Raw genomic sequence first — 72089 nt, 5'->3', positions numbered from 1 at the left:
ACAAAAGGAGCGAGTGTCAGGGTACTTCGAGTAACGACACTAAATCCTAATGCTTTTCCGTAGTCTATATAAAACTGTTTCGCACCTTCCAGACTTGTAAAATTCATCCCAAAATACGGAATCTTTTCGCTATCTACTATGTCTATGTCGTCTCGAGTTGGACAAGAAGACGAAGCGGCCTCATTTTCATTTTCATCAGATACTCTAGTATGAAGAAAGACATCATCAATTGATTCTACATAAAACACAATAGATAATCAGTTGAAAGCTATAGAAGGGAAAAAAAACAAAAAAATAATCATCTTTGAGGATTTTCATCTGCCAGTTCAAAACAAGTTGAATATATAAGTTGAAAACCCCCAACATAAAAACAAGTTCGGAATCAACATCAAATAATTTCGAAATATAACTTGGCAATATAAGTAGGGTGCAAACAACTCTGTCCATTCAATATAAGTTTGTAAAAATCAATGTTTGCTCACCTGAATCATTCAATGTTGTCGTCGATTCCATCTCTCTTTCTGGTTGGCGTGAAACTGGACAGAGTTTAAAGGTTTGTCAGAGAAGAGAACTAGTAAGAATTGGTTTACTGGTTTAGTGGAGAAAGTTTATTCTTAGTCTTTAGTTAAGGGTTTTAGATGAATCTAATAATATTGATTGTTTGTTCGTGTTTTTTTTTTTTTTTTTTTGGGGCGAAATAGAGAACGAAGGGTTGGTTCTTTGTTTTCTTTTAAACTAGGCCATTAGATCTTGAGATGATCTCGCGAGTTGAGTGGATGAGATTTGGAGTGGGCGTATCCCTCCAATATATATATATATATATATCAGAAGGTCTAAACAATACAGATCAACAAAATTATGCATTTATTTCAATTCACAAAACTAGAGTGCGTTGGAACGGACTACTAAGAATTGAATATGGACTGACGAAGTTAACTACTTAAGCACTTCTTAAGTCATTAATCGACACTACTATGTCTATATATATTTATATAATCTAGTCTACAAGTCTACAACAATTCAACAAATTGTTAACTTCCTATAATTATATAAGTATATTTAACCTTACTATAAGGTGGAGAAAACTATAAAAGATTAACATTGAAAGCAAGTACCTTGTTTTGGTTTTTTTTGTTTTTTTTAAGTGAAAATTTTATTGATAATGATAACAAATTTTACAAATAATTAGGACAAGCATGCAACAAGCTGCGCCCCAAGTCCTCTCTGAATTTGTTTTTAGTTTTTAGTTTTTAGTTTTTTTGTTAGGTTGAGGTCTAACGCTTGTTTAAGAATTGGGAGCAAAAGAAATGAGATATGATTAGAATTATACAAACTGACTAGTTGGGCTTTGGGCCTTTGGCTATTTATTTTAGTCTCATTAATCTATCAAACATTTAAAGACACATTTGTCCCTCTTTAATGGTTTTGGATTCAAAATAAATGATAATTTTATAAGGGCAAAAAGAGAAGTAAAAAAACACATTGGTTTATTGAAATGTTTTTTATTATTATTTTTTTCATACTATTTTTTTTTTGGGTGCGGTAGTGAAAGTTTGCTAAAAAAATTGTGGGGTACGAGTCTTCCATTCAACCATGTGCCCAGTCAAAATTCGAACCACATCATCATTTCTTATATATATACCTAGCTTAAAAAAATTGACTAGCCAAACTGGCCATACTCTTCCCCTTGTTTCAAACAAGATATATGCGTTACCGGCAGCAATTGCTATCATACTACTCTCTCGTGCGTTTAAGGATCCTACTAATCGCACGCCTACATTTCTATTGCTTAAGTTCCCTCCATTTCCCCAATAACCACTCGAGAATTTTAAACTCGGCACTCACCCAAATTCTCACCATGTACGGACCAAACCGCATCACATATTGTTTTGTTTTTTGTATTTTTTAAGTGGAAATTGTATTGATAATGATAACAAGTTTTACAAATAATTAGTCTCATTAATCCATCAAACATTAAAGACACATTTGTTCCTCTTTAATGGTTTTGGACTCAAAATAAATGATAAATTATAATTTTGTAAGGGCAAAAAGAAAAGTAAAAAAAACGTTGGTTTATTGGAATGTTTTTTATTAGTTTTTTTTTTTTCATTCTATTTTTTTTTTTTTTTTTGTTCATTATATTCTCATTATAGTTGTGAAAATTTTAGAGTGTGGCAATGGAAGTTTGCTAAAAAAAAATTGGGAGGTGTGAGTCCTTATAGTTTAAAGATTTTTCTAGGCAATTAGTTATGTAGTAGTGGAATTTTTCTAATAGGGTACGGTGAACTAGTATTACCTCCCTACTAGATTAGCCAATTAGGATTTTCCCCCCACTAGATGGGAAATTAGGGTATCTCCCCAATACACACAAAAAAAATTCGGTCAACCCACTTTGACTTTTTTTTTGTGTGTATTTAGGGGGGAGACCCTAATTTCTCATCTAGTAGGGGGAAATCCTAATTGGCTCATCTAATGGGGGGTAATATTGGTTAACCCTTTCTAATATCATGGGGTGCAACCGCCCCACGCACCCCCTATATCCATCTATGGATGCATTGCACTAAAAAATTATACTAGCTTAGAAATTATTCCAGTCGTTTTTTCGGTAAACATAGTATGATTCCAGTCTGTGAGGGAGTAGTATTCACATCCAATGAATACCACACACGTGTCCAGCACAATTATAAATATCGCACCGACCTCATGTCCGCAGCTCGCTTCATAACGACTCACATCATCAGCTCGCACACCCGATCTAAGGTATTCGTCCTCCGAGCTCGCTCCAGAGTAGCTCAACTCGCACACCCTCACGTAGAACGTTCCACCTAGATACATCATCTATTATCCAGATGCAATCATTACCAGAGCCGTACTGACACAACACAACCACTCCCCATCATTGCGGACTTCCCACCACCACCAATCCTACATGCATCCCTGATCTCGACCACACATCTATACTCGTCAGTACACATGTAGCGCAGATCTTCAAGCTCAACAACTATAAATACCCCCCGTTGGAACTACGTCAAACCTGATTCTTCTCTCCCCCCAGAATCAAGAGAAGATACGTAGGCAGTTCGCTCAACAACAAACTCGGTCTTTACTCTATTCAATCTCATTCTCCCTCTCTCTCCTTGTATGTAAATGTGAACTAAAACACTCCTTTACACAGTCCAAAATAATTGTTGAAGAAAAGAACACCAATCAATATTATTTAGTTCCACGGAAAGCTTGTCAAATGGAATAAAGAAAAAAAGAAAAGATTGCCGCACATTATGTGCTTTTTTTTGGTAAGTCGTAACCATTATCTTTCTATAGCGGATTTTCACATCATCAAAAATTGGCAAATTGCTTACTATGCGATTACATTGAATTGACAGGGTACTTCAGTTCGAAAAATTTCTCAAACCATGGTTTACGCCAAATGCAAAATTCACAAACAGATTTCTGCATGCATATGTTTTGTTAGATCGGGGATTTGAAACATTAGAAAGGAGCAGCCATCCATGGTTTTGTACACTTGGTCCTAGACTCCTATGGGCTATGGTTCTAACTGGTTTGAATACTTCAACATTATCAACGGAATGAAAATTTCTGAACTAACACAGAACCATTGCATATATTCAAATTTGAAAAAAACTTGTTCACATGCATGTAGTACACAAGTTTCTAACATTCTTAATCATTCAAAGAAAGGTCGCACTATTTAACCGGTGTATACTGTATTCACAGTAGATCCGTTCAAAGTGATCAACCACACCGCTCAACCACGCATACAATTTACCGAAGAATGTCATACCGTTGTGGCATCAAACAAACCTACCATTTGAACTGCCATGACCTCTCATCCGCACACCAAACTCTGGTTTTTAAAACAAAAAAACACCAGATTACTTGCCATCTTCAAGACCTCGAGCTTGTGTATGAGCATCAAACCGGTCAGTCGTCTGGGACAGACACCACTGAGCATCAATGTCGCATAAGAACACCATCAGGCCGGACAGAAACACATATCTATGATCTAGGTGAACCTTCATCCTCCAACAAAATAATTGTGATAGAGACGCAAAATCTAACTGAAATTACATTACCGCAATAAACTTTAAAGTTACAAAGTTCCAACTTGCATTTTCTATAAAATGAAGATATACACAGATTTGTAAGAGACTAAGCTATGGCTATTGACAGCAGTATTACTGTGGTTCTGTACAATTTATACAAGACTGATGGACAAATTCATCAGATCCATACAAGCAAATCTGTCTTTGTCACATTGAAGCAGGTGTAAAGAACTTCAGAACAACTCCTCCATACACCTTGGGTAGAACCCTATATCGGCAGCAACACCAGAAAGGGTGTGTAGTTCTTTCTGGACTTTCCGTCTTTCATAGAATGTAGTACATGCAAGGGATACACACTTAATCCCACTATAAACAATCCAATCCCCACCTCCACAATGCCGGCATATCTACAAGAAAGGAAGAACCCGCACTAAGTATAACTTAATATGAGGATGAGCAGCTCAATATTTTAACTTAAAATGATCATAACGAAAAGCCAGTTTTATACTTAACAAGGATATGACTGTAGGCAAGTGGCAACAGAAAAATGGCTATAACAAAAATAGGTAGTAAGCTATAGTTAAAGTAATTCCTCGACGATGTAATGATCAATGTTCCCCAAAAAATAAAAAATGGGGAATTTATATTATTTCAGATACTTCCACTTTAAGTGCAGAACGCCTTATCCAAATTAAAATAGCATTCTGCTGTGATTCATAGCAGGTCAGGAGTGCGTTTTAGAAGCATGTGAAGTTTTGAATGGAAACCCCAAAAGTATCATTCAAAGCTTATCCATATCCATAACTACATACACAACTAGAGGCGCAGTTCAAATATCATAGAACAAAGAAGCAAGTAATACAACTTGTACGTAAAAATTTCAAATACTACTTTGAGACGAAAGACTTACAGCTGCAAGGTGTTGGACCTCCATCTCTAGTTTTGAGGTTCTACAGACCATAGCAGTTGCAACAGCTGCTTCGTTCTTAGAGCAGTTGTCACAAAAATGGTTTGATGCTTGGACCAGCTCTCCACAGAGAATACAGTGTCTGGAGAGATAGTAATAGTCTATTCTTGTTCTTTGACCACTTGGAGCATAAGAGAATCGTTTACCTACAGCTGATCTAACTGGACGTGGCATCTCTGAAAACCATCGTTTCAAGTCGGCACCAACAAGACCAAACACCCGTTGCAGTGCTGGAATTATTTGTTTATTGATGTAATACAAGTCATTTAAACTGAAAGGAGAATCAGTTGCCAAAAGATCCAGGGGGTCAACAACCATATCAACAAGGCGGGCCCCAGGCTCTCCATGGATTACTGCATAAGGTACTCGCTCTGCATATCGTGGTTCTGCTCTGGGATCAGTTTTCATTGCTTTAATAGCCACAATTGCTGCTGGCGGAAGTGAAGCAGATCTGTTACTGTAAGTTCCCAAACGAACCTCCTTTGCAAATACAAAATCATGTAGAGATGCCCTGCCAGCCAAAATTCGGGTCCACTGCCACTGCAGGTACGCTTTGACCTAATTATAAAGGCTAGAAAAATTAGCAAGTTAATCAAGATAAAGGCCTAATTGGATCATTATTGCACCAGAAAGTTTGGTTTCAACAGGGAACAATAATGATAAGGGATGCTAATGAGGGAATTATTATTAATTACAATTAGTAACTACATAAACTGTCTAATAAATAATTCACATGGCTAATAATTTTGCTATGCAGATTTACCTTTGAAAAGATACTATATCAATCTGGCCATACATAAAAATAGCAGAATTTTATTACAATTTACAAGTATTGCTGAGCAGAAGCGAACAGCTTTACAACTATAGCTCTTTTTGCAAAGCTTTATGTGCTTTAGACGATACTGGAACGCGTATGGTGTTACTTGTGTGATGTGTCTAAGGCGTGTATCTAAGGCACGCCTTATCTCACCTGTGTCTTTGACATTCAAAAGCAAGTTAATTTCGTTCTAGAATTAATAACTTAACATAAGTTTCGTTACAACTTACAAGTTTTCACTGAGAGACTTCTGGATCAAATGCCCTATATTTTATTTCCTTTCTTTTTTCACCCTTAAGGAAACACCCTTGAGAAGGGGAAGAATTTGGCAGACCCTACCAGTTTATTAAACCAAAATACTGATTAAAGTTGAAGGGTGAAGGGGGATCCAAACATTTCAAACCATTTTTCTAATGTTAAACACGTAACCTGCCCAGACCGCATTTGTCAAAATACTTATTAGGTCAACAGAAAGAGAAAAAATAAATGAACAAAGTTATAATAACTCCCAAGCTCTTTTTCAAAAGAAAAGTTTCTTACTTGAACATGAGGTTCAAACATGAACAATCATACCTTAGAAATGTCCTGGTGTTCAAAAAATAGTCTTAACGACTGCTCCATTGTCTTTGCAACTGCCCCACACGAATCTCTTCTTACAGTTTCTATACCTTTGGCGTCAAAAGAAGGTTCAACTTGGTCTGGGGTCTCGTAGCTGTAACCAACATAACGCTTCTTCGTAAGGAGAAAACACGGATGATAGACCTTTTCCATTTTCAATGTGACTGGCGCTGGATTCATCGAAGTGATTACAGATGCAATCTCCTGTCCAATACTGAAAGATTCTTTCATTGTGCGTCCTTTAAGGAGGACAAACATACTGCAAAAAAGCAACCAGTTATTAAAATGTTCATCACAATTAGAATAAACATCTGAAGAATGACAAAGGTGAGGAAAAGGATCTATCTACAATAAAATTATCAAGCATTACAATCCCCATTACCGATGTGCATTCTACCCTTGTATACAAAACAACAGGAAACACCATTTTCTAACACTCACCGTGACATTCCCTAGAATAAATGCTGACTTAAATCTGTATTAATCTTTTCCAGTTTAATTAGCAACATTAACCCAATTTTATGCAAAGCATATAGAATTGTTAATGATCTGGATGGAAGATAGATCCCGATAAACTATAAATGTCCATTTGACTCTCATTCATTTTTAATTTAAAAAAAAAACAAAAAAATCACCCAATCTCAAAAGTTGAATAAACCAACTATATCCTCCTAAGTGAACCCAGTGATACTAGAAAAGCAAAGTACATTCCAACTAGGTTGCCACAATGCCACGGCTGAGGACCGCTAATCATGTGCTTACCACTCCATGGTAAGTTAGGAGGACTTACTAAAGCAAAATTGGACTTTAGAAACTAAAGCTAAACAAGACATTTAAAAGGATAACAAGAAACTATTACCTATCAGTGTCACCATAAATAACTCTAGCCTTCCACTTATAATGTGAATTGACATATGAAATAGCATTTTCCAGAGTCCTACGACCACATTGGACAATACTGTCCGCGAGTTCCGCGCAAGGAATGCGCCCACTAAAGCCAGCAGCTGTATAGCCATAAGTTACATTTGATATCAGCTTCAGAGCGAGCTGTCTTGCATTAAATATCTGGAAAAGCAGGGAAAGATTGCAACGGTCACAATTTGAATGTTATAATGTGACAAAATTTCAGGAGCCAGAAATACAAAGCACTAAAGGTTTAGCAATTAAGATTGTGAAAAATTGATAAGGACAATCTGGACTGTTTAGAAGGCATTACAGTGCCTAAAGAGATTGACTGCAGTTGAGGTCGTCCTATTTATCTTTTTGATCCGTGAAAGTTATATTTCATTCCCAATGAAAATTGTCACAATCAAGATAGCTAGCACTTAGCAAGGAACTAAGAGTAGCTAATTATACTCCCACGTGATTCTCAAATACAAAACTACAAAACTACTATATCGAAATCTCAACTCCCTAAAAATGGAGACATACCTCGACCATTCATACAATAGCTCCTTAATATCTACCAAAATCTTGTGCATATCATTTTTCTTGATCTCAAACACTCTCTGATTGCGTTCCAACCATATGCCCCACACTATTGCCTTAGGAAGATGTCCCACTAGCCACTTATGTTGCCACCAAGGGCCTCTCTAATCTCACCTGGACACCTCCAAGGTTTATTAAAAGATGATAACACCTCCCAAAGACGCTTCGCCACCGGACAATATTGCTCATGCTATTACATGGACCATATATGGCTGGAAAGAAATCAAAGGATTTTTAAGATTTGTGATTTACGTCTTATCATTTGTAGTTGCAAGTATGTCCTTTGGGGAATAGTATCTCATCTTCCTACTTTTAGGAATGTGAGTTTTGATTCAATTGTAACGGATTGAGAAGCTGTAGTGTAGCTTTGATGTAACTACTGGTAGTCTAGTATGTAGTGTGAACCTCTCACGCAATGATATTCTCATAAAATCTTGTTATATCGACCGAAAAAAAAAATAGAGGAAAGGGTAAGGACCTGCTGCTGTAAAGGGGAGATACTTCTCGTGGATTCAACAACTACTCTAATGAAATCTTGTTCTAACGTAGTGGCTTTACATCATCTACACTGGGATAAAACCATTCTTCTCTTTAAAAGGGTAGGGTATGAGGATGGTAAGCTTCTTCTGACTAAGAAGATTTCAATTCGTATACATGAAAAAAAGAACTTAGAAGAGATGGACCTTGACCAGGCAACTTTCACCCAAGAGATAACAACCGATATTAGCTACCCCCATCGCATCAGTACCTTAGTCACAAACCGTGCGCTACCCCCCTCGTTCCCGATCTCAAACCGCGCTCTCGCGGTCTAAGAGCAAAACCTCCATAAAACCGCGCTCTCTAAATTTGAAAACCGCGCTCCGTAATTTGTAAAACCGTGCTCCGTAATTTGCAAAACCGCGCTCTCTATTTTAGTGCAAAACCGTGTCAAATTTCCTCCACAAACATGTCTATGCAGTCTTGAAATGATGGATTCAACACAAAAGATGAAAGAAATGAAATAGAATTTGTTCATTACCAGGGAAAAAGAAAAAACATGAAACCCACCATTGTTTTAAGGTAGATGGATTTCACATAAAACTAAAATTCAAGCTTTGACAAAGTTGTAGGTCCTTGAAACTGTGAATGACTGAGTTAAATCCTTTCATAGAATGATTTGATAAATAAATCGAAGATGAAGTTGTTTAATGGTTGAGAAATGGTTTGAGCTAAAAGAATGGTTTAGAAAGTGGTTTTGGTTTCAGTGGAGTATGTTTTGGTTTCTGGTTTTGGATACTGCCTTTCAAGTTTCAATACAATTACTTTTGATTGGTAACATACAACGTGGCATCCTTAACTAATGTGCCCAATTGCCCATCCACACTTTTAAGATTAAATTATATGTTTTTTTTTTCTTTTTTTGTAACTATATTTCCTTTCATTTTGAATATCTAAGCTTTACTTTGTTTGAATAATTTTTTTTACTACTTTGTTTTACAAATATGTGTATTATTTATATGTTATATACGCCGCTCTCAAGGTGCTCTGAAACACAGAGCTTCTCAAGTTAGGCGCTCTTACGCTCCCGCTCTCGCTCTCGCTCCCGCTCAGCGTTCTGGTGACTAAGATCAGTACACAATAATATAGAAGATCAGGCCCAACCAGGTAGTGTCAGTCACCCTGTTGGGTACAACACACTAAATTTTAATACTGTTCAGTATCCTTCCAAAATCCAGGTAAGTGGAAAGGCTCTAATAGTTAGCTAATGCAAGCTATGACAGGTACGAAAAGTAATTATGCACCTGAATGTGATACTTATCATGTTCAATTGTTTAGTGCAGGAAATGCATTATTAGTAGTGATGAGAAATACATGCATCATAAACAATGACAAAAGTACAATTTTACCCTATACAAAACTCGTTCTGAAGGTGTCAAGCTTTTCATTGCCCTTTTCACCATAATTCTAGTCGATAATATCTCCTCCAACAAACGGGGTAGCACGCCTTTCCGAACCTGTTAGACAAAAGTAACACAGAAATTACCAAGTTGGCATATAACATTTAATTTCGAAAATTCATTATCATCACACTTACCATGTAATTTGGAAATGATACAGAAGCCTATACTAATACTAGCAAAAAAACTCGCATGTGTTTACTCCTAATTACAGTCACATAGTTAGGTGAAGATAACAACAAAAATTAATTAAAGCACACCGTATTGTCGATACTGTCCCCACTTAAAGACCGGGAAAGAGACAAATTTTAATCTCCACAATGATGTACCTTAGTGTCTTGCTGAGGGAGCACGAGGGGCAAAGGATTAGTGGGCTAAGGGTGCCTACCTAGTATGGATATCTTAATTTCTATGTAGATGCTTTTGCAAACCCCCCACCCCACCCCACCACACACACACACCCTGCTCTCATGGTGGCTTTACTCTTAGCCTTTCCATAGAAAATTTTAATGAAGGATAAGAGATTCAAATACGACCGAAAAAGCATTAATGAAATGGACATTGACAACACAAAGTCGAAGATTATCTTGACTACATCTCAAATTCAATTACCTGAAACATTATAACACTTAGAGAGCTAGAGCTAATTTTTTTATGGGGTGGGTGTTAATAATTTTTTTTTTTTTCTTGGGGAGAGGGGGAAGGGAAGAGAGAGAGAAGCAACCAGGGTGTGTTTCTATTTATTCGGAAAAAAGATAAAAGTGAGCCACAATCACGTCTATCCAAAAAAAGGAGCGAAAAAAGAATCATATTATCAAAGGCAATAACGGCTTAATAATTACTATATCCTACGGTTACACACACAGGTATAATGTATATATATGTTTTCCATTCCATACTTCAATATTACTCTGTACCATCATCTATGGAACAATGCATTGTTTCCAAGTGGAATAACAAAAGTTTCCACCAACTTAGAACACACTTAAAAGTTTAAACAACTGTAATATATAATGGACCAGGTAAAAGAATCTCTGGGAAATATTACCTCTGACGGCACATACATACCCCAATTTGGAGTAAGCAGAATTCTATTTTTGATATCCATCAGATGTTGTGGATCTGGTATATATGAGCAGACACCAAGTATATCTTCTTTTGCAGAAATGACTTTGCCAAGGCAGGTACAAAAGCAGAGGTTGTACGCAATTATCATTGATGGATATAGAGATTGAAAATCAAGAACTGCCACAGGATCTGCATAAAAACGAGACTCAGGCTCCATAACAAGGGGCAAGCACTCCATTGCAGGCTGTGAAGCTACCTGTTAACGAAAATATTAATCAAATCATTATTTTCTCGATCTTTTTTGAAATAAAAAGTCAAACTAATCCAAACAAACTGCATGCTTAGGTACAGAATAAATTTTACATTCTACACTTGGACAATGGAACACTAGCTCGTGGTTCTGAGAAGGGTGGGCGTGACAGGGTTAAAAATTGGCTTATCCAAACATTTTAGCAAGAATGAAGGTAGCGCATGATGATATTGTCAAACTAATTTATCAATGGTCACATCTTTCATCATCACTTGGTTTGGTTGGCATTTCCTTCAAGGGTATACAACAAGAACTTTGTTACAGCACAACCGTCAAGTATTGTTTTCCATTAGTTCTATAATCCATAAAATGTATGCAAAAAAACTTTTACCAAAAAAGAAGTGCCCTAAGAGAAAGAATAAGAAAGACCCTCAAGCAGATTTACAACTAACATGTGCAACAAAATTCATTATCAGGAATTACTAATTAAAAAATATGATTTAAGTAGGGGATAGAAAATAATTGTGGCCGGAGTAAATTTCCACTCAAAGATATATAACATTTTAAAAAGGGTTCAAAAATGAAATACAGAGCAAGTACAGTTCAGCCTTGAGATCTTCCCATGCCTCATTTAAGATTCCATATGGCATACATACCCAACAATAAAGCAATTACCAGTTTTCTTTCATGTTCGACAATTCACCCTTTTCCCATTAATCAATTAAATTTATAATTGCGCTGGAACAAGAAACTTAGATGGTAGTCCATACAGAACACACAACCATACATAAAAAACACCATCCCATAAGAAGAATATCAACTATTCTATTACATTGTAGAACCAGGTATAAGGACAGACTGAGACAATGCCAGTTGCCCTCCATGCAGCTATAAGATGATAAACTTTGGTTATCAATTCACAATACAAACAAGGGACGGAAACTCAAGGAGTATAGGCAGTATGGTAAATATATGATATAACTATTATCAGTAGTTTATGTTATTTACTTATTTAAACTGGAGTCTATCATCTATCATGCAGGTTCCTAAGCTCTGAGGAAATGGTTAGGACCAACAGGGCTGTGCTCTGATATATTGACTATTGGCAACATTTCTTTAAATCTATGTTACACGGACACACTATATTATAAAAACAATCAGTGTTGGATACGACTCCACGTGTCCCTGTCAGACACACATTTGGACACATTGTATGTGATGTACTTCAATTTTTTATATTTCGCTGTGTCAGACACTTCGTATCCACACCTATCCGTGTCAATGTAACTTAGCTTAAAATAGTAGGACTTTTTTAAATAATAAACGGCACGAAAGGACAAATCTCAATTTCAGATCTCACATAAATGATGTTAAGCATGACATAATGAAAATTACAAATCCAAAACACAACCATAAACCAAAATAAATTATACAATAAACGAAATAGTTAGCAGAGAGAATGCAAAATATCTCAGAACCAAACTACTACAGTACAGCGTCGTAAAGTATGAAAAAAATTGATGGTACAACCTGCTGGTTCCCAGGAGAGATGGCCAGGTAGTTTTGCGTACGTGCTAACCTCAGAAACATAGATTCTACACGATACTGTGAACCTCGAGAAAGAACAGAAAAAAAATCTATGCCGAAAACACGAGCAAGCTCTGATGTTCGATTTATCTGTAGATGACAAAGATAATATGCATATTAATGATGATTCACAAACACAATGCTTGCAGAAAACTGAAACAAGATGGTCTGAGTACATGATACAGTATCAAGAGACAAAAAAGATTTGACATCACACTGTAGACAGAGTCCTTTGTAACTTACAAGTTACAACATAAAAAATTAACTAGGATTAGTTCTATAAAATTGGCAGATTGCATTATCTCCACAAGTCAGAAGCCAAAGTAAGGGTGATCTTCTGGACTTTAAATGCTAATGACAAGTGTAACATATTCTCAGAGTTAAGCAAATGCAACATGCAAAATCCAAGCGAATTCTCAAATACATTGTCATGTAAAGGCAGACAAGTTGATTACCATATCAAGTTGATCCATTATCTCAAGGTTCAGCTTTGTTCTTTCAATGATATATTCAATACAACGAAACCTCGCTCGTCCGGGACCACTTGAAAACCATTGTGCCAATATTCTAGGAGGAATTAATGGAACTTTTCTCCTTAAAACTTCTTCCGCTACGGCTTCCATAGTATACATATTGAGCTTAATTTCACCACGCATCAGTCTCCATATATTCAGAACAATTCTTCCACCTACGTGAACACCACTAGCATGAGTTCGGCCCCATTCATCCTCAATGATTGTATTCCCAAATACAGCGGGATCCGTAACTAAGGCTTCAGGCAGAAGAATTCTTGAACTCGTATTTCTCCAGTTGCTGAGTTTCTAGCTTTGGTTTCACATGACGGGGTCCGCGAGATGGTACTCAATAAAAGTATACCAAGATGGGCAGCCCTCTCAGCTAAAAAACCAAGAGAACCACCCTGGATTTCCCAACCCATCAAGATATCAGGATCAGATGAACGAACGATCTTCACAAAATGGTAAAATAAGTGTTTCTCCTCCAAAACAACTATGACCGTACAGCCAGAAATTGCATCAAGATTTCTGCAGACGTGAGAAAAAATAGTCATGACAATTTTTTTAAGCCATTTCTTCACTGAACCCAGAGAAGGAGAGGAGAGAGGGTAAAAAAATCACTTCAATCAAATTTTCGAGATAAAAGCTTATGATGTCAATCAATACAGACCGAAAAGATTTTCTAGAAGGCGAGAAGATGAAAAAATAGAGCGAGATTATGGTGATGGTGAATGGTTATAACCAGGCGGAAGATGACCCTTTCTTCCTTTGCAGCTAGAACTTTCCATTTGGTGGTTGCTTGGTTGGGAATTCAACTTTACATGAATTTGGATGACTAATACAATTTTGCATTGAACTAAACGATGTTGATGTCATTTCCTACCCCATTAGTATTTCCTCATTTTCCTGATAGGATGGTCAAGCAGTTGCTTTACTTCTCGTTTTATGCCCAAGCACTTTGGGCAAAAACCCATTCGAGATCGCTATTCGGTATTTGCATCAACTACTTTGCCTTTCAATAGTAAATAACTTTTCTATTTTATCAATAACAGTTAGTATACTGTAAAATCATGAAAATTACACCAACAAGAAGGAAAATCAAATATATCTTGAAAAATAAAACTAAATAGAGCATTAGTAGATTTAAGCATGCAACCAAGAAAGAGTGATCACACCTCTGAAACGATTCTCCCTCGTTCCCACGCAAAAGTACAAAGGTTTCCAGACCAAGATCATTATCATCTTGAATTCTAACAGCAATAACAGTGACGCGTCATTTCTGGGATCTGGTCGGAGATCTCCTCTTGATTCTGCTTGAACCTATGACAAAAATTACATCTGAATTATATATGCTTTACCAAGTATCTGAACATTAACAGAAAGTCACCAAAGCCATTTTAACCTACTCCAGCTAAAACTTAGGGAGGGGGGAGGGGGAGTGGTGTAAACATAGTCCAGGTAACTATAATGACCGTCCTGTGGAAAATGCAGGGAAGCATGCTTGAACACATTCCATGGATATAGAGTAATTTTCAAGAAAACCATCAGGGTAGTAAAACTAAAGATAACTATATGCATACTACCTCTATACTCATCAGGGTTAGCTGTTGTCCAGCACCAACACTTGCAGGATCTCGAAATCCTGTTTGGCTAAGTGGAGTAAGCTTCGACCTCATGTCTGGGCCAGAAAGCTGGGAGATATCCTGGCAACTATCAATATGCTCATTCCCTTTCATTAGAGTACCTTCACTGTGTCTTTCAGTCATGACCTCAGATAGATTATTTACTTTCATGGAATTCCTGCTGTCTTTCTGAATCAATTGATCCGAGGAAGACTCCATATGAGGTACATGGCCAAATTTGTCTGAAAACTCATGAAAACTGTTGACTAGATGCTCTTGTGAATATATCAACTCAAGGTCATCAGCCAAAACAGACTGAAGTTTTGGTGGCTCCGATGCTGTTTTGCCGTCATTAAAAGAGTCATTTTCCTTAGAAAAATCTAATCTATTGTTGCCACCTGGAGATGGTGACTCCAGCACTTTTGAAGAAATGTTTTTTCTTGTACCTAAAATCCCATGAGCCAGAATCAGACAGAGGTATGCCTTGCATCTATTAAGTTTCTAATAGGATGTTCGCACTTCATACCTGTAGCATCATGTTTAGGAGGATGATGCAATAACCATTCACTAATAGAATCCACAGAAGGTGGTGAATATACAGTTGTTAGTAGGTATAACAACGAACCATCATTCTGATAGTGGGTAGGGATGCCTATAACAGCCTCTCCTGATGACTTAATGACTTCATTATTTCTATCGTTAAGTTCTTCCACATCTCCAACATTGTCGGAAAAAAATGGAAACACGTCATCAGCAACACCACCTTCAACTGCAAAAGTAGCAAACATATATTCAATCAAGATACAAAAGCAAACAGGCAAGAAAGAATTGGATTCTCGCAAAGCCAATCTCATGGCAAAGGTGTGAACTCTAAACTTTTTACCACTACTTTGCTTTGAAATTTCGGTTTTGTGACTTGACAGTTGAGATGTACCCATCTCCGAGACAATCCAAGGTGAAAGCAGAAATACTACATGAGACTTGTCATGTTGCATCATTTCTCGGCGAGAAATGAGACAAGCAGATACTTGCAATAAATGAAACCATAAAAATCTAGACTTTGAAGCCAAAATAAGAGGATTATCAGCTTACATAGCAGCATCTATATCACGTAATAAGAAAATCAGAAACTGTCACATACTATCTAGTAAATTGAAAATCCAACCTAATATTCCTTCACAATCCTCCATATCCACAATAAATTTTTGATCATGCACAATGGGTGCCACTGCAGTATCTTCAGATGTTCAATTTTTCCAGTTATTTAAAGGGGGCTTCTTGCTGAACGACATCTCAACAGATTTGGCACACATTCTGTTAGGAATCATATTCTTCATATGAAACTCCAGCTGCTTCGGACTGAGAGATGTCTTCTCCTCCTCCTTACCTGTACTGATATTCGTAACCCTACAAGTTCCACCTTCAGATGCTTCCACTCGACGGTATCGCTTTCTCCTCATTAAGTCCCTCGTAGAGCTTTCCGTCACTTCCTTTTGCTTTTTCAAACCACGGTCATTTGCCTTGGCATCAGTCACTGAAGCTTCACAACCTTCATCATCCTCTTTTCCAGATGAAATAGACATGGTGCAATCTTTCATTTCGTTTGATACATCAGTCGAATTGAAACTGGAAGCCTCTGAACTATCACTTGCTTTTTGCAGCATGGAAAACGGCAAAGTGCCCCATAATCTACCACGTTTTTTCTTCCCACTACTGCAGCGTATGTTCGTTCCCTGAATTACCCTGCTCGAAGACCTGCCCATTTCACCATCTATGTCTTTTTTAGATGTACTAACAGAACCTGTGACAAGATCATCAGATGAGCCATCTACTTGAGGAATTATATTGCCCATAGGCATGTGGGCTAAGTGGTTGCCAGAAGTAGAATGTAAAGCTTGTTCCTTCAATAAACAAGAATTTGGATCCAAAACTGAATCAAGAATGTCTTGACATTCCTGTTGCGATTCACACTCATAATCCAAATTAGCCTTATCCAAAATTTTACCAATTGCTGTCTTAGGCAACAAGGGAGTCAAGATCATATCATAGCCAAGTTCATCGTCAGTATTTAAATCTTCTGCTGCTTGAGAAGAGGCAAGCCACCTTAAGAGCCCAAGAGCCTCCGTATCTATCCCCTGCAAAACTATAAAAAGTATTATGAGTATAATAGAATATGTCAATTCAAGCAAATGTTTCAACAAAAAAGAAAATTGACTCGGAGACTAATTAGGCCCAAGGAACTTAATAGAAAAGAAAAAAGGGAGGAGGAACAAGCTTCAATACCGAAAAGCTTAAGCACCTCCAAGTCTACATCTAGGCGTTGCCAGGAAAGAATGAGGAGGAAAATCAATGGCAATCACTGAAGGTATTTAGTTAATAATTTAATACTGTTTATAATTGCATCAAGGATTGACATCAAACATTCCATCTGATCAAGGTTATTTGCAAGCATCGTTGTGGGGTATCATTGGGAGTGCATCACAAAAGGAAATTAGGAGTTTATGCTGTGTATTTTGTCCCCACCTGAGGGACCCCATTCTCATCGGTGTATCTTACTTTTCTTCACTTAAAAAATACATACGTTTTTCTGATAGCAACATAGAAATAAAAACATTGTACATATATAGGAGAGGATCCCTTACCCTATTATGTGTACTCCACAAGATTACTCTCGGTTGTTTGGAAAATCAAGAAAAAACTCACTGTTACATTCATAGATATCCCCTAGCCATAAAACTGTCCTTCAACAATGAATTGCTATACTGCCCTGTTGAGATGCTTGTTATAGTCACATATGTAATTTGTGAAGTCTTACAGTATAGCATAAATGTGTTTCTGGGCCTCTCCACTTATCCCCAATTGGTTTCGAGTTGGATGCCCATATTTAATATAGTATCAGAGCAGGATAATCTGTTTGGCCCAAAGGGCCCGTTTACTCCACATCACCCAAGTGTGTTGTAAACATGTTAGGCTCAAGTAATGTCACACGTGAGGGGGCATGGGGAATGTTGAGATGTTTGTTATAGTCTCACATGGGATTTGTGAAGCCTTGCAGTACATTATAGATGTTCCTGGCCATCTCCATTTCTCACCAATTGGTTTTGAGTTGGATGGCCCATATTTTATACTACCTGCTCCCTAGAACGTAAGTAATCATAAATTTTAAGACCACTTCAATTACTTTCAAAGCGCTACATCTATTGAACAATCTCACAACTATTACTCCGACCAAGTGAACTCGGATCAAAATTTAGAGCCAGGGCAGGGGAGAAAAAGAAGGAACTCCATATACTCAGGGAGGACACTGAAATTGTGGACCCCAAAAAAAGAAAGGGTCCCCATTGGAGGGGCTGACCGAATCAATGAGCACCTTTGGGCAATGGTTTACAATCGTCTGTCACTTGAAGAAAGATAGTCACTGTAATTATATGAAAGACTTCTTTTTTCAGGGTAACACTAAGGTTGACAAGACCCCAGATGCAGTGTTCATCATCAAATTATTGAAATTCGGCAACCTGAAGATGAAATGAAGAAGCAGAAGTGATGGAGGAACATGTTGCTCATAAAGAGATCAAGGTGAAGAAGAGACTGACAGAAAATACTGATAACAATTAAAAAAAGTATAGAGGATGAATCCAAAACACCTCAATCAAGTCAAAGAAATCATAATACAAAAAATAGTAATGACAAACTTGTTGTTACAAACTTAGCACGGAAAGACAATTAAGTAAGTTAAGGGTTTTAAGTACAGGCTACCTTTGGATCTGAGCTTCCAATCATATTAAATGTCTCGTCAGCTGGTACTATTTCCAGTAGTTTATGCCTTGCTTCAGAAGATTCTGCATCATCATCGTGTTTAGATAATGAACAGCTTGATGTAGATCCACTTCTACTTACTTCTTCAGAACGTTGAAAAGAATCTCCATGAGAACAGGTAGGGTTCGCATGTTCTGAAAACTCACGCAAGCTGCCCACATCAACTAAAGATCGTATAGTGTAAAAACCTTTCAGCGTCCTCTGAAAGAGGACCTTGAGAAGAAGACGACTTTTCAGCTTTGCTGCATATATACAGTAGTGCATCCTCAAACTCAGGTCCATGTGAAAGAGTTTTCAGAACATTTTCAGGAAGAGGTTTGCTAGGGTCTGAATGTATCACTTCCTCATGCACCCCTGTTCTTTCATACTCCTCCTAAATCAAACCAGGGTAACATCATGAGATGACCGAAACCAAAGTAGCTCGTCTAAATATAAAAAAAATATCAAAGATAATAAACGCATGCAGACCTGCCACATTGGGACAAGTGACTGAACCATTTTCACATCTGAACATGTCTGAGAAAGGGGTGAATACATTTTGAACTGCTGGTTTAAAATATCTGCATAACAAACAACAACGAAAAATGTGAACCACACTGCACAATGGTTGCATGGTCTGCGCTGGGAATTTATGAACAACACACACCATCTACAGTAGCATCTCCCTCAAGCTCACAGATACTCTGACGTTTTATCAGGCAAAGTTCCTGATCTGGTGAACTATCAGTTTCAGTGGAATGTGGCCATATCCAGCCAGTCTGGACTGTGCTAGATGTCCAAATCGGCATGCCTAGACAAGAACCATGACCTGAATCTGCCTAAGGAAAAATTTCAACGACATCAAATGGAATTGAATTGCGAAAGAGGATCAAAAAGTCAAAACAGCTAGATGTCAATGTTGTTCAGTTTTTTATGCACAGAAAAGAGAACCTAGTCATTAAAAGAAGTGGAAGCAACCTTCCCAGTTGCAAGTCTATACATACCACTCTGTTGAGCCCCTCTTGGGATGAATCCATCAGGTAATGGATAACGAAACTTCACCTTTGATACATGCAAATGACCCATTCCATACAAGTTATACTCAACCTAATATTTCCAAATATACGAAAATAACACTGTGTCATTTAAGTCTAAATGCAAATAACATCACAAAAGAAGGAATAATACTCCATACCAAAAATTGGAGTAAATAAGGTATATGTGATTCATGAGGCTGATAGCTTCTACCCAAAATAGCACCATCCTGCAAAAACAAGTACATTATCCTCCCGTATAAAACAAGGTATAGGTGTGATTCATGAGTACACGTACCAAAAGGAGTGTGGCCACTCGAGCAACTTCATGTGGATAGTATCTTTAAATTTAAATCAAGGTGTTAGCAAACAAACAATAATAAGTAAATAAGTAAATAAATTGTACGTCCTAACAATGTGGATACAAATATATCTTTACAAACAACTCCTCCGACTTATAATAACCGTAAAACTTCTTTGCACGTACAAGACTACATCCATGAACATGTTGTCTTTTCAATCCACTAGAAGATTTTATCTGCCACGTTCAGTAAAACATCAACAGAAACTATTATACATACATAGCTTGACTGCGAATAACAACTACTTACTTTTACTTTCAATGCTTTCTCAATTGCATTAGCTATATCACGCGTGTAGTTTTCACCTTGTTCTGAAGATTGTATTGAACTGGAACATGGTATGTATAAGTAAGGTAAAGCGGATATGTAAACAAGTTTTTTAACCAGCAGGGGTGGAACCGTAAATTCTTATAACGGGTACTTCGTTTGCTTTCACACCTTGGAAAGTGCTGTAGGAGATATCGAGGTCTGTGATTGGTGGTGACATGTAATAATCGATTGAGACTATACGAACACTGAATAATGTGTTGTAGTCTGGTTGGGAAATGTTTTCCATTTTGGGGATTTTTGTTTTGGCGCTTGTTTTTCTTTTCGGGGTTTGGACGACTTTTGAAGCTTCTCAAGTACGGTTACGGTTAATTGGTTTGGTGGTTACTACAGCTCATGGTCTGGACCCGACTTTATGGGCCGAAAATAATGCTCTCACATTTTGAGTTTTGGACGAACTAGTCTGGGGCTCTGGGCTTTTGAAGGGCCTAGACAGATGGCAGACCTAAGCAAGCACAAGCATTTAGGTTATCCTGACTTTCTTTTGATTATTTTTGTTTTCTTTTTTATCATCTACTCATGTTATCATATTAAGTAAAACTAATCACCTTAATGAACAATAAAAAAATTCATCAGAAAAAATGTATTAGAAAAAAGTTGAAAAATCATATTATCAAACATTTAATTAAATGCAAACAAACACTATCAATTTCATAACGAGCAATCACGTACTAGATAAATAGTTACGACTTTCCCGTATTTTTTACAATCCGCAACAAATCATTTCTTTTACTGATAGTTAGTTATATATATATATATATATATATATATATATATATATATATATATATATATATATATATATATATATATATATATATATATATATATATATATAACTGTATATATACGGTTTGGATTGCAAACTTAAAATTATTTCTAGACCGTTAAATAAAATTGCAAACTTAAACACTGGCAGATGACAAAGTTCCACATATTGGATTGAGCTAATTTTTAGTAGAGATCTAATCCATGAAGAGTAGATTATATCTACAAAAAATCATACACTAATTCATTGTTGAAATGCACTTTTTGATAGGATGTACAATAAGGATGTCACAGTTAGGATGTCACCCTAGCAAAACCGTATATATATATCCATTTGTTCTTATTACTTTGTGATCTTAATATCACGGAGTTTAATCATACTAACCCGCATACCTGGTTATTTTCAATCTTTTTTTTTTGCGTACTACGTATTAATTTTAGCATAACCTCATAACTACAAAAATACAACAATTCATTGTGGAATAATATAAACCTCACGGCAATTATAACACCCCATTTATTTATTTTTTTTTTTTCCTACTATAATAATAATAATAGGTAAAACAAAATATATGATAACTATTAGTTAAGAATAAAAGCCCCGTAGGTAAATAGATGACTTTCATCATTGTTTTCGGTGGGGCTTTTTAAAAAATAAAAAATATATTATCACGTAGAGTTTTTGGGAAAAACACAAAGAGTTTTATGCAGAGAAAAAAAAAATGGAGTTTTACTGAAAGAAGAAAATGAAGTTGTTTCCGATAGCTAGCTGATAGTCGGAGCGTACTACGGGTGAGTAGATATATTATGTTTTTATAAAGTTCTCGTTTACTGTAAATTGCGCGCATAAGGATGGAAAAAAATATGTTTTTTACCGTTCACATACTGTTGTAAGATTTTGTTTTATACTGTAAACTATTTAGTGTTAACTGCGTATACATCTTGACTATCGTTTGAAGAACGTCTGTCTCCGGAAAACGTGTCCATATTCAGTGATAAAACGAGGGTAATAAATCAATTATGGTTGCTGTAAACAAATTGGTCGATTTATGTATTGGCTACGCGCTTTCGCGTTTTCGTCAAAATAACCAAATCGCACTGTTTTGTTTTGTTTGAATGAATTGTTTTGTTTGAATTTTGTTGTGATGTTATACTGTTGGTTTGATGTTGATTATTGATGATTGATTGGGTGCTGGAGAGTGTGAGGTTGAAGCTTTGGAACCGGCGTTAATGGAGGTCGAAATATCGATCCAGTTTTGATGGAGGAATTGGTGAATCAATGATTTGAGTTTTTGTGTTAATTAAAGTAGTAGGGGTTTTGATTTAGGTTAATTTCGGTTAGGTTGGAAGTGTGGGTGGATGGAAATTGGTGGTGGCTGATCGGTGGAGAGAGGTGATGGCGCTAGTGAGGGAGACGACCCTTGGTTGGGTTTGAGATTGGGCCGAACCATCCATATTGTTGTTTGGGCGGAACTAACTAGTCTTGTTGGATGGCCGGTGGTGGCTGGAGGTGGAGGAGAGGTGCTGTGAGGAAGAAGAAGGTGAACAGTAAGTTTTGTTTGGGCTTGGGCTTGGGCCGAATCAGGCAAGTGGGATTGAGTGATTTTTTAGATATTCACTCATGGGCTTAAGTTTAGATTGGGCTTGGGAAAGGCCAAGGGTTTTGGGCCTTAGTCTTTGGGTATTTGGTTAGATTGACTTTAGGACCAGAGTTGACTTTGACTATTGACCAGAGCTGACTTTGACTAGTTGACCAGGGTTGACTTTTGACTGTTTGCTAGGATTAGGTCCAGTATGATAAGTCTAGGGCTAATAGCGTGCTTGGCTTTAGGATAATACATTTCTATATATACGTGTGTACGTGTATTAACTACTATGTGATATTTCAGTCTTTTATGAGATACGACGCTATGACACTTAGACATCCATATAATTAATAACGCGTAAACAATAATACATGAAACAAGATACTATTCCGTTATCTAAAATAATATATGTAATAAAGTTCAATAATGCGTAAACAAATTTACCGCACCCTTTTAGAATTCTCCACGCCTCAAGTTTTGGAAATGAGTTTTTATGACTGATGATGTCATATGCTAGGTGGGCATTTATTGAATGTGTCATAAATGGCCTGTTAGCATTATAAATGGGTATTCATTGAATGTGCCATGAATGACCCGAGTATTTATTGAATGTGGCATGAATGACCGGATTGTTTGGACTGCCCTAGAGAGGAACTAGGGTATTCACCTTGCGGGTTAGTTGTATTCCTTGAGTGTACGGGAATGTAGGGTTGGGTATTCCTTGAATGTGGCGAGAATGACCCAGGGCGCGCGACATTCATTGAATGTGCCATGAATGGGTCGTTAGTGATATGATAGGTATTATTTGAATGTGGCGGGAATGACCTAAAGTATTAATTGAATGTGCCATGAATAACCTAAGTTTTTATGCCCAAAGAGGCTGTGAAATATGTGTATGATAGCCCAAATATAGCTATGATATTGTGGTATTTGGTGGGAGAGAGGCACATAAGAACGTGTGATTTGGCAAATATGTGGAGTACAAATCGTGGAGTAGGTACTAAAGGGTGGGTGTATAAGAAAAGTAATTGATTAATTGATAAGAGAAATTGATTTGATTATGTAAGTGTGTTTGGGTTTACATTTGAATACCTATAGGATATCTACATATGTTATATAAAATTTATAATTTTCGTTTGCAGGAGGGTAAGACTTAATAATATTTTGTGCAAGGACGCGGTCCTACCCTTATATAGAAGTGGATATCGGTAAGTTTTAATTCAATTACTTAGTTATTAAAACGAGTTATTATAATGAGTTAATATAATGGAAGTCTTGCTTGGGAATAAACTATGCCGGTTGAAATGATTGAACTACCTGTCTTCCAAGTTGAGAATAATTAAGATATGAGTAGATATAAAGTGTTTGTTGGATGATTAAAGTCTGTAAATGAATTATGTTGTTAGCCTACTCATACCAGCAAAATTTATTCTGCTGACCCATGTTTGCTTTGTTTTGGCAACGTGGGTGTGTTATTAGGAACATAGGTAGAAGGCAGTGGAACCACGGCGTGTGATTAGGATTCTTGCCTAGAGCAGTCCGTTTATTCTTTTATTAGGTCCGATTATTATTGGAAGGATGTAATAACGTAGCTTACATTTTTAGCATGACATGAGAACATGGTAGTGAAGACTTTTATTCTTAGAGTTTGTTTGATGTTTTGTTTTGACGGAAGACAGCTTAATAAAGTGATGGTGGAAAATTCTTTGGTTTATTCTTTTATGATGTGGGTTTTAGGTTTTGGCATGTGTTATATCCACCCCGTCATAACCTGGGTTTTTAGACAATTGAACATAGCGATGTTTGAGATATTTATATTTCAAATATTCACTTTGTAATTGTTTAAAAATTCGGGTTGTGACAGCAATTCAAAACTACAAATAGTCGTGCTGCTTTATGAAATTCAAACAACAATAAATATTGTTTTCTAAGTACATGCTCTGGTAGTCTTACTTCATTTGTACAATCTACAATCCAAACTTTACACTCCATTAAACACACACACACTTCTACACTCTAATATTTATCTCATCTTTCTACATCCTCCCACACGAAGTAACAATTAGAATAAAGCACATTCCATCACAAATGGAATCAAATTATTGTAGTTGAAACTTAAATTAAATTAAGAAATCATATCATATTAATTTTGTAGTTAAAAATTAAATCGATCGCAATTTCGAACCTAGACTTCTTTAAAAATTCATTGGTTCAAATCCTAATATACCTCACAGTGAATATATCGTAACTGTTATAGATAACATATTTTAAGATTATGTCTCCAATATTGTTTAGGATGGACTAAGTCAACACGTGGGTGTATTTCTTATGGATAATAACCGTATCTACAATCCTCAAGAACAATACATTCCCCCCCCCCAGATATAGCATGTTGCATGTTCTCATAGACTACACTCACATTGAAAGCTATTTGTTTAGCAAGCACACCATTATTGGAGGTATTTAGTATCATTCCCAGTTCAAATAAGCATATTCCAATTCCACTACCAACATATACTTGTTGAAATATTGAGTAAACGGTCGCAAATTGACATGCACAAACATATGCGTATGACATGTTTTGGTTTGTACAATAGGTTGCCAACTCGGTCCTAGTGTTTAACTAAGAAAACATCTCTCTAAGTCATATATAAACTTGTTTGAAAAGAATGTTTCCCAAGTATTACTTGTTTCTAAGAATTCCTATATTGACTCAACACAACCGCAAACACATGTTTTGGTTCTGATACGGAGTTAGAGTTCCAAACTCGATAGTAGATGTTTGAACTTCTAAACTATTAGGTGGTCTTTGAGAGTTGCACTTCTTGACTACCTACGAAGTGGAGTTTAGGGTAAATAAAAAATAATATACCTACACATAATAGCTTACGAATCTATTGTTCACTCCACGTTGGGTAGAAATGTTTCAGTATTGTCTGACTCGGCAAAAATATGTACTCCCATCAAGGAAGTGAAGTTATCGACACACCTATAAATCGAGGAAGTGGCAAATTTAATTAAAAAAATATATGACAAATCTAATTGAATAAAAACCACATCCATTTTAGTTGTTGGGAAAAAAAATAGTTAACAAAATTAACAATAAAGAAAACAAAATAAATAAAAGCTAATAGTTGTTTTTTACAAAAATATGTTAATGATATTTAGCAATATATATACCCGATATTTTGACTGGTGACGGGAATCCTCGATATATACCGATTTTTGAATATATATATATATATATATATATATATATATATATATATATATATATATATATATATATATATATATATATATATATATATATATATATATATATATCGGTTTGTCTAGAGTGCCACTCTAATATTGCCACTCTTATCTCACACTTTTCCTCAGCCGTCCGATCCCACCTCAAGATCTGATGATCTAATTCACTCAAAAATTGCGAAATTTCAAATTTTCAAAATATTTCGGAAACCAAAAAACGAAAAAATGCGAAATGTTTGATCATCTCTCACGGTCGTCTTCTTCTCCACTCCAGAAATTTTCGAATCTAGAAAAACTGTTTACCAAATAATTAATCAATTTTCTGATCAACAAGAACATTATTCAATCTCAGAAAGTTTCTCAATTTTCGATCTAAGCTTCTTATAACTAGATCTCAGTTATGAACACACAAGAAATTTTCAATCTAAGCTTCTTATAACTAGATCTCTTCGATGAAGCATACGGTTTGGCATACAAGAGAAGCTCACCAGGCTCAAAGTCCAATCTCAAAATGTAAGCAATTAAAACCTCAAATCTATTTTATAATATTTATTCATCCTTTTTTATTTTTTTATAATGTTTTCTGGTTTAGGATAACATCTGTAAGTTTTGCTAAGAAGAGTTTACCACCATCTCAAATCGGTGTGTTTCTTCGTGATTATCACGGTATCGCTCAGGTCAAAAGTGTTACTCGTGCTAAAGATCTTGCATATTCTCAAGGCTCACGGTACTAATCCATTTTATTTTCTATTTATTTATTCACTTGTTTTTTGTATTTTAGTTTTAAAAATGGTTGCTTTATATTGTGCGGTTGTAGGGCTTGCACCTGAAATTCTTGAAGAATTGGAAGCCTAGGCTAATTTCAAGACTTTGGGAAGTAGCCGGCACGCGATATGAGGATGATAAGTTAGTGAAGCAATGTGCTTCTTCTACTCTGCTTTCTGATGGAGATAGTGCAACAATGCCACTTGAATATTGGACTTGTCGAACAAGTGGAGGTACTACTAGTGCATGGTGAAAGATTCTACTCTAGACTCACTCTGTTTGAAGGCTTTGTTTCGTGTATTTTTAGTGCTTATTGGAATTCTTAACTCATTTTGTTTTGTTGTTCAATGTTATGGATCAGGACAAGCGCCTATTGCTTGGATGAATTTTTTCAAGAAGGTGAGTCTTGCATCCTATTTTCATTCATTCTGTTTTAATTCTTTTCTCTTGTGTAATCATTTATTTCAGGCTATATTTCGTACTAAGGATGGGGAGACGTGTGGACGGATAATTATTGGTAACTTGCTAAAACTTTGAAGTATCTATTTCTTATGCCTCACATCTTGATGTGGATAAGGCTGTTAGTCATACTTGGTACAATTTCTTCATTCATGATGTAAGTGTTTAAACCTTTCCAGTGCACATCAGACCTATATACGACCAATCCTGTAGGCTCTAGCCTAAGCATTCCAGGAACCTTGGGATTCAATTCAGACCAGCTGCTCATACTTACCATTCTACATCATTAATGATTGTAATATTGCTGTAGAGTAGTTGCTATTATGAATCTTAAACAGGTAAACCATGTATAGGCCGTTGTGTGAATAAGCGATCAAATTGACATTCAAGTGCAAACACAAACTATTAAGTGAGAGTAGACCAAATCGTCAGTAGAAAGTGACCGACATTGTGTTTCTTTGAAGTTGCTTGTATTTACAAATAGTCATCTTATACTGCCTTAATAGTTTTTAGTAATCCCACTCTTCTGGATTTCAATTATTTTCGTGATGCTTATTGTTATCTCTGTTCATATGATTGATATCCTCGTTTAAAGACGGCGACAATTTCGGTGAACTCTGTTAGAGTTTTGAACTCTGTCAGAGTTCGGTGAACTAGCATATTCGGTGAACTCTGTCAGAGAGTTCGGTGAAGTAGTATATTCGGTGAACTCTGTCAGAGTTTTGAACTAGCATATTCGGTGAACTCTGTCAGAGTTTTGAACTAGCATATTCGGTGAACTATGTCAAAGTTTTAACTAGCATATTCGGTGAACTCTGTCAGAATTCTGTTTTGCTTCCACATTCATTTAGAAATTAGTGTGCTTGTTTTGCGAATGATGTGTTTCAACTTTTTTCTCAAGGACATCAACTCATCTTGCCAAGGCCAGACTGAATTGACGTCTTTTATTTGTGGTTGTGGCATCCTTTACCGTGTTTCTTTTCCGATGTTTGTGATGTGTGTTTCAATTTGTTTTGAACCCATTTTAAATGCGATTTCTGAGAGACAAGTTGCGGACATCAAGAACTGCTCTCTCGAAGCGGATATAACCAATGAATTTACACTTGGTGTGGGTGGTGAACCCTTCTCATTTCCCCGGTGTCATAACAAGGTGGTCGGGCGAGTCTTCGGATTGACAGTGAAATATCTCAGCTTGAGCAATTCATCAGGGAATATGTGAGGCATTGAAATGGTTTTAGGTTGTTTATTGGTGAGACTTCATTTGATTGTTGAAGGTGCACTACACCATAACAAGGAATTTCTAACAAATGCAATTTCTGGTTTGTAACACATACTCATCCGTTAGTAAATTAATAACAGTTAGAGTTCCGTTGCAAAGTTACTTAATCGTTAGTAAATTATCCGAATTATTTTGTGACGTTTATCGAGATATTAACTAACGGATGCATAAGTGTGACCAACGTTAAAAAGTAAACTAAAAAATTGAGATCAATTAAGAAAAGCACAAAATAAAAGAGTATGCTACCCTTCTGTGTAAGGAAAGAGTAAACAAATTAAAACGAGAAAAAAGGGTGAAGTGTTGGCGCTGGTTCTCGCTGCCACTGCCAGATGAGGTCTTTCTTCTTTCTTTTCTTTCTCTTTTCCTCTCTATCAATCTCATCAGTTATGAAATAGAATTGTTTTTTTTTTGTCGATCTGCTTGGTGTTTTGAAGTTAGTTGGTTTTGTACCCGAAAGGACAAACCTTTATCAATTACTGCTCGATCTATGGAAGAAAAACTTGCTTTAACCAAGGTAACAAATAATCCAGGTTTCGATTTTTTGGCTAAGCACAAAAGTGAGTGTTATGTTCATTCAATTGTTGTTTGTTGTGCTTGTTTAACCGGCCTTAATTTCGGTTATTTATTATAATTTTAAGATTATATTAACTTCGAATTAGTGTGCTAACAGATAAGGTCTTCACTTTTACTTCAAATATCAACTTTTTTTTTATTGTTTCATGATCTTGGGCTTGTGTGAATCAATGAAACAAGATAAAAAATATACTCTTTTTATCAAAATATACTATTTTGGATTTATTTGTGATCTGGGTTTTGTTCATTATTGCTTAAGTTGTTCTTTAGATGCATTTTGACGACTTTGGGTACGTATTGGTTAACTGTTGTTAGCTAGTTTTCTGTTATCTGTTGTTGTAACCTTGTCGGTTGTGGTAGGCGAGTTTTCTGGATTTGGGTGGATCTCTGTTTCCATATTTAGTGTAAATAAATTGAGATTCATTCAATAATATTGAAGATTTTGTACTCTCTTTTGAGATATTTTCTGATTCTCTCGAGAGATTTGTGCTTGTGTTAAACATACAAACAATTGTTCACAAACAAAAAATAATAAAAAATATTGGAGTAGATTTCTTCTAGGTGAAACTTTACGTTATACTGAATTTGATTTGATGATGATAAGGTGATTGTATGAAGTGATTAATTTTGATATAGAACTTGTAAGGAATGTTAGCCTTTCTTTTCAAGCTAAACAAATTAATTTCTTAACGTGATGTTATGTATAATATCGAAGTCTGACGACACTCCCTAGGCAATAGGCATTATATTTACCTGTTATGTCTGCCTCATAGATGGGAAGGACTACGGACTACCTATATTAGAAATCATGTGTTGACACCTTGAAATAACTCATTAAGGCCACCACAGAGATGTCTAAGTTTAACAGTTTAACTCATGCTCTATGTCTGAGAGATGAGCCTAGCTAAGTCGATGTTCCATGTAGCATCAATACTGTGTAAGGTAATGGGCAAACATGTAGCCTAATTCATGAGTATCGTCTGTAAATTCGAAATAATTTCATATTAGAATGGTCGTTGTTTTAACCAAATGGATGCTGGTTTTGGATATGATATTTGACTTGCGTGCAAGCTTCCAAGTGATAAGTTCATTAAGACGTACATGTCAACTTACAAGGCAAGCCCTTCGAAATGGATTGCTTTGAAAGTCCGATTCTATGGGTCAGTTCAACATAACCAACTGATACTTAATGTGTTTCTTACAGAGGTTAACTTATAAAGACGTTTATTGATTATTTTGGGAGCTATTATTAAGTATTGGCATATGGTTGCACTACCAAATATAGTGTCAAAAGATGATGCCACCAGCCCCACTTACTGATTGTGTTTCGCACAGAGGCTAACTTATAAAGATTTGTCAAACCATTTATATTGTAAACTGGAGAAGGTTCTTTACTGCTAGCATATTTTTATCATTGGTAAGTGAATCGGTGCATTTGAAGTTGAAGATTAGACATGGATTAAGAGAAAGATGAATCACTTAGATTGTTCCTATTTATGATATAAGATGGTAGGATTTGTTTTCCATGCGTGTACATATTAGATAATGAAGATGCTAGGTGTCCTTGGACTAAAGCTTTATTTCTCAAGTGCCCCATACATAGTACAAAATGCCGCGGCATTTCGCGATATATCGAGATATTTGCCGGATTTCCAGTAAAACGGCATCGAAATATTCCCGATATCAAGCTGGCAGGGAAAACTCCTCTTACCAGAAATTTATCGCTATATATCGCGATATTTAAGATAGATTATCGAAATTTTGAAATATCATGGGTCATCTTCTTGTTGTCACAAGGTGTAAACAGTAAACACAAAACAGTAGAGATGGGTAATTTTCACTCTCCCTGAGTTCCTGATGTTGTGGGATAATATCAACTTGTAATTGATCGATCACACAATTGTTCTCTTATCGTTTCCGTCGTCTTTCCCATTTCCTCTTTTACTATTCATCTCTCATTCTCTTTTGTTTTCTAAGCAAAGGAAGTTTTCTCTCTCTCCTTCCATTCAAGTTTTTTGAGAAATATTGGATATTTAGATTTGAGAAGTTGGGTGTAAAGAAGTTAGAAATTGCAAGGTATGGTCTTCCTGTTAGAAGAAAAAGTAAAACATCTTTAATAGATTTTTTTTTTAATGAGATCACATTCGCATGGCTGCTGTAAGCATGAATGAGGTTGTAATAATTCTCATCTTTCCACCTCATCTGGTCATTTACAAATAACAAGTAAGGTTTGGTTGATATCTCCTTTAATTTTCCAAATTGTTTATCCCTCTATCAAAACCTCATCTCATCACTAAAAGTCCCTTATATGTCTCGATATATTGAACAACTCATTAAACTAGGCTTGCCAAACCTCCTCTTATCGATCGATATTTTCTTATATATTTCAAAATATCGGTTTTGGAGACTTTCGGTATTTTGAACCGGCACGATATTTTGTACTATGGCCCCATACAGTTGACCTGTTCAAATATTTTGGTAAGTTTGGAATAGTGAACAACAGCTTACACCCCACACGTGGTTAGTTGTTGAGCTTAATACAAGTTGAATTATCTTGCAACTTTTGTTTTCCATGTTCAAGTAAGTATAAGCTTAAACGTGAGTGTTGTAGCCACTGAAATTTTGGAGGGAGGTTTAAACCCCAATCGAAGCACGATAATCTCCATTTCTTATTCTCAGAGGTATGAGCCGATCAATGCTTGTCGCATATTACTGTTTCTATCAAGTGTTATGCTGCTTCGATTCTGTCTTTAAATTCCAATTTTTTAAATTGTTTCCTAATTTCAAGTTATGATGCATGTATGAGCTTAATTTAAGCTTCAACATTTGAAAATATGTTCTTTGATTCTTTTAATGCATGTATTGTTATCAATCTGCATTTAAGAAGCTCTTTTATTAAATTAGATTGTCTCTTATCGAAATGTTGGACATTTTAGGAATTTTTCAGATTATTTGGGTAAAACAAGTGCTTGAGATAGATCACCAATGGTTTATCATGTTTTGTACATCTCAGGTATAGTAGTGTTGAAGTCTTATTGATGCAACAATTGTTGCATGCATTACGTTCTCGTGTCCTACATCAGAGCTCTTAGAGTCTAAATGCTCATTAAGGAAATCAAAAGGATAACTTGGTTATGTTTGGACATCAACGTTTTTCTCTCTCTCTTTTTTTTTTTTTTTTTTTTTTTTTTTTTTTTTTTTGTGGAGATGAAATCTGAAATATATATAGCTCATAATATTGTTCATTACCTTTTCAAACTATGGAAACAATTATGGATACATATTATTTTTGAGGTTCGTATAACTTTTAGTTATATATTGGGATTTATGGAAATTTTCAGGTCACAAAACTCAAGGAAGATATGGACACGGTATCAATCCGTTTGAAGAATTGGAATCAATAACAACGACAGGTTGAGCCTCTTTACCTCTTCTCTTTGAAGGTAATGCTATTATTTAGATATATGGGAAAGAAACCGTTAGTATGGCATCTTTAGTTGTTCTCTTTTGGGTTTGCTTGATTGACAAAGAGATATTGCAAAGTCAAGATGTGAATGGTTTCCCCATGCTCAAGGCCGGGCTCTTAAATTCTTCACAATGTTTTGGAACCAGATCCCTAAACATTTTGCCATTACTTTGATCCCGTCTTCAACCATTATCTGTTTGAAGCGTGGCAGGCCCTCGTCGGCGGGCATGTGAGAAGGACGTCTCTCGATCGATATCGGCTTTTTGAGGCAAGCCTTTTCCTCATCATCCGGGATATCTTGGCAAAGGAGGTAACCGAAGTTTTGGCCATATGCATTCCAGCTCCTAGCCCAGCTTGTTGAGCTCGAGAGACCACCCATTCATCCGAACTACATGCACTCTTTACACGACTACATGCACTCTTTACATCCGAACTACATGCACTCTTTATAACGACTACAAAATCACGCACAATGAAGTTTCATAACTCTTTTTGTGATATTTATTTCACTTTTTCTCATCAAGCACGGGCCAACTAGGCTTGTGGATTCCATTAATTCAGTTTCGTCCAAATTGTAATTTGTTTGTTACCATTCTTGAGACTTTCTCGATACCTACTCTTAGGCCGATCACGGGGATCCATCGAGTTGAAGTTGACTTCGGTTGCTTCAACCAAACTTATTTGTGAGTCCCACTTCTCTTGGATGCTTCAGCTGCAACTATTTGTGGGTGAATTTGGATAGTATTGTCACTCTTCTTTCCGCGAGAACAAGAAACTTGATTGTTGAGGAGCCGAAATGCCGGATATAAGGGAGCCGTGGGGTATCTTGCCACTTTTGTCCCGCTTCACAATGCTTTGGAAAAAAAGATGAGGATCTTGTTAAGGAAATTAAAGATCCAAAAGAGTTCTTGGTGATATCATCGGCAAGACTTGCATGCACATCTCCGGGAGGTATCCAAAGAATCATCCAAGAGTATCTTGACCCGACTAATCAAGGGGCGTTGATCCAGCTTTTTGCCAAGTACAATTGCTCCATTGTTTAAGTAAGAGACTCTATCCCCGACATTTATTCTTTATTATGAGTATGCGTAGTATTTCACTGGGCTTACGGTTCACTCATTGAATATTTCGTACTTTTGTTTTGCTACTTTTTACTACACTCAAATTATTACAATGGATTAGGGCCTGTTTTAGGTTCATTCAGTACAGAATGTCCTCTGTTTCTTGACTAGATGGGTCTGTCCTCTTCCTAGGCTTGGAAGCTATCTGCATATGAATCTGTAGAAGAAATATGCAACTTTCTTTGACAAGTCATCTTTAGTTAGCAGTAGTAGTAAGGTTTGTAGGGTGAGCCTAGAGCTTGAGAAAAGGCTAAGGCATTTTTGATTTGCTTAGTTTACTTTAGGTGTGTCAATCACGCCATCTACTATCCGGAAAGCGGACTTCCGAGAGCAGATTAGATGCAAGGAGGGAGCAGCCTAAGGTATGTGACATAACGCTTTAGTCTAGAATAGATACACTTAGTCTAGAATGGTGTAATGCCAAATTTGTGAATCTGAAAAATATTTTAATTTCTTTATGTTGGGTAATATTAGATGCCCCTATGGTGCACCAACCAAAGATCACATGAAATATAACGTTGTTTTGGTAATAGGTATGGGAATTGGTGCTACCCCAAAGATCACCATTGTGAAGGACACATGAAGAGGGGGGCTAATACAATACCATCGTTTTCGGTTTCTCAGAAGTCTTCAATATTTCAACTCCTATCAAAGCTCTTATGCTTATTGGATATTTTAGAAGTGTGATTTGATAATACTAATCTAGAGAAGCAATCAAGTTCTACGTTAACTGGATGATTCGTAAGAAACCGATGGAAGTCCCTTGTATTGCTAAACAGGTGTTCAATGTGAACTTAAAACAAGCTGCCTAGTTCAGTGCCATCCCGTGGGGGATGATGGCCATTTTGGGTTACATTGCAGGTGTTGCCTCGGATGCCTTGATCAAGAAAGGTCATCAACCGATCACTTTTGTGCGGACAATCATGCAGGTAACTTCCTATGCAAGTATTTAATTACTTTAGCAAACAAACATGTCTAGATCAGTTCCTTCCAACTGTAGGTTACTAGGCGTATTGAAGTCTGGGTCTATGAAGGAAGTTAAACTTGAAGTCTCAACAATCGATAGCTGATAAAAAGCGAGTCTATTGGAACTAAATACTTATAAGCAATGAGTTTAAAGTCAGGTACAACACAACAATGTTTTTTGCTTCACCTTGTGTTTCATGACTTTCACCCCTATATTTAACATAATTAAACTTAACAAACTTTCTATATTTGGCGTCAATTGGTTTCATTGGACTGGATCGACATTCGCTTTGCTTAAATTATGTGAAGACACGCACTCGGGCGGATGTGCTTTATAATGCAAAGCCCGAAGTTTTAGCTCATTCAACCAGCCGGTTTTCTCCTCAAAGATGCAAGTAAGTTATCATCTTCATCTACTTAGTTTTGTACAACACGGTATTCGACCGTGTGTAATGTGTTCTTGACCACGTCCACTTTCTGACTTCCTTGATACACCTTGCATTTTACTTAATTATCATAAAGTTGGTGTGTGTTTTTTTGAGACAAATGGCTTGAAGTCTGTACTAGCTACTATTATATGTTGGCTTTCTTATTATCAGGATATAGCTCCTCAGTGTGTTGGATTTCTTCATTGTCTGTTTATTTAAACATTCCACCAAACTTTATACTTTTAAACATACATGCTTACAATTGTAGGATAATATATTAAAACAAATTTTGCAATTCTTGGCTGTTCTCATGGCAACAGGTCACAAATACAGTTGGTACATTTGTTGCAATATGGTTAGATTCAATTAATGCCTTCTTTGCTATGTTGCTTGTTAGCCTTTTGTTTTGTCTGTTATGTCTTTGATCTTGGATTCATTGTTTTTGGCTTTAATTTGGCTTGGCATTTTGACCCTTGCAATATATATATAAATATCTTTGGAAGCATTGATGTTAAAAGGGTATCTTGATTTAAGGAAGAACAAAAGAAAGGAGTTGACGTTAAAGAGTGGTGAGTATGAAGGAAATAAAGTTGTCGGTTTTTATTTGTTACTTTGATTGAATTAGTACTATTTTTTTTTTTGGTTTTCCCATTCTTGACACTCCTCGGTTCATTAAGAGAGGTTGTCTGAGTGAATTTATGATCACTTGCTTTGTTTACCACCTACCAACTCAGCTTTCAAGGGGAATTATTGTCATCAATCAATACCTCTTACTTTGTTTTATAGATCTTATGGGAAAAACTCCTCCATCTCGAACTGAATTGAAAAGAGAAAAAAATAAGTAATAAGAGAGCTTAAAAGCCTATCATAAGAGAGAGGATGAGAGACTAAGAGAGAGGGTGGGAGCTTAAAATAAGTAACAAGAGAGCTTAAGTTGTTTTGTAAGAATTTATTATTTCTTTATTGTCTTTAATAATAAATCCACATTAGAATGCATCTATTTGTTAGAAATGATGATGTTGATTAGCGTTCAGGGGTGAAATACCGATCTTGGGTAAGAGATTGGTTTTGGGGAGCTACAACCTATTACGCGTATTTTATAGTTTCTTAACGTCTTGTTTTTATGAATCTAACTTACACAAATTTTACTTACTATTGATTCTCTCTATTTTCGTAATTTCGTTTTGGTGCCATTGGTCTGGTTGCAGGTGTCGATGACTTTTATGATTGCTAGAGGAAGGACAATATGAGAGATCAAAAGGTTTCGTTTTAGAGCTATTAGGACTTATTCTATCTATGTATTTTGTTTACAAAAGACTTGATGAGTTTATTGATTGTTATTGTATTTCTGGTTATTATCTCATTGTTGAATACAATGTAATCAAAGTTACGACTTGCGACTTATGAATGAATTATGGAGTATGTTTGGTTTAAGTGTTTTCTTTTCGCTATTGTACCCAAGTGTATGTTTAAGTTTTTAGTGGGATGGATAGGTTGTGTATAATATGTGGGATATATGTATTCTAGAAGCGGTGGTGGCGGAACGATTGGGGCTAGAATATTTAATTTTTTTTCTTCGGATGTTTCCAAATTTAGTTAACGGTTAGCGTATCCGTTACTAATGGAATCATAAGTAACGATTACATTATCCGTTAGAAATGAAAATTGCTAACACTTTTATTTGTTGGAAATGAATTAAGAACAAAATTAATAACTGTTACTAATAATTTACTAACGGTTGATAAGTGTTGCTGAAATTAATTTTAGTAACATTTGTTAACCGTTGGTAAATTTGCTTACACTTTATAACCGTTACTAATATCCGTTACTAATATTTGTCACGCTTTTGTGTCGACGGAAAATAACCGTTACTAATATTTTTAGTAACGGATGTACATCCGTTACAAATAAGCTGTTATGGTGTAGTGGTGTTTGATAGTTTTGTAACATACACTGAGCAATCTAATTATTGGAATCCATTCCAAGGGGAAAATAAGTTTTGGAGTTTATACAATATACAGTGGATGCGTAATCTTAGTTTACGTTTATAGGTGGAAGTAATTTATGTTCCATTAAAACTGGACATGATTTTAGTCAATGAGCGTTTATTTTTTTCTGCGTGAAATGTTGGTTGATGTTCACATTAGACGTTCACTTTTACAACATATGCGTATGAATTTTTTGGATGTATTATTGAAGTATGATTCCTTTTAGTTATGTATGTATTATTGTTGGTTTTCCATGTATTATCTAGGGCTATACCGATTAGTAGGGTTGTCTCTGCAGAAATAATAGAAATAATTCAACTTGTGCACCAGTTATTAAGAGTTTAAGCCTGTTGACTATGGCCCTTTGTTGAAGAACTTCTACTAAAAAAGAAATAACCGTTATAATATTCACCAACCTCTCTGTTCTAGATATAGCGCACATTCTAGAATATAGTCATAATATATGCACCAACCCTTGTTTATTCTCTGCAGTTCGCCAGTTCCTTGCACTATCAGATTAAAAACCAAAGTGCCATGGTTACACAATGTGAAGTTTGGAAGCGATAGTGTTTATGGAATACAAATTTGGTGTAGCTATGAGTCCCAAATTTTGTGAGGCAATCGCTAATTACAGTAGTAACTTTAAAGATTAAAAAAAATGAAAACTAAAAAGAACACAAATTTTAGGCAACACCCTAAGGAAAAGACGTAAACGGAGTTTTTTAACAAGATACAAGGTCGCTCTCTACCATTTCGTGAAAGCTACTCAACCACACTCGACTCTAATCATTATATCGGGAATGGGAAGCGCAAGCGAAAGCGGCTCCAATGCCCGAGCCATCATTTGCTTGCTCAATGACAATGGTGTCCGCAATTCCTCCCCCGAAACTCTTTAATGGTGCCCTCCAAACACTTGTCAACTCGTGTAATGCTCAAATAATCCACCATCCATCGCTATTACGGTTCTCTGCTTCTCCCCCTCCTTGACTGTGTTTTTTCCGATTTTCTTCAGGATGCCTAAGATTCCAGCAGCAGAAAGACGAGCTCCACGCGTTGCAACAATGTTGGTTTTCAGGGATGTATCAAGAATCTGAAATATTAGGAAAAACAACAATGTAAGTGGGGATCTTTCATCTGAGCACCAGTTGCTCTTCAGTAGTGTATAAATTTCAAAATCGCTTCGAGTCTTTCAACTCAAAAACAAGAAAATGCTGCACAAAATTTGGACTTGGAAATACTGTCAAGTTGCTTGGAAAGATCTGTCAACTTGCTAGTATTTTAAGCATTGGAAAGACCTTTTGTCACACTTTCAAAAATAATTACAGAATAATGCCCAGACATTAAACTATTTCTTTTATACAGTTAAATGTTTATAACATTATTGCAAAAAAGGCAATTCAAACAGGCTAGAGGCTGCCCACTTCAAAAGAGTTGAAATAAGGAACAAATGGTGTTCGACTTACTAGCACTGCGACACACATATCAAGGCCCTTCTTTTCCACCGATTTTGTCAGTTGTGCTACCACATCTTGGTCAACCTAGTCATATAGAAACACAGAAGAAACAGATTAGGAAAAAAAAGAAAAAACTAAAGAAAAAATAAAGAGAGAGATTCAGAAATGCCTTTTGGGGAGTCCACTGAGTTCATTAACAAAGACACGACAACGTACGCTTTAGTATGTTGAACTTTGATTAATAACCGGTACTAAACAAATCCACGACCAAACCTTAATAACAAATCCGGGGTGGAAAGATTAAGGAACTGATTTATATTCGTAGATCTGGTTTTTTTCTTTTGTTTTTGAGAAGATGAGAAGAAAAAGACGTTTTTACCCCCACTTTGTTATTTGAAATTAGGAGTGTTAGATCTTTTGAGACTTAGATTAGATCTGACGGTTTGGGAAGAGTGTGAGATAAGAGTGGCACAATAAGAGTGGCACGTATTATATATAATATATATATATATAGGGCTGGCTACCTTGACAGTTTCAGTTGACATCCCATCTTGACAGCTTATCTTAACCGTTCATATCTAATGATATCAATGCTCAAATCTCGCTCCCAGATAATAAAGGAATAAAACAGGGGCAAGTTGGTCATTTGACTTTCTAACATGAAATGAACTCAAAATTAGATCAAAATTAGATCCGATTCTTTCTCCAACCTCACTCCCAACAAATCAAAACTAGACAGACTCTCTCAAAAAGACGAACTGAAGTCTCTCCATCAAAACCCTTCCTTGTTTCTTATTAGAAATTAAATTTATGAGTTTGGAGAAGAATCTACTGTTGAATTATTTGATTATCAAATCTGGGAACCAATTAACGAATTTTTGGTGGCAAATGTATGAATTAATTAAAAAGATTTTTTGGATAGAAAGTTCTCATATTCAGTTGAATGAAACTTTGACTGACTTCATATCATTGCACCAAAGTGAACACATTCAGATTTCCAGACAACCAGCAAGAAAGAGTAGATTATAACATCTTCAAACACATGGACAAGACTCTTTTCTATTAACTGTCAACTGAAATTTACAGAAAAACACCCCATACATCAAAACATTATTCTAAGAAAACAACACTCTTTCAAAAAGAGTGCCCAAAGCTAATGTTTGCCCTCTCTACAATTGCCTTTGTTAGCAACAAAAGACATAAAGGACTTGTTACACTTCGTTCTTAATTTGGAGAGGCTAGATTGAACCATTGAAGTCTTGGATATTCATGTGTTTTGCAATTGCACATATCACACAAACCACATATTGTGCACACAAACGACAACCCACTATTTTTTGTTCAATGTAAATCAAGCACACCCCATACATCATGAAAGGAAAAAGATGCAAGGAAATTCCAGTATGTGTCTTGTGCATTTTTTTCTTTTGTGCCAAGAGATTCACAAGTTGAAGGAGAGAGACGGAGATAGAGAAAAAGACGTGATGGTGGGTTTCTCGATCTAAAGTCGTGGTGGGGTGGTGGGTTTCCCTGTAGTGAGGAGAGAGAGAGAATAAGGAAGAAGAAACAGGCGTCACTTCTTACCCAATCTATTGAATCTGATCTAATTTGTGGAAAAAATAGAAAATTACTATTATACCCTCCTGTATTTGATTGGTAAAATTAGCGCAAGATCGGAACATTCGATCAGGTATAATCAAATGGATGTGGTGGGCTGTCAAGATGGGCTGTCAAGGTTAATCCTTCTTCTTCTTCTCCATTTCTATCTCTCTCCTTACATTTGATATTTTCCCACGGTTGAGTAAAAGAAAACGAAAGTAAAGAATGTATAGTGGTGGTTCGAGTGACGGTGAAAGCCACGAAACACAACAGAGGAAAATGTCCCACCAGCTTCATCCATGTTATGGGTTCGTAACCTTCGTAGATTTATTGGATCTGGTGCTGGTCTTGGTTCCGAAGCTCTCATGGGTATATTCGTCTTTTTCTTTTTTTTTTAAATTATATATTTCTTCAATTTGTATCCAAGATTAATACTTTCCTTTCTCATTTGCAGAGCTTGAAACAAAGAAAATTTTGTTAGATATATATATTTAAAGAGAAGCAACACAAAAATGCTGAAGCTGGAACGATTCCAAGCTTTTACAGAAAGGTAAAGGAACCACACTTGTTATTGTTTCGTCTTTGCTTTTACGGTCTAATTTGTTTTTCCTTGTGCAGAAACCTCAAGATGGCTCTATTAGTCATAGGGTCCAAAGATTAGCAAAGTATCGCTTTTTGAAGGTATCTGAGAGTTGGCGGTCTTCATGATTCTAGCTGCACTGTGTCAGTATAGCGTGTTTCAGATTACTCTCTTTGTTTATGCAGAAGCAGTCAGATCTTTTGTTGAATGCTGACGATCTGGATGCAATGTGGGTTTGCTTAAGGGAAAATTGTGTGATCGATGATTCTACTGGTGCTGAAAAGGTCTCTCCTTCCCTTTACCCACTGTCCCTTGGTATAATTATTATACTTGTTAATTTACTCATTAGTAGACAACCACTGTACTATCTCAGTATCTCTACATTCTACAAGGATTACAATGAATGCGTGAGCAAGTCATTTTTTATGTGCAAAATAATCCCTTCTGTTCACATGAAACCTTTCTTTTCTTTTCTTCACTGTATTAACTTTTTTACTGTTTTCATTTTTGTGGCTCGTTAATAATTGAGTTTGGTCTCCTTTACAACATTTCTCTAGGCATTTGAGTGAGTAATTGGTGGGCAAGTAAAGTTCTACTAAATTCAGTAGCCACTCGTGAAAAGATGACCCCTTTGCACGTTGATTTTAGTGGTTGGATCTTTGCTGTAACCCAGCAAAGGAGGGACATATATCTCCTATACCAATGACGATCTTCAAATATTTGTGTTTTGGAGGCAAGGAGTTTCTGAACCTTTATTTGTATTATTCATGTTAGCACCTGGACTTAAGTCCCACATTGGATATTGATTTTTTTTTAGAAGGGTTAGTGTGATGATACATAGGGAATTGTTTGCTCGCACACTAGACTTCATAACACCGAAGCGTTATTAGGGGTAGTAACTCACACTAATCAAACACATGGGGGTGCAAGTCCATTCCAATTGGGCCTCAAGTATGCACATCTGATAGGCTTGTTTTTGCATAATCTTCTATTGTACCTTCCTTTTGGAACTTTAAAATAGAATATCACAAATGTTGTGTGATTTGTTTCTTGCAGATGAATTACGAAGATTTCTGCCACATTGCATCTGTATGTACTGAGCAAATAGGCCCAAAATGCCGACGTTTTTTCAGCCCTTCAAACTTTATGAAGTTTGAGAAAGATGATGTAGGCAGAATAGCAATCTTGTCGTTCTACCTTTATGTAATGCGCACGGTAGGTCATACTTTTCTTCTTTATGTACCTTCTTTTTCCTTTTGTCAAATCTACTTCTGTAAGAACAGACTTAGCTTTCATATAAATTTGATGCACACTATCAAGTAAGTCAAATGGCCGGCTATGTACTAAAAGGTTGTGCAATTAAAGTGAAGACTTTGTAATTGTTGAAAAGGGTCGGATAGTTGACTTGCCTGAGCATATGTATTTAGTGAAAATATTTATGGCTTTAAAATCGCTTTTGCTACTGTGGTTCTCCAGTATGCTACTGCAGTATATTTTGAACTGTTCTACGAGGGGCACTTGACTACTTCAAAGTAGATTTTGTCTACTTTGTCTGACACCTCAGTATAACAGAGAGCTATATATTGTAATACAAACATAACTTTTTCCAGGGAGGAAGTGACTGGGTTTCATTTCAAGAAGTACTCTTCTTTCCTCCCTGTGATATTAAACTGTTTCTAGTTTGTTGAATTTGTAGGATTAACACGAGGAGATCCATTCGAGAACCAGCATCAACCCCCTAGCTATTTTTCGGTCTATAGTTCCAGACCACTAATCCTATTTAACATTATTTAAATGAACGGCCGGTATTCAGGTTGAACATATGAACATCTAATTTGAATATTTAGAAGGTTTGTTGTATGATAGTAATACTAGTTATTGTAGAAAACATTTAGTCTGAGTGAGAAATTTATAATGATGCAGTTTGGAATAAAATGGAGAATGCATAGTGGAGTTTGGAAGATTCGAAAGTGAAGTAGAAAAGCTAAATCTTGATACAACATATTTATGCATGTTGATCTGTCTAAGCGTACATTATGTTTTGGTCTGATTATAAAGTTATCAATGACTTTTTTCTATTTCAACATTCAGGTTTCGCTTACTCAGGCACGAATTGATACGAGTGAGCTTGATGAGGATTCCGACGGTTTTCTTCAGCCCGATGTATGGATCCCTTCACCTTTTTGAGCATGTAATCTCTTTAAAAATCCTGTTGTACTTTCGTGAAATGTTGTCTCCTGTACATGCTTTGTTAAACTTACACTATTTAGTGCAAGTTAATGTGTTTCTTACGAATATCAACACCTGCTTACATTTTGTATCTTCAGGAAATGCAAGGCTACATTAAAGGTCTTATTCCGAATTTGGCACAGCTAAGGGATATGCCCACTGCTTTTATGAAGATGTACTGCCGTATAGCTGCCCGCAAATTCTTCTTTTTCTGTGATCCACATAGACGAGGTACCTCATATTTTGATTTTGTGTTTGCTCATAGTAACTTGCGTGTTCATGTTCTGATACGGTAACACAGATGTGTCCTTTATTACTGTTTTATGTGGGTGTATTTAGTTGTCTTTGGTTTTCTTACTCTTAGTACGTTCTCTTGGCATCATGCATGCATTATTCCTTTTCTCGTACTAAACCAATTATTAGAAAGAGTAAGAATTTTAACCGTTAGCTTTACTTTTTGACAGGAAAAACATGTATAAAGAAGGTTCTGCTTAGTAACTGTCTTCAAGAACTCATGGAACTTCATCAGGTATGTAGGACACTAGAACTTCCATACTTCACTTCTTTTGTTGTCGGTATTTAACTTACTGTGAAAGATCTAGATATTGTTATTGACATGATTTACTTGAATCTTTTATTCTATATAAATGTTTCTTTGTTTGCTTTTTTGGATATTTTTTGGTACACATGTATCTTTTAGTATCTAAAGATGGCTATTGTTCTATAATTATGTTTTAGGAAAGTGAGGAAGAAGTGACTGATACAGAGCAAGCAGAGAACTGGTTCTCTTTGACATCTGCACAAAGAATATGTGGTGCGTGTCTAACATTATTCATCGAAACAACTGATTTTACTATTAGTATCTTTTTACCCTGTTACTTTGTCATTGCCATTTTGTTCTTTTTTTCCCCCTGATAATATTGCCCTTTTGTTCTTATACAATAGTTATAGTATTCTTGAGTGGTTGACTTTGTTGGTCTACTTAACAGTGGAAATAGTGAATTATTTTTATTTCTTTAAAATTAAAGAAACTTTGTCCTTGCCTCGTGATGCCAAAGGACGATTTACTATTACGTCTTGGTATTCAACTACCTTTTTTACATTACTAAACCAAACTCCTAGTCTATCTCACCCTAACTATCCGTGGAAATATATTTGCTGGGCTAGAGTTCCTTCTAGAGTCTCCTCTTGGTGCTCAGTTTTAGGTAGGATTTTAGCCATAGATAACCTTCAAAAAATGATCATTGTTAGTTTTTGTCCATTGTAGTATACTTCTGGGGAATCTATTGCTCACATCCTAAATTCCTACTTCAAATTCCTTTTTCCTATGCCATTTGAAGCTATTTTCTTCACTCTGCCGAATAATGCAGTTTCCTTATTCAGGGCTTTAACAACACGAATATTGTGCAACAGTGTCTGAAATAATGTGTGTTAATGAAGAAAGGCGAAGAATCCCCTTAACATGAGTCGCATATGTGATAGTGTAGGAATTTGTGTTTTTGGGAATGATGTTGATGTCATTTCTGAAGACAATTGCTCACAGCGTGGATCTGATAAAGTGATGCAAGTGAAGCGGGGTTTGGAAACTTAAACAACACCCAAAAAAGCAATAGCATGGACCTTACCTCAAAGCTGACTTTTACGATATCGTTTCTCATAGGGGCCCATATTCCTTGAAATACAAGGGACATGAGGATAAATAGGCATTTTGTCTTTTTGGTTTTTTTTTTCACCTAGCTGTGAAGTCTTAGATTTGTGGAATAACTGATCATGAAGTCCCGTGCAATTACAACTTATATTGATGTCATTTTTAACGATATCCTCTTCTCTTTTGATGTAGATATGTTTCTTGCTCTTGATAGAGACACCAATGGTACATTGAGTAAGCAGGAGCTTTGTGAATATGCCGATGGGACACTGACAGAGATTTTTATTGAACGAGGTTAGGAATTGATACTTGTTTGTTAAGTTTTTGTATTTGTACTTTATTTGGGTCATGCATCATGCGTTAGCAACTTAGCATTTAGTTGTTTGACTTGTTTTCATGTTATCTTAAAACTCTAAACTCTTGACAACTTATCAGAGTTCACTTTGTTCTTCCCCAAGAATGTAACTATAACAACCACAATTTTTAAACAACGTAAATTATATTATTTAGATTAAAACTAATTATTTTGAAGTCTAGCATGTTACAAATTTGTTATTCTTTAGTGAAACTTTAATATTCTTGTTGTTGTTGATTTTATGAAGTAGATTATTTAAATTGGTTGTTAGAACTTTTGTGAGTATTTGATAATTATTTTGGACTTGAAAACACTGTCAAAATTAGGGGTGCAAACGGATAGGTTCGGATTCGGATATGCCTGTATCTGAATCCGAAAATTTATACTGATATCTGAATCTGAATCTGACGGATATTAGAATTTTTATTCAAATCCGATTTCGGATATCCGAATCGGATATCAGATAATATCTGATCCAAAAATTAATATTAATTAAACTTTTATTTGCTTTGAATAATTCATTTTACCACTATAAAAACTATTATAAATATATATATTTGTCATTTATTATTATTATTATTATTTTATTATAGTTTTTTATTATTAGTTTATGATTTTATATAATATTTTATACAATAATAAATAAATAAATAAATTATATATAATAACTATTAATTTTTTAAATCGGATCGGATATTTTTGGATGCGGATAAGACAGTATCCGAAATCAGTGCGGATAACTATGAAGTAGATTATTTGAATTGGTTATTAGAACTTTTGTAAGTATTTGAGAATTATTTTGGACTTGAAAACATTGTCAAAATGTACCCATTTATATAGGTATGGACCTTGAGTGTTTTTAGACCCACATTAGGCCCAAAAGTTAAGTTACACAGGCTTAAAATATTGAATAAAGAAAATTTGCGAATTTCCTCTGTAAAACTCTTTTTATTCAAAAACAAAACCCTAGCTTCCATTAAAAATAAGAATATTTTTTATTAAAAGAAAAGGAAGAAGAATAAGAAAAATGATTGGAGAAAATGAAGTTTCAATACTTTTTTACTAGCATTCAATTCAATGTGAGTAGTCTAAACCTTATTTATTTTAAATTTTAATTGGTTGATTATCATATGATTTATATTAGTTGAGTATTGATTTATTTATTGGTATTTTGTGATCAAACATTATTAATTTGATTAAAGGCATACTAGGAATATTGAGTTATTGCATTGCTTGAGTAAGAATTTAATTTTTGTAGAGTTATAAAAAATTATATATTGTTGTTAAAAGTTTTCTATGTAGTAATTTTCATATTTGAATGGTTGTGGTCTATATAAATTGTTGATTGGTTATTAAATTTAACATTTGGGTAATTCTAGATAAATTTCTGTAATTACATAAATTGTTTTCTTAAAACATGTTTTACTGTTGTATTACAAGTTAGAAAAAGTCACACACACCGAATTTCTAGACAATTAAAATAGAGAATTATTCAAGATATAAATATCTATTATTGCCACCCTATTTAATCATCTGGAAACCCAGGAGTAAAACGAAAACCTAATATCCTAATATCAAACACAATATTAAAAATCTGATATCATACTAGATCAAAAGAACAACCCTTCATTCACGAATTACTAACTCTATTACATTTGTATCAAAACAAAACTGTACACTCTAGAAAATTTAAGCCAGAAACACTCCAAGAGCGAATCCAAATCAAGAGTCGTCATCTACTGGACTTTGCCATCTATGTTCCCAAGAACACACCTGTGTTGCAAAAGAAAGCAAACATGAGTCGGCAAATGCAAATTAAATTTGCTGGTATGAGTAAGACTAAAATAAAATAGCAGTACGTTCAATTTTTCAAATAAAGAAATTTACTATTACAATCATTTCAACTTGGATGACAAGTTAGTTCTATTTTCTCAAAACGGCGTGTAGTTTCTTTCCAAGTAAGATTTCAATCTCAATATCTAGTAAATTAATTTAATTAAAATCTTATCTATAACCGCGTACGTGTTAGGGTAGGATAACATCTCTGTATAAGATGTTAATAAGTCCTACCCTCCTGCAAAACAAAGTTAGGTTTCCCAAACATAAACATTTAAATCATACATCTACTTCGCTTTCACAACAGCCATGAGGATACACAGTCTGGCATTATTCATCACCAATATTAACATTCATGTCATACCACCATATCCATCATATTACGCTAACTACATTTACATTTCTTCATATAAGAAATCATATGCATCATATCATAATACACAACCAATCATATCTAACAACTTGCTCATACATAAAAGCTAATATTTTACTTAAAAATCACTCATCTACTTATAAGAACGAGGAAAATCACAACCAGAGAGTACAATCATCCCTCGTGAGTATCAACTCACCCAAACCACATATATATTTCGTTATAATAAATCATTTAATACAATGGGAAAACACGTTTTAAGAAAACTATTTATGTAATTACGGAAATTTACCTAGAATTATCAAAATGTGAAATTTAATAACCAATCAACAATTTATAGAGTACAACCATTCAAATATGAAAATTACCATATAGAGAACTTTTAACAACAATATATAATTTTTTATAACTTTACAAAAATTCAGTTGTTACTCAAGCTATGCAATAACTCAATATTCCTAGCGTGTCTTTAATCAAATTAATAATGTTTGATTACAAAATACCAATAAATAAATCAATACTCAACTAATATAAATCATATGATAATCAACCAATTAAAATTTTAAAATAAATAAGGTTTAGACTACTCACATTGAATTGAATGCTTGTAAAAGAATATAAAAGCTTCATTTTCTCCAATCATTTTCTTTATTCTTCTTCTCTTTCTTTCAATAAAAAATATTCTTTTTTTTAATGGAGACTAAGGTTTTGTTTTTGAATAAAAAGATTTTTACAAAGGAAATTCGCAGGTTTTATTTATTCAATGTTTTAAGTCTGTTTAACTTAACTTTTGGGCCTAATGTGGGTCTAAAAACACTCAAGGTCCATACCTATATAAATGGGTACATTTTGACAATGTTTTCAAGTCCAAAATAATTCTCAAATACTTACAAAAGTTCTAATAACCAATTCAAATAATCTATTTCATAAAATCAACAACAACAAGAATACTAATGTTTCACTTAAAAATAACAAATTTGTAACATGCTAGACTTCAAAATAATTAGTTTCAATCTAAATAATATAATTTACATTGTTTAAAAATTGGGGTTGTTATAGTAGCCTTGTTTAGCACAAAACATCCCCTCATTATCATGATTGGATGGTATTCTCATTCCTTTTTTTTTTGTGAGCTTTTGTATCGTTCATCATATTCTTTTCCAGCATTTGATGAGCATGTACGCTGGGGCAAAGGTGGAGTGGGTAATGCACGAGAGATGGATTTTGAAAGCTTTCTTGATTTTGTTTTGGCCCTGGAAAACAAAGACACACCGGAGGGGTTGACATATTTGTTCCGTTGTCTCGATCTTAATGGTAGGGGATACCTTACAACAGCAGATATTCACACACTTTTCAGGTAAACATTGTCCTGTATGTGCTAGTTTGTTATTTTCTTTCTTTGATTACTAAAGAACTTTTAGCTTAGTTGTCCTTTTTATACTACTTAAATCTTCTTCCCGTCAAATGTTATCCACTTTTTAAGTTTTTATATATCTTTCTGAATATGGAAGACAAGAAGGGAGCATCCATAAGCGAGATGTTAACTGATACATTCTTCCTACAAAGTTTTTGGTAATTTCCTGCTGGTAGCCCTTTAGATTAGTTCTACGAGTCTCAAATTACCGCACATTTGCCGTCTAAAAAGCGCTGTAAACATTTTGCTGCCCATGCACCAAAACTCCAAAACCTGAATCCCTTATCTCTACATGAATTTTCTTCCCGTCAAAATATTGTCTACTTTTTATGTATATTTCTGAATATGGAAGACAAGAAGGGAGCATCCATAAGCGAGATGTTAACTGATACAATCTTCCTACACAGTTTTTGGTAATTTCCTGCTTGTAGCTCTGCAGATTAGTTCTGTAAGTCTCAAATTACCTCACATTTGCTGTCCAAAAAGCACTGTCAACATTTTGCAACCCATGCACCAACATCACAAAACCTGAATCTCCATTGCTGTATTAAACTGAACATGGAAGAGAAGGAGAGCATTCAACAGCAGATGTTACCTGATGCAATCTTCTTAGCTACAAGTCTGTAGGTGTTATTGTTGGTAGTTATGTAGTCTTGCTCCACAATTTCAACCACACATTTTAAAATCCATGTGGACATGGAGCTATAGTGTATTATATTTGAACCATACTTCTCTGGATTTTTTTTTTTGGGTTGGCAAGCCTGGTTTTAAACGAGATCAGTAACTCATTGATACTGGTGAGATTCGAACCACAGACCTCTGGTATCATCACCCAAAGGTTTTACCAACTTTGCTAGTTGGCACCTGCGAAATATTCTCTTTTACTGAAGTTATTTGTTAATATTGCTTGGTTTGAAAAAAATTCTTGGTGCAAAACAGAGATGTACATCAGAAATGGATTGAAGGAGGGAACTATGAGTTGTGTATTGAGGATGTAAGGGATGAGATATGGGATATGGTGAAACCAGCCGATCCTCTAAGGATAACACTGGGTGATCTACTTTCTTGTAAACAAGGCGGTACTGTAGCTAGCATGCTTATTGACGTCCGTGGCTTCTGGGCACATGACAACAGAGAAAATCTTCTCCAAGAAGAGGAAGAGCCAGAAGAAGAGTGACCAATTCTTGATTTCAGCTTCTGAGAATTGGTATTTGTACTGACACAAGAATGTATGCATCCAATAACTTGTATTTTGTTACTGACATTTTGATACAAATCACATTAAGGTTGTCTATTAGGTAACTGTGTATTAGGTTGACATTGGATTTACATTACGTCCAAATCCAATGAGTGCTAGGGCCAAAACATGTTATCCAAGTTATTCTCCTTCATGTTCTTGTTAATGAGTACATAGTTTGCACAGAGATCCTTGATTGACAAACCATATGGTGTTGAATATGTTTGAACTACCTTGGAGTTGGAACCTCGTCAGATCTCTTCTGATTAGTTGGAACCTCGTTCTTAAGAAAATCGATTGCGTTTCCATAGGGTATATAACTCTTTATGCAACCAACATTTGATTATCAATCAACATTTTTCGTACATAATATTTGACGTTACCAATCAAATTTTTTTGGAGTCGCCATTATCCAAGTTATTCTCCTTCATGTTCTTGTTAATGAGTACATAGTTTGCACAGAGATCCTTGATTGACAAACCATATGGTGTTGAATATGTTTGAACTACCTCGGAGTTGGAACCTCGTCAGATCTCTTCTGATTAGTTGGAACCTCGTTCTTAAGAAAATCGATTGCGTTTCCATAGGGTATATAACTCTTTATGCAACCAACATTTGATTATCAATCAACATTTTTCGTACATAATATTTGACGTTACCAATCAAATTTTTTTGGAGTCGCCATTATCAACTATATGTGATTTACGTAGAACAGAGATGGACCCCACATGACAGAATTTAGAGTCACACAAGTCACTGTAAACAAAATTCAGAACACCCTCGTACATCCACAAGAGGCTTTATTAAGCACTTCATTTGTACAGCTTGAATCCTGTAAGCAAGCATGTCAACAAAAATATCGATAGTGAATAGATTTAAAAATACATTTACAAACAAAGTCTCCTGTGTCCTTTACAAGAACTAGATTACAAAAGATGATTGCCATTCACCGGAAAAAAAAATCAGTAACATTGAGGGGTATATTCTATCTAGTCCATTCACGTATGCTACATAGAGGTGGAATCCAGCGGCTGCTTATCCAAACCATCTCCTTGAGAATTGAGCACTTAATACTGTATTGTTATATAGACATACATCGATAACACATTGACAACAATTTTTCTAATTCTGTTTACAGATTTTGCAGTTTAAATATCTCCCATTAATGTCGTTTTACATTCCAAGTCAATACAAGATGACAAGACACAAGTACATCAAACACTGAATCTCTGCAAACTAAATCTTCCAATTATTATTCTTGATTGGGATCCCTTCTTGATAAGTTGCAAAACTCTTTAAAAGAGAGCATGTAAAAAACTTCCTAACAAGATAAGCCTATATTTTTCTACAGAGCACAACTTCCTAACAAAATAAGCCTATAATTTTCTACAGAGCAGAACTTTTGTGGATGAGATCCTCAGCAAGTATAGAGTATCCACATCCAGCATTCACACAGGTGCACTTATGATGCTGGCAGAGGGTGCCTGAAATTAATCCTGATGCTTCCAAAGATTCGATGTCCAGTTATATGGTTATAGACTTATAGGCCTACAACAAAAGATTCATTTGATTCTTGGGTGGCTCCAAAACTGAAAATATAGCACGGTCAAACCAAACGCTGAAAATCCTGATAGGAATAGCAGAAATGTTGTCAGTTATTATGCCAAGTACGGTTGAGAACGAAGAATCACAAGATATGCTGATGCAGAGCATGAACTGGAACGAATCACAAATTATAGCTTTAAGAGAATGATATCCTTGTAGTGACCTAATTTAAACAAATCAAAAGATATCACTAGTATTTGGCCGTGCTTGTTTTACTGAAAAGTTTAAGACACAAAAAAGATAAATTGAAAGAGATTGCATGCTGCTCTGCTGAATTTATTCTGCAATCTCACATTCTCACCTACCTTGCGATGTCCGAAAACAGAATAAAATAAACACTCCTTATTTAGCATCTCTTGCTTTTTTTTACTTGATGCACACATCTCCATTAAGTGTGCATCAAGTAATGTTCGGCATTAAGTGCAACAGATCACCAACCGTAAACCCTTGTCCGGTAATGTCCCCAAAGAAAATTTTGATGAATAATAACATAAATCTATAAGGCTTCTTGCTAAAGAGTAACAGGGTTTCATCCTGCTTCAGTTCCTTGGGTCTGAAAACAGGTGTTGAAATGAGAAAACCTGGCCCCTTATCCTATTGATTTGGCTAGCAAAATAATGGACCCATTGGACCCAGTATCATGCAGTAGTTTACCGTAATGGTATCCACATGTCACTATAGCTCAGTTTCGCTACCAATCAAATCAATTCCATATTAAACTACCCACAACTGAATTCCCAATTCTCTGTCTATTTCTTTCTAGTATACACCCTACTTCGCTATTTGTAGAGCAACAGACACCTATAATGGTTATCTTGCCTTCAAATAAACACGTAGATGATGCAGCCTCAGAGACATATTGAAGCATTGCAAAATAATGAAAATATACAACAAAGTAAACCTGAGATGACAAATCACCACAAACTCTATGATTTCTGACCGCTTATCTCAGTTGATTGATTGGAAAAACAAGGTAAGGGATGCCCAACCAGCAACTGGAGGTTGCATAGAGTTATTCGTATAATGGTGCACATTTATGTGCCACCCAAGATGTTAGCCTTTTAGGCTGTAAACATTAAGAAGATACTTATATATAATAAGGTCTTGCAGTCAATAAAAATCCCTTCTCTCGTGATTCTAAACAGTGGATAATCACGACATTCATAAAGATAGTAATAACGATTTTTAGATGTTTGTAAAACTTACACAGTTCACATTCCCTCCTGATACAGACATGAAGCACGAACATTACCAGGCCCCAGCGAGCACCTATGGGTTCCCAATACCAACATGGAGAACTTCACTGTTGTTCAGAATACACTTCTCCTAACCTACTCCAGCGGTTTACATTCAACTATAGAATCATAAGTTGCCATTTCGAATGCGCTTTCAGAAAAACATCTGCAATATAAAACGTCTTACAACTTTAGAGTTGCCAGCTATGTATCAAATTAAAAAGTAATGCCAGCAAACAATGCTCACATAATCCAACAGAGAAAGAAAACAGAATGAATTGTTAGTCCTGCAGCTCAGCAAGTTTCAGATTTGGCAAAGATGAAAAAAAAAGAAATAAGACTCATGAGCTTCAGATAATACGTGAGAGTAGTTCTCAACAAGAATATAATAATCTTTTACGTACACAAAAGAGTTAATAGTAAATGACCTTCAGTAACATCATACAATATCTAACACGTATTATTGGTAATAGTTTCATTCATAATCTAAGATTCACAATCTAGGAAACCAAATTTTAGAAGGTGTCCCATAACAGTGTGGCCTCTGTATGAAAACACAAGAATTTTGACAATAAACCTTTATACATGGAGGAGGTGATTTTATCAATAAAATGGCTGATATTTCTTTGGTCAAAGTCTCAAAGATCTCAGAGGAATGGAGGTGCATGTCATTTGGGAGCTTCATCTTCAGATAAGATTCCTTGTTGGACAAGGTTGTCGGTGATTTGAATTGTAGATCCTACTGTAACTGTTTTCTGTTTGTTCTTTTCTGCTTTGTTATTGTCTTTGTAAAGTAGTCCTAGAACTGATTTTTCTATACTATGTAATAAACCTCTATTGTTATCGATAGAAAAATAGTGAAACACAACAGCAAGAAATGCTTTGACATCTTTTACATGTCTCATCTTAGTAATCCATCCTTCTAGAATAGTCCACCCAACATTCCACACAGCGAAGGTAAGTTCTATTAATCATTATACTATGTTTGAGTAGAAAGCATAACGTCAACCATAAAGACAACTAGTTGAACTGTGTGACTAGTAAAATTGGATGACTAATAGAATTGTTAGTTAATGAAAGCCAAAAGTGATCCAAACAAAGGAAAATATCTAATGTGCACAGAAAACCTCAAACTACACTGTTTTTCGCTGTATCATGGCCAGATAGAAAGCATAATTACATGCCAATTGCAATGAATAACTATTTGAACACTCGAACTATACCTTAGTTCATGCCAAAATAAATTGGTGTGATCCTGGAGGAACAGTCTTAACTGTTTCACAAATTTATCCTCAAGGTCAACGTGCTCTGATGATGCTTTCAGCTTCTCTTCAAGGCTTAACATATAGAGAGATGTAGCTAGATGAACAATAACTGATGGGTCCGGGTCTTGAAGGATGGCCCGCAGTTCCCTTTGAATCCATGGTTTTATTCGGCACTGCATCATTTCTTTGAATATCGAACTCCTTGATGTATCCTATAAGTTAAAAAACACAATAAACCTATCAATTCATGATGATGCGAAAACTGAAAATGCTGGAATCAAGACTTAAACATCACTAAATTGGTCGGAGGAAAACCTTCTCACCACATCTCTAAAGAATGTGCAAAACACACTTAAAAAGTATATAATACACTAGGCACAAAGTTCTACTTTGCATATTCATGTAATGGTAGTAATCTAATAACATTACATGTTCAAGTAATGTGAGTACCTGTTCAGGTAAATTCTTGGATGGAAGAGGAAGTGCCTGCAAACGTCGATTATAAATACTGAAAAACCAAAAACAAAAATGAGACCAACATTCTAAACTACTAAACACAACTCACAAACTTCAAACTAAACTCAAATCACAAGTTAGAATTACAAAAACAGGATATACCTTGCTCTCCATCTAAGAACTCTTTCCTCAATCTCCTCTTTTCCATTGAATCTTGATGGCCTAAACGATCGCCGCCACGGCAATGGCCTAGAATGCTGGTTTACACTATGCAATTCACTCCTCAATCTTCTCACACTCCTATACCCACGCTCAAATATCAATTCAGACAATAAAATAAACTCAATAGCTCAAGTTCAGTTAAAAATCTCACCTTTGATGTGAAAACCGCCTCGTTTCACTAGTTTCTACTTCAAGACCATTCCTTTTCTTCTCATTAAGAATAGGTAACCTCTCTTCTTCAAATTGTCTACTTGGATATCTAGATTTTATGAACCAAGAATTGAATTCGGAATTACAAAGAGGGCAATTTCGTTTTTCCAAATTGGTCCATTTTTTAATACAATTGATGCAATAAACGTGCATACAGATGGATACAACTGCTGCTTTTCGATCATTGATGTGTTCGAGACAAATTGGGCACGATTTGTTTCGAATTTTCATGGAAATTGATATTTTTTTTTGTTTCCACCTTTTTTTTAACTTTAGGGATTAGTCAAGGATCACTCGTTTATTATATATTACTTTTTTACCCTTCGATATGTATGTGTGTTGCACTTTGACGGGCAGATTTTGGGTTTAATCTCCCTTGTTCATACATAGCCAACATAAAAACCCCCTCTAACCGAACACATGCATAAAACCTCCCTATTATTTAAAACATAACATTAAAGCCAAAACAGACCAAAATACCCCTGTAAAAACCGGGCTGACGTCATCCTATGTAAATTTATATTTACATATGAAAATTCATATTTACATAACTTTGTGTCATCCGGATGTGGATGAAAAAAATGTCTATGAAATTTCATATTTGCATATGTAAATTTGTATTCACATATGTAATTTCATATTTGCATATGTAAATTCATATTTCCATAACCACCATACATTATGTAAATTCAGCTTTTTAAACTTTTGGTTAAAGAACTAAAAAATAAAAAAAACATCTATAAAAAAACAAACTTTAAATTTTAAATATAGTTTTACTAAAAAAATGTGTCTATATAACATCAAAAAAATGAGCAATCAATTTTCTTTTGGACTCTTGCTTTTATGTAACCACCAAGAAATAGAGGGAAAGCCCGGACGACGAGAATTTTGAAAACAAAGAGGAGCTTCAAAATGCGACCGTTGTTTGTGTGTTATTTTGTCTTTTAGTGGGCAAAAAAACCCTATCTTATTAGATAGATAGAATCAAATAACTCAAAATGTAAAGGCTGGTCCGAGCAAGTATATTATAGTACAACCCCCGGAAAAATGTCTATGAAATTTCAATTTGCATATGTAAATTTGAATCACCCATAACATATGTAAATTCATATTTCCATCGTTGATGGTTTGATAGAAAATAGTTTTACAAAATGGACGATTCCTCAAGGTAGCCCCGCAATGAAAGGCTTGAGACTCACAAGATTATCAACAAAACGATTATCAAAGGCCTCATGTATCTAGTATGACTCTATGACTAATGTTGGCTCAAAGATTATCAACAAAAATTGCATTGTATGACTCTATGACTAATGTCAATTGCGGCCGTGTCAACGCTGAACATGTATATTTGGTATCTCAACAAGAAACAAACAAATGATATCGACATAAATCGAAATCAGAAATACCCAAGAAATCCCTATCGGTTCGTCATCCATGGTAAATTAGTACTATGAAGATTATGTTTCTCTTTTCGTCTTTTCATTCTTTAGCGAATAAGATTGGAAAGGTTTTATTTGTGACCCAGCATACCCAAGACGCACCCGCATGCACACACTAGCCCCATGGTGAGAAAGACATTTTTCTAATACTCTCATGACGATGAAAAATGGTCCCTGCTTACTTCGAGGTGAAGCACATACATACACATCATAAGACACAAAAACGCATAAAGGAAAGCATATTTATAAATATCAATAAGTTGATACAACGTGAAAACTCTGCTATCTGTAAAGGATCATTTTTTTTTCTTCGACTGTAGGATCTTTTTCACACAGAAGGTTAAAGTCATCTGAGAAACTGAGAATTAATATGACGAAATGTATAATGAGTTGGGCGAGCATAAGACTATCACAAAATAATATGAATTACGAGCAATAAGGTAGAACTATAAATAACTTCGAAGAGGCCAAACCTGAGAAGCAAGACGACTAGAAAATGAGACGAGATATATTTTCTAGCATCTCATTCAACATTAGAGTGAATGAATCTACTGAAAGCTCTTCTGACAGCAACTCATGCGAGTGTTTTAAAACATCTAGGAAAGAAACTACTTTTTCCAAGTTAGGAGACATGGAAAGAAAATGAATACCACTGTTTTTCGCTAACGGTGGTAGAGTTGGCGGCAGCTGCAGAGAGCTTCTTCTGGGCGCCAAACTCAAACACCGTCGCAATGTAAAAGAAAAAAATATATGTTTTTTCCCAAACAAACATTAATCAGTCTTGAGTTGGCTTCACCGCTGGTCTCCTCATGACAAATGGATAAGCTGGGTAATTGTCACCTACTGAATCATTTGACTCAGCAACAAAAATAAAACAGAAGAATCAAAATTAGTAATAAGAAAAAATTCGAAAGAAGGAATAATAAATATGACATGATATAATCTTTAACTTTATCCAACACCTACTCTATCTGTTATATGCGATGACGGTATATAAAAATGAGTTGCCCAACCCCCTAACACTACAATACATAATCCTCTTCTGATTTCCAAAAAAATGAAAATTGTAGTATGAATGATAAACAAAGTCGGCAGACATATAAACACACATCTTTTACATATATATAAATATAGGATACCTTAGAAAACGTAGAGAGTGTGCCACGAACACTACAGTCAAGTACAGTTCGAACTTCTTCAATTGGAGGAAGTCGAAAGCGGTGATTCAGTAAACAAAACACAAAAATCTCAGCTACTCCTTGTTCACATTAACTTGTACTAATTTCCATTCAAAAAAGGAAAAAACTTTATTATAACTAAGTAGTACCTGATGAGATTGAAACAATTGGTAAATATTGACATCACTGTCTATTTCCCAGGAGTTGTAGCCTAAATTCACAACAGAAAAAATAAAAGCAATCATTTAAGTTGACAAGCTACAAGTGAAGAAGCAAAAGTGAGTGGTACCTGAGTTGATTGAGAAGCCATGGTAAGAAGAGAAGGGCGTGAACAGAAATGTTTTGGTACGGGAAATGAAAAAGAAAATGAAGGAGGAGTGAGAGATGTTTTGAGGAGTAAGCTAGAAGGTCCATTACGTGGAAGCGAAGTAATTGGAGGAACTTCTTCAATTGGAGGAAGTCGAGCAGCAATTGGAGGAACTTCTTCTTCTTGGTCGAAATTACGATTAATATGGAAAAAAGGTAAAATGGGTAATAAAATAAAATAGGAAATAGAAATCGGACTGGAATTTCGCTGTTATTGGAAAGCAGGGGGTTTATGTGATATGGGCCAATAGGAAGGAGTTTACACTCATCCGGATTCAAACCAAGGGGCTGAGCCCCATTTCTTGCTTTGACAGGTGGGATTAGAAACGGATGCAGAACAGCAGGTTGTACTTGAAAACCGTTGAATGGCACTATGTAATTTTGGAGATATTTGTAAATGAGAATTATGGAATGTGCCAAGGAATATGTGATTATATGTTTATTTTTGGAGTGAAGCTCTGGATGTAAAACAAATGGTTAGATCTTGGTCTGGAACCTATAAATGATCGGAGATATGTTTGTTGTAACTGCAATGAAATTGGAGTTAAGGACAAATCGATGATAGAATGAAACAAATTATATGAAACTCAAGTCACTTCTTTATAAGACGTGGATTTTGTTTTGCCTCTTATAAGATGTGGCCTAATGATTTTGGACATTTTTTTGGTTTGTTTTTTTGCCTCTCTTTTGTAAGAGGTATTTTATTAGAAATGTCTTATAAGAGACTCCAATTCTATAAGTGTTCCAATTCTATAAGTATTAAAATTAGATCTACTTCAATTCTATAAGTCTTATAACTTGGAAAATGACTCAAACACTCCCGTCCATATACTCCTAGCCTCATTTATCTCTTCTTCCATTTTTATTATCTTCTTCTCCAAATAACTCCATTGTCCTAGCCACCGCCACCGCCACCACTACCACCACTACCACCACCATTATCACCTCTATCACCACTACCACCGTACTATTAAGACTATCACCACCACCGTGCTATTAAGATCACTGCCACCACCACTGCCAATTAAGGTAGTTTTCTAAAATCGATATTCTAATTATCAAAATTAATTTGAAACTTAAAATCAAACTATATGCTTGTTTAAAATTAATCTATTCAAGTTAAATGTGGTGTAAAACAGGGTTATATTTGTTAAATAACTATCTATAGGATGTCATGTATTTGTTTTTTCTATTTTTACAAGTGCTTATAAGAGGAACTTAAAATGAAAAACAAACCACTTTATAAGACCATCTTAGAAAACCCTCTTATATAACACATAGTCTTATAAGACCCTCTTATAACTTGACCCAAAAAAAACAAATAGCCCCTTAACATGGGAAACTAAAATTTGATGGATGTCGGGTGGAATTGCGAAATAATGAAGCTACTTAATTTTGTCCGTGATAAGAAACAATGAACTTACCGATGTGACAAGTATGCAAGTATTCAAGGGATACTCATTTTACAATTTACCACTTCTTAACTTCTTGAAACAAACATAATGAGACCATTTAACTTTAACTTCTTTTTTCCCTGAATTTGGATCGATTTGTGTTGTCGAAGTACCCCATTTAGTAAACCATGCCAAGAAATAATAAAAAATTTGATAACTCAGAGTAGCTAATTCACTAACTGCCCAACAATACGTAAGTTAAAACCTTTATTAAGGTTAAGTGCAGCACTTTGACAAAACAACAATACATACCATGATATTTCTGATAAAATTACACCCATCTGACAAGAAAACAACCGTCTTCCCACTGATTGTTCTTCCGTCTTTGTCTTTGCGATGCTGGTGTCGCAAAAGGAATACTTATCGGAAAAAAGAAAAGAAAAAAACAACAACTCGACCACAAAACTAATATTGCATTTTCTGCCAGACTAATTTAGCTAACCAGAACTAAAATCATATTTCTTGGAAAAAATTTACACTTGAACATACATCAATATACAAGGCTGCTTGACTCTCCTTTCTCCATCAACCCATATAAACAGTACATGAATAAACTAAAAAAGATAACTCAAAATGACGTACATATATAGCACTATAGCAGAGATAAGTTCGTACATATTATCCAAACTACATATTAAATGGTTTTCTAGGTGTCGATGCTCGATTCTCTATAGATTGCAATCTTTGTTTCAGATGAAAGACTTCCACCTGTAAAATTAATGCGGATTTGATGAAAGCATTACACGTACCACGGTACCAGTCTTATGGTGGCTGATAACCGTAAAAACAGTAGAACACTAATATTAATGTTAACAACACTAATACGTAATTCTACCGTTCTTACATTTAAATCAATTCTTCTTACTCTCAAAACATAATCATGCAATACAAGGAGTAAGGATTTGTTCCACTCTTAACTGTCTAGACTTAAATTGAATTTAACTAATCAAACCAAAAAGAACAATGGTGAGAGTAATGATTTGATGTGAAATTTCTATACTACCATTCCCAACACAAGAACAATAATAAGAACATGTCATTATGGAATAAGTAATTAACTTTATAAATATAATAGAACAATAAGAACAAGATATGATTGAATGAATAACAACTATTTTATTTATCTAATGAATGATATTCAATGATTTAAATAACTAATCTAAAACAAAGAATGAAACTAATAAATGGAATGAAAACTAAGTAATTAACTAATCTAGATCTATCTTTTTCTAACCCTAAACTCCATTAACATTAACTTCCTAACCTAACTACCATTAACAAAGAGTTAAGCTTTTATTTTTATACTTTCAGATCCAAAAATCGTGCATCGGCTTGGAGCCATGTTTTGGGCCGGAAAATCGGGCCCAAAACCCAATTTCTTTAGTCCAGAATGGGCTCTTCACAAATTTGCAGTTGGCTTCGACAGATGTTTCGTCCACTTCTGCTCCTTCGATTGGGCCAATGCTTGGACCATTGGAAAACTCTTTCCGAGCGGTCGTTTTGACATAAGATACTCCCAATTTCAAGTCCGAGTCCAAAGATACGGCTTCGAGAAAGTTACGTTGACTTGTGTGTTGTTTACTTTGTGTTGACTTTTTGACTTTTGACTGTGCTTTTACAAAGACTTTGTCTCCTTGAATCTTGGCCTTTATTCACGGAACTCCTTAAGAACCGACCTTTGCTCCTTTATATCGCTAAAGTGGCACATTTACGCACATAATAGACTTTGAAGCACGAAATGCATAAAACACGTGTCGGTATTAACTCTTAATTATTACTCACATAATTGGTCTAAAAGTATGATTGTTAAGGAGTTAAAACTACAGTTTTGAGCTCTTATCAGTGGAAGATCGGAAAAACAACTAAAATACTACTTCAAAGAATACCTGCAGCTGGAATGCTCTTGCCCTTTCTCCTGTAAGGACTCCCCTAGTTGAGTGCAGCTCCTGCAGCGCATACACAAGAATCAGATTACTCAAAACCAACAGAATTTCCATACAGGCATTCAACTGAAGACACATTTGATTATTAATTTAACTAAAGTTATAAGGTACATATGAAGTAAATCTCCACTGAGCATTATCACCTTTTGTGTATCATCCAAAACTGCCTTTAAGAAAGCTACATCATGCTCAAGATGTACATTGTCAGAATGCACAATATTTGATAGATTTGTGCAACCTCAAGGCTCGCTAGTTTTTCCTTCAGCAGCTCCAATTCCTTGAATGTCTCGGCCAATGTTTTCTCCACACCTTGCTTACTCTTAGTAACAGAATGTAAATTTTTATCAGCAGCTTCCCTGCTTGCAAGTGCAGCAGCCAACTGCCCTTCTAGAATCCCATTCTGTCTTGCTAAAGTAGACATTTTAGCTTCATATGCCTGATGCAAGCCTGCTGAGCCCATCAGTTTCGGAGATTATCCTGTCCTCTTTATCTAGGTTTCCGTTGAGATGCTTCTGAGGAGCTTTTGTTAAATCATCCTCAAATATGAAAGGTATCTCTTCTGCATTGGACACACTTACAGAAATATCAGTCTGAACTCCTGTATCCTGTGATTTTGTCTTTTGATCTGTTTCCTGAACAAATTAGCACCTAATAATTTAGCAGCAATAGACTAATACATTTACATATTGATAGAGATAGATCAGTTTGTAATGTGGTCATACTTTTTCTTTTATTAAAACTAGCGACTTATATCCATGACAGAACAGAAACATCATTTCATACAGCCAAATATTATGTTGTCATGAAAGTAAGCATGCAAGCTATCCTTGCTAAGAATGTTTGGGTCAGGTTAGAAGGACGTGGAGATACCACACAAATCTCTTATGTAGGGGCACTATATGCGTCATGAAAGTAAGCATGTAACCTCTCCTTGCAAAGAACATTGGGTCAGGTTAGCAAGACGTGGAGAAATCATACACACCTCTTGAGTAGGGAAATTATACAGGATAAGGGCAGGGCAGCCAGTAGGTCAAACTCAGCTAAATCATCTAGGAAAATGGCGAAGATATGTAGTTACTTTCTTTTCAATAAATTACTATGTACTATGACGGAGTATCTCAAGGAACCTGTATAGATGAAGTCTTCAGTATGGAGCAATCTTCGACCCCTTTAGACTTCTCCCCTTCAATATTTTGAAGTATTTTGAGAGCTACATTATATTCTCCCTCTTTGTGAAATTGCTTGCGTAGTGAAACGTTTCCAGAGACAGGATTTGAGTTGAGAAGACAGGATTCAGATATAGATCTCCTACTAGAACCATGATGGTCTAGCACAGATGCAAGGTTATGTCTGGCAACAGAGTCAATTGGGTATGGATGAGCTTCATTTTCAATATGGGCAGCCAACTTTATGGTATATGATCGATTTGCAAATGCCAATGGACATGACCCTTGGTCAAGTGTAGTTCGCTGACCCATGGAATTCTCATTCTTTTCCATCATCAGAACTTCAACCTGTAAAAAATTATAATGATAACAGCTAACACTTCAGATAAAATCATGGGACGTCTCTTCAGAAAAGGGCTAAATATGAGTTCTCTTTTCAACCTGACTTGATGGTTCTTTTTTACACCCCCCAAATGCAACAAGAAAGACCTTTTCTTTGTGCTGCACAATTACTAAGCTGAATCCCTGTATAAGAAAACTATTAAGCTGTTATACCAAGAACAAAATAAGTAACTATTACACGTCGCATACAAATATGAGGCTGCATGTATCAATTCTGATATTGAGTAACGTACGGGTAAGAGCAATGAGTGTAAGTGTATATTAATTGTTTTAGTAGCACCTTGTTGAAAAAGAATAGTTTTTCGGTTATTAATGTTTCGTCTAGAAGGTGACACAAAGAACAGTAAAGTACATGAATATATTGCAAGTCACACAGTGAGCTCCATCAAAACCATGCCTAGCTTGAAAATATTGTTAGAGCAAGAATATACTATCCAAACTACATTTGATATCTCAAAAATAAAGCCAGAAAAGACTAGAAATGCTCACTTTGTTGGTAGTAATAGAAGAAGGAGGAGATGCAACAACTACTGACCACTCCACTTTTAGAACATCAAAAACCAAGGTTTCCACGTGACCTGAAAATAAAATAAGCCGAGTGTCAATAGACAAGATGTAGATAGCTAAAAAAACAAGTGATTGAATCATACACCATTGAAGATGTGATTCTTATTAAATTAATGTCCCCATTCTTAAAAGATCCCATGAACTATTATAGAAGATGGCATTAAGCCATTAATAGATATACAGATGTATAAGTTAATCCCCAGTTGTTGATTCCTTTGTCATACAGAAAGATGGAAATAGCAATAAAAATCTATGCTTGAACTTCATCCTCAAATTATCATTTGTTACCAACCAAATTATTGTTAGAGAAATTGGTCTGCTTCACAAAACTTTGATGAACAGTGGATACGGGTGTTTATATACTTTAAAGATAGAAAAGGCTGAAAACAAAGAAGGAAAAGAAAAAAAAATAAATGGAACCCGCCTACCCATTAATACACTTGAATTGATTTTCCTTTTAAAGTAAAACCCCTAATGAACAACAAACATTCACGCAATTTTATTCCGGTGAAACAATATCAACCATTCTACTTGAAGATCAATTGTGATTGTTACACTGAATCCCCATAATCTGAAAATACGGGTATCAAGGGAAGATTGGTGGATTAAAAGAATATTCATGGTGAATGATGAACATGAATACGTACAACAGTATACAGTGTTTTTATTCCATATTTACTTTTTATTTGAAACCTTCAAATGATAGACTCAAGCTCACTCCACGCACTAACCCTCAACACTGGAGTTCAAGATGCCCAATATACTGGACAAGCTTTTATTCCTAATCTAAATGACTCAAATTTATCAACAAACTCAAAGACAGTTAACTTCCTATAAGAAATGCTTAAGTAGCAGAAAGAGGCAAGTAGCAGGAAAATAATCAGAACATAAAAATATGCTATAATATGGCCTCAAGAAGAGAATCACAGATTGGACCCGGGTTGGCTTCCAAGATACAGGATTCTATGCATTTAAAAATAAGAAAAAACCTCAGCGTGAAATCCATATCAAAGTATAACCAAGGTAAGTGCTTTACAAAAATTTGCTTCATACGTTTTTTTCCTGCTTCCACCCCTGCAGCAATTACCATTTATATCCACATAAAACTCCACAACAACCTGCTCTAGGAGATGGATGGAACCCTCTGATCTTAATTCTTGACCATATCATCTGGAGAAAAGAAAAGATGACCTCAAAATACTGCAGCAGCATTCGTAAGGAATTGAAGCACATGAGCACAAGCACAAGAAATATTAATACATACAAGCCAAGTAGCCAAATTAACATACCGTTTCAAAGTCAAGAGAGTACAAATCATTTAGAGTCCTGGACTTTGAAGTTCCTCCAAATATGTAAAGGATTCTATCATCATGCAGGGCAGCTACATGGTTAGATCTGGGAGATGGTCTCGTACCTCTGTAATGATATTCATATATGTTTAACACAAGCAAGTTAAGCCAAACATTGTAGATTACTCTAGACAGCACACAAAAAAAAGTTTTTATTTTCTAGTTTTCACTCACTAGATAGCAATGACCTACAAAAAAGTAAAGTTAAATAGGCATAGCAATGTGTCACGAATACAATGATATACAAAAGTCAAGTTGCGAGGCCAACAAAATGGACGTTCAACAAGAATAAAGTAATAAGGTAATACCAACGTGGAAAATAAGCAAGTTCTTAGCTCACTCACGTGCAATGAAGAGGAAGCCACATTAAAGACTTTAGATCAAACATATGAAGATCATTCAGTTTCCTTCGTTTGGCATCTTCACCACCGAAAAGGATCAAAACAGAACCAGCTCGGATTACAGTATGGCCACTGCGGGCAACCTGGTAATATCATCAAACCAAAGCATACAACACATCATTCTTTAGCTACCAGTGACATAAGATCAGCTACTCAATTACAGGAACAGCACAGAGCACACGCTATAAATTGGGGTCAGACCATGTTAGCTGGGAAATCATTGACAGTAAGACAAACTGCAAATAAATCTTAATAAGCCTGGTTTAGAATACACTGTACCATAACTTCATTGGAAAAACGGGTAACTCTTTCTCGAAGTGTACTAAATAAATCGTTATCCATAGGCAAGAAAGATGTCCAAGTACATACAACAGATTTTCAGCACTGAGCATAAACAAGCCCAGGATACAAGGATTTTATGAAATCCAACTAAATCTTGGACCAGGAAAATAAGGTGGGATTCATGACACCGTGGCTATGTGATGTTACGTGGTCCCACCTGACTGATATTTTCATCAAAGTAGTTTACTTTTGCACCCGTCGGATGGATTTCTACAAATTCCCTGACAGTGTTGTGAACCCTAGAGGCTATGGTTTATGTTTGAGCCTACTTGATATTGTGATAACCTTTCTGTGTTATCTTCAGGAAGGTTGTCCTACCTCAAGCCTGTGCCAAATATGTTCTTACTGACGAACTTGAATTCCCTAAATGAAAGTCTAACCTAAACACCAGAAGAGAATAGTTTACACCGTTAACAGTCTGTAACCCATGACAATAGCTAATGTTCAACGTGGGTGGGTACGAACAATTAATATTCATAACCGGGTTGTTTCGGTTGGGTCGGGCCATTTTTTTTCCGGGGGTATACTTGATCTTTTATCTATCCGAACGGTTGTTATTTCGCATCAAGGGTAAACTTAAACTTTCAACCACCCGATCCTTATGAGTGATTAAAAGAAAAAGGTGTCCTCTAGAGTTCTTTTTTTGGCCGATTTGTCCTCTAGAGTCGCTCTCTATTTTATTCATGTATTATCCGAGATACATGCCGCTCTTTTTGCTATGGATCCAGGTAAAGCTCCTGGACCTGATGGTTTTACCCCCCTATTCTATCAAGATAACTGGGATTTGCTCAAAAATGATCTTATGAATACTATTCAAGATTTCTTTCAAAATAACAATCTTTTTCAAACCTTTAATCATACTAATATCACGCTAATTCCTAAAATCCCGCATCCTAACAAAGTTAGTTCATATCGTCCTATTAGTCTATGTAATATTGTATATAGGATTATCTCTAAAATTTTAGCTAATCGGCTAAAGCCTTTATTAGATAAGTTAATCTCTCCTATGCAGTCTGCCTTTGTCAAACAGAGGCAAATATCTGATAACACTATCATTTTACATGAGTTACTGCAAAAGCTTAAAAGGAAAAAAGGCATTCATGGTTGTATGGCCATCAAGCTTGATATGCATAAAGCCTTTGATCAGCTAGAATGGCCCTTCGTTTTTAAAATGCTAGAGCAATTTGGTTTTTGTCGAAAATGGATCAATTGGATTGCGACTTGCTTAACTTCTACTTCTTTCTCCCTCAACCTTAATGGTTCATCTTTTGGTAAATTTTATGCATCTAGGGGCATTCGTCAGGGGGATCCTTTATCCCCTTTTCTCTTCATTTTATGCTCTGAGTTTTTATCGCGAAAAATTTCTTCTCTGTTAGCTTCCAAGCATATTCATGGCATTCATATTTCTAGATCATCTATACCTGTAACTCATCTCATGTTTGCTGATGACTGTTTCATTTTCATGCGTGCTAACATAGCAGAAGCCCACCATATTTTAAATGGCATCAAACAGTATTGTGCTATGTGTTCGGTCAACTTTCACAAGTCTTCTTCTCGTTGTTTGGTCATAACTTGCATCATAAGCATCAAAAGCTCCTCTCTAGGATTTTAAAAATTCGTTAACCAATACTAGCAATGCATATTTAGGTATTGATTTTAACCCCGCCAAACCCAATCATATTAGTACTTCTAGGATTATGAAAAACGTGTTATCTAGGATACAAAACTGGAATACAAAACGTCTATGGTCATGGAGTACTCTCATCAAAAGTGTCGTTAATGCGCTATCCCTATTTACTCTATGCAAACTAATTTGTATAATAAGTCTTTTTGTCACAACCTGGATATGATAAATGCTAATTTTTTGTGGGGGCATAATGAACATGGTAGTAATAAGTTGCATATGTTAAACCGGACGGCATGTTGTAGTAAGAAAAGCATGGGCGGGGTAGGTTTTAAACGGAATCTACGTATCGAGGAATAAAGCTCTTATAGCTAAAAGGCGTGTTGGTTTGTTAATTGAGAGAAGGACTTGTTATGGGTTAAACTTATTAAGGATAAGTACTTTCGGTTACGGTTCCTTTCTCGCAAGCCAAGAAAAGTCACTCGCTTGAAATGGTGGAAAAACATCATTAAGGTAAGAAATGACATCTCCTTTCTATTTGTTGGCGGATAACCGATGGACAAAACATTGATATTTGGGAGGATAATTGGATTCCTTCTATGCCTTTTAAGAAACCTTTTGGACCTAAACCGGATATCGCGGGGTATGTTTCGACTTGATTGATAATATTACAAATGCTTGGAACATTAGCTTGTTAAATGAGATGTTCACCGCAGATGTTAGGGATGAGATTCTAAAACTTCGTATTTTTCACAAAATTTGGATCGGGAAGATCATTTGGACTTTAGAAAAAAAATGGTTTTTATTGTCCAAATCGACATATAGTTGGTTTTAAGTCAAGCTAAAGGTCGGTAGGACTCTTAGATCTTTATCTATTGCCAAAAATACTTGGTGCTATATTGGGAAACTTCAGATTCCACATCGAGTCAAACTTTTCTTGTGGAAAATGCTTAGCGGCATCTTGCCAACTAGGAAAGTGTTATTTGATCGGCATGTTTGTCCCTGCGGTATACCCCGTCCTCGTTGTGTTTGAAAAGCATTGAGCATGCCCTCTTCAGTTGTGTTTATTTAGATAAAATTTGGTTTGCCTCACCCTTGCTATGCTTCGAATCGGCAGTTTAGTCTTGATGATGATGTGATCACTAAGGTTATCTCTCAATGTACCTCTAAGGAGGATACTATTGTTAACTTATCTATCCTAGCATCTACTGCCTATATGATTTGGGTAGATAGAAATTCTTTTGGTTTTGATCCCCTCATAAAGTTGTTCACCCAGATAGGTCTTTGGAACAAGCAACGAAGGTGTCTTATTCCCTGCTCATGCTCCCATGTGTTTGAAATACTTGATATCCGACTCTCACGAACTTTTTATGCTAGCATGTGACGGTAAAGTACATGCTGTAGTAGGCTATACTTTAAATAAATGGGCATCCGGCTTATGTTACGTAGGAAGCGAGCCTCCGTCTCGGGGATCGCCAGAAGAGGTCGAGCCCAAGCGATAAAAGTCGGATTGGAACAAGCTCGTCGGCTAAGTGTTAGCAAGGTGGTGGTTTGTTCAGATAATAAGGGCATTGTTCAAGAGCTCAATGGAGTTTCATCTACGTTGTCTTGGTGTTGTCTTGGTCTTTTGCATGAGATCCTTAATCTCAAAGCTAGTTTCGGTTTACGCAAAATTGTTTTTAGGGAGTTGATTAGCCATGCCCATCTCATTAACCCTTAATAGTCCTTTTGTTTGTAATAACCAATATGCATGTGAGACTTGGTTTTTTGAATTCACCACGTCTGTATGAACTATTAAGCTATGTTAATGAAATCGGCAACCTGTTAAAAAAAAAAAAAAAAAAAAACAACTACAAGTCACAACTACCATGTCCTCCAATCCTCCATGGTAATTTAAGAAACACATATAGTTGAAGTTCTCTGCCCCAATAAGGGTGTCTTACATTGATAATCCGCTTCACCTAATTAACATAGGAAATATAAATACAATTAATTAAATGGTGATATATATAAAATTGAAACATTCAATAAACTAAAATATAACTAGTAATATATGAAATTAAGAATTGAAACTATATGAATTAGGTAGCAATGAAAATGAAAATAATAAAAATAATATTTAAACAAATTACCAGAAGCAAAAAGGAGCCCAATAAAAAACAGAGCTGAAACAAATGAAAATAGTTTCATTGTCATTAATTGATTTTCTTTATCGAAAAAAAGGGTGAACTTGGACACACCTATAAAAACACTCCCATACCCCAATTTTAAAATGAATAAATAAAATTATTTTATACACATTTAGGTTCCTAAATTACTCATTTTTTATTAAGTGCCCAATTCACTATGATATCAATTGAGAGTGTATACGAGCTACACAATTTGTATTCTTCAATATGGTATTGAATGAAACTATGAAAGAACATAGATAGCTTGATTACAAAATTTGTAAAAGTATTTTGGGTTAAAGAATTGTGCGTTAGTAAAAGGTCCATGATCAACTTCCAAATGTGTATTTTATTATCCGTATATTGCTGCATTACAATCTCTCTTAAGCTTAATGAAAATACAACTTATAGCTTTTATTGCCTTTTTCAGGTTAAAGAGTATTTCAGACCACTTATCATAAAAACTGCATCTTAGCACCAAAAAGAGCCTAAATCACGCTTATTATGAAAACCGGTAGCTGCTATGGAAAAGTGCTGAAGAAGTCAAAGTCAACCGGTCAAAGTCAACGATCAAAGTCAAAAGTCAAGGCCCTCAAATCAGAAGACCGGAGATGGAGGCCCTTATCTCAAAATATGATGAATTTCTCCCTAAACCTACCTTGATCAAGAAGAAACCAAAAAAGCAAAAGCAAAAGTGAAGTGTAAGGTGTCTAGTTTGTAATGGAGAAGGGCAAATCTGTAAAAGACAAAAGTAGGGGTATATAAGCTAAAAGCAAGGGAGAGAGAAACCATCCACTGTTTTAGGATCTAAACCATTTGGTTTGTTTAATTTCTTGTCTAGTTTTTCAATTCATGTTTTTACTTTCTTGTTGTTTTATTTATTTATTTCAATCAACTTGTTATTTACTTGTTCTTATTTTAATTTTATTTATTTGTTCTTGTTTCAAGTTTCAAGTTTCAATCTTGTTTACTTGTTCTTGTTTCAAGTTTTAATCAATCTTTACTTCCATGTTTTCAAGTCATTTCAATATAACAATTAAAGTTTTCAAGTTTTCATTAGCATAGAATCATTCCAATCTATACAAGAGTCTACCTTTCTTTTTCACATCTCTCTCACTCAAACTCTAAACAATTTAGGATGAACCTCACTTCTAAAACAAACTTTTTGAAATTATACACCACTATCTAAAGCATTCAAATGGCGCCACCGTCATGGATTGAAGGAGTGAGAGTGATTGGTTGAGAATCTAAGAAGGGAGCCTCATTCTCATCTCTCCATTTCTTTTTCTTTTAAAAAAAAAAAAAATAATTTTCGTCATTTTATTTTATTATTTCACAGTACTGATCTACTTTCTTACAAATCAGGTTGCGGGACAACAAAGTTGGAAAGGAGCTGAAGACACAACAAAAAAACGGTCGAAGTTCACCGGCGCTAGCGGGCGACCGCAGGCTAGGTGGGGGGTGGTCACGAGTTCATCTCTAGTGAAGGGTGTCCAGTCTTTTGGCAGCCCAGTTGATCTGTGACGAATAATTGTACTCCGAGCCTGGATTTTGTAATAGAGTAGGAGAAAATAGTGGAACTTGATTGTAATAGTTAGTGATAAAATGAAAAACCAAAAATATTAGGAAAAATTGGTTTTTAATTGATTTCATATGATGAACATGAGTTAAACTTGGTTTAAGTTATATACTTACCAAGGGATTAGAGTTTTAATTGCCTTGGAAAGTTTAAGTGTGTGAGGCAAGTTGTGGATCATAACTCACACACTTTGAATCAACTTGGTAATCAACACTGTAAGTCCATTTGACTATAGTTAATCTAAGTTATTAATCTAAAACTAGTTAATTAGATTAGTATAATATTAGTTTAGTTTAAGTTTGAGCCCGACTTTGAAGGCAGAGTTCTATAAATTATCAAAAACCTAATTTGTGGGCTTTTTAAGTGGGCATTTATTGTAACTTAAAACAAGGTAAAGCTCGAAAGGTTGGGCGTCTTTATATCCTCGTCGCGGTAGATTATGTTTCTATGTGGGTTGAGGCGGTGCCATGTAAAACGAATGATCACAAGGTTTTAGTTAATTTTTTGAAATATAGTATATTTTCTCGTTTTGGTACTCCTCGTGCTATTATAAGTGATAATGGTACTCATTTTACACATCGTGCGTTTGAATCTTTAATGAATAAGTACTCTATTACTCATAAACTTGCTACCCCTTACCATCCCCAAACTAGTGGCCAAGTTGAGGTATCTAATAGGGAAATTAAACGGATTTTAGAAAAGACGGTATGACCTGACCGTAAGGATTGGTCTCAACGTCTTAATGATTCCCTTTGGGCTTATAGGACTGCTTATAAGACTCCCATTGGTATGTCTCCTTATAGGCTTGTGTTTGGGAAGGCATGTCATTTGCCTGTGGAATTAGAACATCGTGCTTTCTGGGCCATTAAAACTTTTAACTTTGACATGTGTAGAGCAGGTTCACAACGTAAGCTTCAATTAAATGAGTTAGCTGAGTTAAGGAATGAGGCATACGAGAATGCCAAGATTTACAAGGAGCGGACTAAGATTTTTCATGATAAATCTATTCTTCGCAAGTCCTTTGAACCTAATCAAAAAGTTTTGCTATATAATTCTCATTTGCGTCTTTTTCCTGGTAAGTTACGTTCTAGGTGGACTGGTCCTTTCATTATTAAAACTGTTTTTCCTCATGGTGCTGTTGAGATAGAGGATCCTACGGATGGTCGTGTGTTTAAGGTTAATGGTGAACGCTTGAAACCATATCTTGATGGTTTTGCTAATAAGGATGTGGAAGAGGTGAATCTTATTGATCCTGTTTATCATGACTAAATGAGTGTGCTTTTTGTAT

The 72089-nt window shown here is 35.5% G+C and overlaps 3 protein-coding genes, 3 long non-coding RNA genes, 2 other non-coding genes and 1 pseudogene across 12 annotated transcripts; 5 read left to right on the top strand and 4 right to left on the bottom strand.

Moving 5' to 3' along the window:
• Positions 1-4063: 4063 nt before the first annotated feature.
• LOC147488085 (DNA polymerase zeta catalytic subunit-like) lies at positions 4064-20737 on the bottom strand. The gene is given in 24 exon segments (XM_086574254.1): positions 4064-4471; positions 4975-5589; positions 6422-6725; positions 7326-7531; positions 9841-9948; positions 10940-11215; positions 12740-12886; positions 13252-13583; positions 13586-13839; positions 14487-14580; positions 14583-14631; positions 14895-15379; positions 15460-15702; positions 16186-17068; positions 18690-18930; positions 18932-19122; positions 19218-19309; positions 19396-19563; positions 19733-19835; positions 19924-19992; positions 20061-20103; positions 20188-20300; positions 20374-20485; positions 20487-20737. Coding segments are annotated over 24 exon segments (5496 nt in total). The 5' UTR covers positions 20681-20737; the 3' UTR covers positions 4064-4297.
• Positions 20738-26627: 5890 nt separating this feature from the next.
• Positions 26628-28421, top strand: LOC147488084 (uncharacterized). The gene is made up of 4 exons (XR_015203249.1): positions 26628-26787; positions 26878-27058; positions 27187-27342; positions 28327-28421. It is a non-coding gene; the product is annotated as an uncharacterized LOC147488084 (long non-coding RNA).
• Positions 28422-33566: 5145 nt separating this feature from the next.
• On the top strand, positions 33567-34913 carry LOC147488083 (uncharacterized). The gene is made up of 3 exons (XR_015203296.1): positions 33567-33645; positions 34503-34652; positions 34724-34913. It is a non-coding gene; the product is annotated as an uncharacterized LOC147488083 (long non-coding RNA).
• Positions 34914-37713: 2800 nt separating this feature from the next.
• LOC147488082 (uncharacterized) lies at positions 37714-39031 on the bottom strand. The gene is made up of 3 exons (XR_015202055.1): positions 38729-39031; positions 38569-38643; positions 37714-38195 (listed from the first exon to the last, which is right to left on the bottom strand). It is a non-coding gene; the product is annotated as an uncharacterized LOC147488082 (long non-coding RNA).
• A 1213-nt stretch (positions 39032-40244) lies between these two features.
• LOC147488079 (putative serine/threonine-protein phosphatase 2A regulatory subunit B'' subunit TON2) lies at positions 40245-49984 on the top strand. Its single transcript, XM_086571117.1, is given in 14 exon segments — positions 40245-40423; positions 40426-40527; positions 40613-40644; positions 40646-40708; positions 40777-40839; positions 40924-41022; positions 41795-41953; positions 42830-42901; positions 43066-43198; positions 43432-43496; positions 43706-43781; positions 44808-44909; positions 48344-48536; positions 49533-49984. Coding segments are annotated over 14 exon segments (1437 nt in total). The 5' UTR covers positions 40245-40383; the 3' UTR covers positions 49771-49984.
• LOC147488081 (small nucleolar RNA snoR104) lies at positions 48697-48813 on the top strand. The gene has a single exon (XR_015203322.1). It is a non-coding gene; the product is annotated as a small nucleolar RNA snoR104 (small nucleolar RNA).
• Positions 48952-49068, top strand: LOC147488080 (small nucleolar RNA snoR104). Its single transcript, XR_015203321.1, has one exon. It is a non-coding gene; the product is annotated as a small nucleolar RNA snoR104 (small nucleolar RNA).
• Positions 49985-50937: 953 nt separating the features above from the next.
• Positions 50938-55152, bottom strand: LOC147488078 (uncharacterized). Of its 4 annotated transcripts, none has more exons than XM_086572725.1 (6): positions 54765-55152; positions 54554-54679; positions 54386-54443; positions 53894-54147; positions 52642-52836; positions 50938-51457 (listed from the first exon to the last, which is right to left on the bottom strand). In XM_086572725.1, the coding sequence occupies exons 1-5, from the start codon at positions 55052-55054 to the stop codon at positions 52767-52769; spliced, it is 798 nt and encodes a 265-aa protein (XP_086428851.1). In that variant the 5' UTR covers positions 55055-55152; the 3' UTR covers positions 50938-51457; positions 52642-52766. The 4 variants fall into 4 exon arrangements, with proteins under 4 accessions (XP_086428851.1, XP_086428850.1, XP_086428852.1 ...); XM_086572724.1 differs by having other exon boundaries at positions 54554-54691; positions 54765-55146; XM_086572726.1 differs by having other exon boundaries at positions 54386-54421; positions 54554-54691; positions 54765-54905.
• Positions 55153-59698: 4546 nt separating this feature from the next.
• On the bottom strand, positions 59699-65879 carry LOC147488077 (uncharacterized; annotated as a pseudogene). Its single transcript, XR_015202233.1, has 10 exons — positions 65368-65879; positions 65032-65171; positions 64628-64754; positions 64385-64508; positions 63261-63349; positions 62811-62894; positions 62331-62717; positions 61347-61835; positions 61147-61206; positions 59699-59968 (listed from the first exon to the last, which is right to left on the bottom strand). The product of XR_015202233.1 is annotated as an uncharacterized LOC147488077 (transcript).
• Between the last annotated feature and the right edge of the window lie 6210 nt (positions 65880-72089).

This window comes from Coptis chinensis, chromosome 7 (genome assembly GCF_015680905.1).
Source record: "Coptis chinensis isolate HL-2020 chromosome 7, ASM1568090v1, whole genome shotgun sequence".
NCBI classification, from domain to species: Eukaryota; Viridiplantae; Streptophyta; class Magnoliopsida; order Ranunculales; family Ranunculaceae; genus Coptis; species Coptis chinensis.
The sequence above is the reverse complement of the archived record's forward strand: the minus strand, read 5'-3'. Positions and strand labels throughout refer to the sequence as shown.

What these genes read in the sequence shown, in the direction of transcription:
- LOC147488078 (XM_086572724.1), bottom strand. Translation starts at nt 55,054, where the DNA reads ATGAAAATTCGAAACAAATCGTGCCCAATTTGTCTCGAACACATCAAT. An exon ending in CCAAGAATTTACCTGAACAG is followed by an intron (nt 54,148 to 54,385) that starts GTACTCACATTA and finishes TTTAACTTATAG; the next exon opens with GATACATCAAGGAGTTCGAT. An exon ending in TTATTTTGGCATGAACTAAG is followed by an intron (nt 52,837 to 53,893) that starts GTATAGTTCGAG and finishes TTTATATTGCAG; the next exon opens with ATGTTTTTCTGAAAGCGCAT.